Source organism: Glycine soja, chromosome 8 (genome assembly GCF_004193775.1).
Source record: "Glycine soja cultivar W05 chromosome 8, ASM419377v2, whole genome shotgun sequence".
Classification (NCBI taxonomy): domain Eukaryota; kingdom Viridiplantae; phylum Streptophyta; class Magnoliopsida; order Fabales; family Fabaceae; genus Glycine; species Glycine soja.
The window spans coordinates 3,087,226-3,145,957 of NC_041009.1; the positions used below are offsets into that span (position 1 = coordinate 3,087,226).

The following is a 58,732-nucleotide window of genomic DNA, read 5'->3' on the forward strand; positions in this document are numbered from 1 at the left end:
AATGGATTTTTTGAATTTTTATGAGAGGTGCATGAGTAAGAATGTAGGAAATAAATTTTCTTATAGAGGCATGGTCCAAGTCCAAGGCCCACCAGCGTATTGTGCGTCTTGGGCTTTTTAGTTAACAGACATTGAAGTATTCTTGTTAATATCAATCTCCTAATAAATCTTTAGTATTTTATATAAGAACCATTGAAAACAATTTTATATCTTAATCATGAGAAATATTATCATTTTAAAATGATTTGCTAATTTTATTATACTCTTAATTTATTGTAAAATTTATTAATAGTTGTTTACTTATTTTTTATAAAAGTAAATATATTTATTAGACTATTAATAATATAAGTTATACTTATTAGTAGAAAAAATATTTCATGAATTACAAATAATATCATTAAATATAACCATTACTTACGCCAATAAATATAACCTAACGAAATCGGCTTGGAGTCAGACGACCACGTAACATATCAGGAAAGCAACGCATTTTATTATACTCATCCCGATTCATTATAATTGATTAATTATAGTATGAGAAAAAATTATCTTAATATAATTATTATTTTAATTTTTTAATATGATATTAATTAATTTTTCATTTTAATGTAACATTAATTATTTGTTTCCGCTTATACATCAATTGTTGTATAAGAAGAAATGTAATATTAATTTTTTTAGGTTAATTTTATAAAATTATTATTTTTATTTCTTTTATTTAATTATTTTTTTCTTGATATGTATAAAAAAATTTAAAACGATAATTATTTTGGGATGGAAAGATTATGTTATGATTTAGCACACTCCAGAATTTTTGCAGCAGCGTTTAGTTTAATGTTCAATTATTGATATATATCTTGAGAAAATATAATCTAACAAGATTAGTTGGATAACAGCTCACATGTGTCGGTTATTTAAAACAAGTAAACAATTATATATACATCAAATGTGTTTGACATTCTAACATACAAAACAATACTTTTAAGATATGGATGATAATGATAATAATAATGATGATAATAATGATAATGGTGATGTTAGTAATCATGATGACGATGTGTAGTGATGATAATGACAGATAATATTTATGATGATGACGATAATAGTGAAAATGATTGTGATGATGATAACGGTGAGAATGATTGTGATAATAATAATAATAATAATAAAAAAAAGTGTTATGGTCAAATTTTGAAAAATGATTTTTTAAAAAAAATTAAAAATCAAATTCATGAAAAAAAATCTTGATTTTAAAAACAAGTATAAAATGAATAAAAAAATTAAAATTTATTTCAACTCCATTTTTATCAAATACATTTTATTTTAAAATTATATTTGAAATGAAAATTAAGAAGTCTTGCAACTGCCTCAAACGGATCCTAAGTAAATGATTTTTTGGTAGCAGGTGAATGAATCACAAACCCGGTTCGTTTGACTAGTTATCATTGTAGGATTATTATACTCATCCTCAAAATTCTCTCTCTTGGGGATACATAATTAATTTGCTGGAAAGAGAAAGATATTTATTTTATAAGACTTCAATAGATCGGGTTAACATGCTGCTGGTTATAATGTCTTTGTCATGTCGTGCAACTGCTTGAAGTTTCATCTTTTATTTTTTCACTCAGTTGAAAATATACTGTATTATAACGTTTTCCCTCTAAGAAGAAAATGAAGCACTGACTTAGTCATCCAAATCCCAATTTTAATTGCAAAGCCGCCTTGGAAAATCTCGTCATGACGTTTCTGAACAAAGACACAATTGTTTGCTTATACAATTTTTTACTTTAAGAAAAAGATTATTCGCTTTGTGATACTCCTTTCCTTGGCCTATAAAGCTAACATCACAAAATATCATATTCATACTTATATACCATACAGTAGGACGACGGTTCCGTTCCGTGAGAGCAACTCCACAAGCATATCTACTAATATATATTTAAATGAGAAAAAAATTATTTACTCCAAAAGTAACTTTTCTTTATCATTTATTTTCTCAAAATCTAATAATTGTAATATATAACAAATTTTAACCATTAGATTTCAAAAAAAATAAATGATAAAATAAAAAATAAATCTAAAAAAATTACTCTTGAAACAAGCGGATTCCTCCTCTTTAAATATATATTAGATAAATTATACAAGCCGGAGAGACACCTAACACACTCAAACCGAACACATCCTTCAGTCATGTATCCACATATACCGAACAATACGTTTCGTCCTTCAATGCATGAGCAACAAGCATCATTCAGCTGCAATTATCACCACTAAATTTGCTTAAGGATAATCACTCAATTAGGGACACCTAAGCATGATTAAAAGGAGTATTGCTCAACTAGTAATTATTGTGTGATAGACACATAGACCCAAGGCCCAACAAGGTTAGTATAAAAAGGGGTGAATCCTCGAGTAAGGTGAGTGATTCATTCTCACCTACTCATTATATATATCATTAATAACTCTAAGTCGAACCCTCACTTGAGCATTGCAGCATTTTGCAGGTATTCTTCCCTCTGCTCTGTCAGATGCTCATGCACCTGAATCTTCGACAAGGAACAACTAGCAGATGACCCTTCAACTCTAGAGATCCTTCAACATAGTAGAAGGCCCTTTGGCAAAAGGACGAGTACTCGATCCATTTGTGACAATAACAATTTGGCGCCCACCACGAAGCCAGGTAACATATATCCCGACCCTGAGAATTTATGACTATAACAAGAACTAAAACGAACATAACAACAATGGAGCAACCGACTAATCACCACAACGAAGATGTTCGATAGAAGACCAGACTGACCTGTTTTCCATAGTCAGGAGACTACAAGCTTAGGTCTCCGACATGCAAAAACACCATGCTGAGGAAATTGTTGCCCTTTCGAACAAGAACACCATCTTCAAGAAGCACATAGGTCCCGACAACCTGAGGCTAACCCGTCAAAAGAAGGGGAGGTTGAATCAACCGCCATAGGCTTACTTAGAGCCATTAATATGAATGTGTGTTCGAATGCTATTTCCTCGACTTGCAACACCCTTGGAAGATAACTGTCATAGTTCAAGAATTCGTTCGTCCCTTCGGCAATAAAAGCGCATAACTGTCACGAGAGGTAACCATTTCAACATGTCATAAAGACCTTCATTTCGACCGAGGCCAAAAAAGGGCTTAGGGGGCTAGTATACCGGATAAAGTACACGATCAGGCCGAAGGGATACCTAGCACACCCTTCAACCATGTATTCATATATGTCGAACAATACATCTTAGTCTTTAGCATACATGAGCAACAAGCATGATTCGACCCTGTTTATCACCATTAAATCTGCTTAAGGATAATCACTCAATTAGGGATACCTAAGCATGACTAGAAGGAATATTGTTCAACTGGTAATTATGATGTGACATGCCCTCAGACCCACCCCAGGCCCAACAAGGTTAGTATAAAAAGGGGTGAACCCCCAGCTAAGGGGATTGATTCATTCTCATCTACTCATATATATCATTAATAGTTATAAGTTGAACCCTCATTTGAGTGTCAAAGTGTTTTTTTAGGTACCCTCCCCTTCGCTCTTCTAGATACTCATACATTCAAATTCTTGACAAGGAACAATAGACAGATGATCTTTCGACTCTAAGACCCTTTAACACAATAAAAAATCCTTCTGTAGAAAAATGAGTACCCAATTCATTTTGTAAGAGGAACAAAATATATGTTGATATATAATTATATACAAAGTACTAAGTTAAAGATAAAGTTCACATCAAAAGTAAAGGTCAAAGTATAAACATATAGTGAAACCCTTTGTCAATTATCATCTAGGAGTGTTTTTTTTGCATAATCAATTTCAGCCTGTCATCATCATTGACTTAAACCAGAAAAAAATAGAATCGTTGAAAGATGTGTGTATAAAGGATAAATTAAAAATCTTAAGAAATAAATATTAAAACACAATAGTATGAGAAACTTTTTTCAGCCATTACTCAATGAATCACCTTCTTTTCCTAGTCTTGACCATAAGGGATTGCTTTTTACAAACAAAGGACCCCACGTGGTGAGTGGTAAGACTAAGATTAGTGTTGGGCAATGAGGTCTTTATGCATTTTTCCATTGTCGTTTTGTGAGCAAAGTCAATTTCATTTCATAAATCTCATCATTGGTTACGATCCTCGCCATTGTTTTAAGACTATCATCATCGCCGGCCACTTCAAAGGATCAATTATCATTTTTCAATTTCAAAAAAAATTATAACCTATAACCCTTGTAGTAGTGATAACGAAGACTAAGAGCATTGAGCGTAAGATCCAAAAATTTAAACCTTATATTCTATGCAGATTTCCACCATTCCATTCAAGTTGGCAGCATCGATGACATTGATGTTTCTTCCCATGAAACTATGTTCCTCTATTGGCCTGTTTTTCCTTCTTTTTTTTAAAGAAAAAAAAATCAAATTTGTTCCATTTAATGTTAAAAATTGGATTTTGCATATGACTCATTTGGTGATTCTCCTTCCAGTGACTATGCTTTTGTTGAATATGAAACTGAAAGGGAGTGCGACGAGTATTATGGGGATGCAACATGTTAAAGCTTTGTTGAAGTTTAACTTATAAAAGAAGAGCAACACCTTGTTAGCTTCAAGTATGCACGACAAGAAGAATAAGAAAGTTGTTGTTAAGAAAGAGAAAGGAACTCTTTTTAGTCCATGTTTCTTATCTTCTTTTCGATATCCGTGTTGATGGAGTATAACTAAAATTTTGTAAAGTGATTTCCTACTGTTGAGACTAGGATAAGAAGGTGATGCATTGAGTAACAGATAAATCCAAAAGTTGTGAAAAGTTTCCCACATTATAGGACCTATGCCCCTTTCCCATGCTAGAAGGCATCTTAGTTCAATATAGACATGGCAATGGGGCCGGGCGGGGATGAATATTGTCTCTCCAATTCTCGATCCCAACTCCCCCAACATGTCCCATACTTGTACCCGATACTCGACGGTTTAAAATTTATTATCTCATTCCCGTACCCGTTGGGTATCGAGTATCCCTGACCCCGTCTCTTACCCGATTCATATTAGAAAAATAATTTTTTTTTGTAAAGAAAATATTTGAAATTTGATTTTAGAAAAAATAAATTGATTGTTAAATAATTATTTTTAACTACTTATATATCAATAAATTTATTATAGCACATGTGTCTACAAAAATTGTTAAGAAAAGAATATTAAATCATGTAAAAAATTTAAAATAAAATTAGCTAGTAATAAAAATTCTAGGTCTTTTGATTAAATTATGCAAAAATTCTAAAAAATTTAAGTGGCGGGGCAGGTCCGGGTTCGAGGTCGGGGTGAATGTAGTAATCTCATACTTGTACTCGTACCCGACTTTTGGTTATCGAAAAAAATCTGAACCCAAACCCATACCCGATCAACTCGGGTATTACCCATCAAAGTCAGAACGGATTCAGAAAGATACCCACGAGTACGGATTTTCTTGTCATGTCTAGTTCAATATTAAATTAAAAACTTGCAAAAATACATAAATATGATCGATGCTTATAAAAATAATTTTAAATTATCATTTAATTTAATAATGAATTGTCACTAAACTTTTTTTTTATAAAAAAAACTATATGAAAACATACCTAACCTAAGAATTCCTAAATAATTAATAATATAAAATTTATATAAACTCTTTGTTTTAATAATTAAAAAGGCCACGTGATCAACACGTTTCCCAGGGCTACCATACTACTTCCTCCTACAAACTTGCTGAGTTGACCCTGCCAAAGGGGACATATCAAATAAAAAAAACTTGGTAATTACAAGAAACGAAACAACTTATTAATGACCACGATTAAATTAAGAGCAAGGGATCAAATTAGTGTAAGTAATTAAAGATTTCGCACAGTTTCAGCCTCATTCACCCTCCTAACCTGGTCCTAACTTGTTGGCGGTGTTGCCCCATAAATGATAAATATAATTAGGTTAGGTAGTGTACGATTATAGTTTTTAAAAACAGATTTTAGGATAATAAAAAACCCAAACCTTTACGATAACAAAACTGAAATAAAACATGCTTTAAGTATATTTATCATTATTTTAATAAAAAAAATCTTCTCATTTTATTTCCTCTTCTTTTTTTCTTTTTCATTTTTTTTTGTCATGTCTCTCTTTTTTCTACTTTTGTAGTTTGTACAGTAGATAATTCGCTTTAAGTTTACTCTTTGCCTTTCCAAAATAGGTCTGTCCCTGGTAGTTCTAACTTCTAATTCAGAGGAGCAGATTTCATAATTGTCATTCTCCCAAATTTAAACATTATATCCAAAAGATTCTCTGTATATTATACCTATGATGATTTAAGTAATAAATTTACTTATAAATTATAAAACTTACTTTATAAGTATTATAGACATTGGATTTTACATAATTGCCATCTAATGTCGATTAATACGTGAGCTCCTTGTTTGTTTTATCCTTTGATGATATTTTATCGCATATATAACAGTGGTGCTAGCTTAGTCTGTTTGTATTACAATTAGTCTCAGTCCCCAACGACTGGTTCTGTTTTCTCTCTGCTGCTTCGATTCATTCACACAACCATGACTAGCCTTACTAATGGCGATGCTGGCTCCCTCAACAAGGTCCCCACGATCAAGTTCACCAAGCTCTTCATTAATGGAGACTTCGTTGACTCTCTGTCAGGTTCATTTTTCATACCTCTGCACTTTCTGTTGGTCTATCTTTTCTGCTTCTTCTAGCTTTCTATGCTCCTTTAATTTCTATTCCTTCTTCTGTATTTTTTTCCCCATTGATGTACCTGGATCAAATGAAATACACATGTTATTGTGGGTGTGACATAATTGAGGTCTAACTTATTTTAAAAAAATGACATATAACTTTAATCTTAAGCATATGATTAGAAGTTTGATTTTAAGGTTGTTCTGTATGAAAAAATTTATCATAAAAGGTCAACTCTTTAAATTGATCTCAAGAATTAGTCTTTCACTTCTTGTACTTGATTAAGCATTCAATTCTTATGTTCGTGTACATGAAAAAATATTTATATGAGACATCAAGTTAGATGAACAAGTATCTCGATAGATTAATATTTGACTCTTAGTAGAAGGATAGCCTTGATTCAAATGAAAAGAAATGAAATACACTTACAAGAGACAATATATTACCTCTATTTCAGGTCACATGTAAAGTCCTGAATTATGATTTAACTCTAAATAACGCGTATGTTTGGATTTTTGTCTGAACAAAAGTTTGTTTCTTGTAAGTTTGTGTTCAAACTATAATTTAGAGGTTAATTATCTATACTTGTTATAAATGGTTGTGTCAACAGTACTACGTATGGTGTCTCAACTCTCAACTGAGTCTTATATATATATATATATATATATATATAACGAATTTGTGTGTGTGTGTATATATATATATATATATATATATATATATATATATATATATATATATATATATATATATACATACTAATATGACTTTGCTAAAACTCTTGTTGTTGTTGAAAAAACAGGAAAGACATTTGAGACAATAGATCCAAGAACAGGAGATGTTATAGCGAGGATAAGCGAGGGAGATAAAGAAGACATTGACATTGCTGTTAAAGCAGCACGTCATGCATTTGACAACGGTCCATGGCCTCGCCTTCCCGGCTCTGTACGTTATTTTTTCCCTTCTCTTATTTAATTTATATGTACCAGGTGATTCATATATGATAATCATAAATATAAACAATAGATCTGTATTCCCCCTAATAGAAAAATAAAAATAAACCATAGATCATGTGTATAAATATAATTAAGATTACGGCGGAGTGCAGTAACTTCCCTTGGCTGAATGATTTTCCAAAGATATGGGGAATGGATTGACTTTTTCGATCTTTTTATATTTAACTTTAATGAATTATTAACGTAAAAAAATTAACATTTGTATTTTAAATAGTATATTTTCACAATATTTCACAAAACTGATATGTTTTTTAATTGGTAATATGATTAAAATTATTAAATACCATGTTCGTGTTGATATATATAATTATATGTATTGTAAAAGAATTGACATTAAAGATACATAGAAAATTACGTAAATCTTTTAATAAATATTATTATTACTCAAGCATGCAAAACCCATGTGATCCAGATTGTTATATGAATAATTAATATCAACGTTCTTATGTGATTTCTGATTATTTAATGCTAAACCCATGTGATCCAGATTTGTAATGCCGATTCTATAAATTTCAATTTTATTTAAAACACGACTATGCATAAGTTACAAGTCACTCACAGTGAGTTGGATTTATGCATTTAAATATGACTTACATTTTTTACATTTAATTTTAATAGTGTAAAAAAATTAACACTTATTTTATCGTATATTGCCGTATTATTTCATAATCTTGATACAATTTATATTTGAAATATATATAAATTTGTCAAATAATATGTCGATGTCAGCTTATATGATACTGTGAGAAGAATCACATGAAAAATATATTGAAATTTAAATACATTTATTAGAATAAATATTATTACCCCTATGATGCAAGCGTGACTAGCTATGTCGGTTAGGTTTAAATGTTACCAAATGTAAACTTAAAAAACACACATAACGAGACATGAATTTTTCTTAACAAATTTTTTACGTTCAAACGGCCGTTTGATGATTTTAAATATTTGAAACACACAATTACAAACTGTTAATAATTGGTTGACCCAATGACCCCTCCCCTAAAAATGGAAGAAGAAGAAGTAGAAGATGTTATAACGAATTTATATAGAAATTGTTGTATAAATATCATTTAGCAATGGAGTCATATTATGGCTTGAGGTAACTAGTGATGGGTATATACTTAAGATAAATATAGTTGGGTATAATCAACAGCTGTGAAATATTGATAAATTAAGAATTTTGAGTTTTGTTTAATATGATCATGCTTATATTTTCGGGACTTTATCGATGTTTTGACTTAGTTATTCCAATAAATATTTTTTAATCAGCCACTGGTAATCTTGTATGATCAAGGTTTGTTTGTAATAATCAGGAGAGAGCAAGAATATTGCTGAAATGGGCAGAAATAATTGAGGAAAACGCAGAAGAACTTGCAGCACTAGATGCGATTGATGCGGGGAAGTTGTACCATATGTGTAGGAATGTGGAAGTTCCAGCAGCGGCAAACACTCTTCGTTACTATGCTGGTGCAGCCGATAAGATTCATGGAGAGGTGTTGAAAATGTCTCGAGAGTTCCATGCCTATACATTACTTGAACCACTTGGTGTTGTGGGACACATTACTCCCTGGAATTTCCCCAATACCATGTTCTACATCAAAGTCGCTCCTTCTTTAGCTGCTGGCTGCACCATGGTCCTCAAGCCTGCTGAGCAAACACCCCTCTCTGCTTTGTTTTCTGCTCATCTTGCTAAATTGGTATCTGTTTCCTCTACACAAGTTATTACTTGTGCACAAAAGCTTATTATTTATTGAGTTTTCCTTATTTTGAAGGCTGGAATCCCAGATGGAGTGATCAATGTAGTGCCTGGATTTGGCCCAACTGCTGGTGCTGCATTAAGCTCACACATGGATGTTGATAAGGTAATTAAATTTACATGTCAAACATTTACAAGTGACATGATCTTAAATAATACTGGTTAAACGTTATATTAATCTATATATTTGATTATATGTTTCTTAACTTTGGTGGAATGTTCAGGTCAGCTTTACCGGTTCAACACAAACAGGCCGTGTGATAATGCAGGCTGCAGCAAAGAGTAACTTGAAACAAGTTTCACTTGAATTAGGAGGCAAGTCACCCCTCATAATTTTTGATGATGCAGATATAGACAAAGCTACTGAGCTAGCTCTACTAGGCATCCTATATAACAAGGTGAATTTGCTTTCAGGAAATCCTTTACTTTCAAATAGCATATCCTGTTAATTATGTCTCTGCTAACATTTAATTTCTTCCTATGTGACTATAGGGAGAAGTTTGTGTTGCAAGTTCCCGTGTGTTTGTTCAAGAAGGGATCTATGATGAATTTGAGAAAAAACTGGTGGAGAAGGCAAAAGCTTGGGTCGTTGGGGATCCCTTTGATCCTAAAGTTCAACAAGGCCCTCAGGTAAGAAAAATAGGTACTGGCACAATTATTTCTACACTAGTTCTCAAATATATATATATATATATATATATATATATATATATGTCGGTTATTTTCTTGTAACTCCATAATTTAATATTTCAAAAATTGCTTAGAAGCTTTTTCAAACAGAAATGAAGAAATAATTAAGATCCTCGTCTATTGGCGAACAATTTTTCTGTATATGGTAGGTTGACAAGGAACAATTTGAAAAAGTTCTTTCATATATTGAGCATGGAAAGAAAGAAGGAGCTACCCTTTTGACCGGGGGTAAAACAGTGGGGAACAAGGGCTACTTTATTGAGCCGACAATTTTCTCCAATATAAGGGTAAATTCCAAGTGCATAAAGTTATTAATTAATTGGGTATCTTCAGCATAATTAGATAACTAATCATCATGTTTCCTTTGTAAAATTTATTAACTACCCGTTTGTAGGAGGATATGCTTATAGCACAGGATGAAATATTTGGCCCAGTGATGGCACTGAAGAAGTTTAAGTAAGTTTATTTTAATGTTATTGTGTCATGTTTCTTGTTAATTACCATGGTGAAATCCTCATATTTATTATGTTAACTATTATGATATATGAACAACAGGACCACTGAGGAAGCAATTAAGAGTGCTAACAATACCAAGTATGGCCTAGCAGCAGGCATAGTGACCAAGAATTTGGATACAGCAAACACAGTGTCAAGGTCTATTCGGGCAGGCACTATATGGATCAACTGCTATTTTGCCTTTGGCGATGATGTTCCCTTTGGAGGATATAAGATGAGTGGATTTGGAAAAGATCATGGATTGGAAGCCCTTCACAAGTACCTACAAGTTAAATCTGTTGTTACTCCCCTTTACAATTCTCCCTGGCTTTGAATGTCTACTGCATGGATCTTGGAAAATGGTCCATTCTGGCCATTTCCTATCAATTTGCATCTGCCATGAGGCATGGAAATTCAGTTCTTGAACAGTGGTGTCTATTATATTGTCAACAAGCTGGCCTTTTCCTACTTTTCAGTCATGCTTTAATAGAAAATGTATGGAAGAAAAATAGTAATTTTATTTTTGTTTGGTTTGTAATTAAAAGGAAATATCAACACAATTTAACTTATTGCTTCAACAGAATATATGAATTGTTATAAATCTATATTTATTTTTTATTCATATTAATAATAATAAAAAAAGAAATAAAATCATCCATGAGTTTTATCTCAACAATTTCTACTCAAGCGAGTAAAATCCAAAAATTGGGATTCATGTACTTTTTAAATGGAAAAGACTTTATAAATTTAACAAATGTTAGATTATAAGTTTTATAATTTTAAATTTTTCACAAGTATTTATATTTCAATAAGAGTTTGTAGTCGTGACTAATAACAAATTATTTATAAATATATAAAGGTATAGAAGTTTCATTGGGCTTTTTTAGCTACAACACCTATTTAAAAATAAGAGAGAGAATAATAGAAGATTATAAATGATTTTGTATTATAAATGTTAATAAAAATTAATCCATAAACATATAAATTATAGTTTTTCATGATATTGTTTTAACTTTGCACCATAATTTTTATTTTACTAATTTACTAAATAATTTAACATGTTTTAATTTTAGAAGGACAAAAAATAAATATAAAAATAAAAATTCATAGGGATGAAAACCAATTTTTTTGATTTTATAAAAACAAAAAAATATGTTTTAGTCTTTTAAACAAATTAACTTTATATTATTTTCTCATTCCTTTCTTTTTTAACTCAAATATAAATTTTACTAAGAAAGATTCATCGAACTGGTAAGGATCAGAGAGTGCATCCCACAAGAATCCGAGTTTAAGTCTCATTGATGTAAATATAGGGACCTTACTTATGGATAATTTATTAATATCTTTTAAGTGCTTAATGGATCTTAAAAATATTATCTCAAAATTCAATTCACCTAAATTTTTCTTTAAAAAATCAAATATAACTTTAAAGTGAGTTGGCATAATCACCATTCCTCCATTGCATAATACCAACGTATCCTAAGAAGACATCCATTGCATAATACCATCATTCCGGATTGTTGTAAAGTACTATACTGATAGCTCATTTTTGCCCTTACGAAGAACTTAGTTATATTGCAAGCAGCCTTAAATTATCATTCGCGACATCCCATGGTATGTTGCGCTTTTGTTTTTTTATTCGGTGGAAAAATTTCAAAAGAAGAAATTATCCTGCACTGCCTCTAAACAGAAGTAGTGTGTGTTCATGGAAGGAGGGGGAGGGTGAATCCCAAATACTATATTAATTCTTTGCACCTTTCCAGAAGCACTATATTAATTCTTTAAATAAATAAAAGGCAAAATCACTATTTTAATTGTTTTTAAAAAATAAAAATTAAATGGGGTTAGGTGGGGAATGATTTAAATATTCTTAATGGAACTCTTATTAAACAATAATGATAGTATTATATTCTATTACCAGCAGGTAGCAGGTGTATCATTGGCGTTCCTTGCCTTTGCAAGAGCGCTGATTTCTCCACCTAAAGTCCTAAAGTTGCGCCAATTCATGTTCTTATCTTTGCATTGCATATATATATATATATATATATAGTCGTAATTAATCATATTGCAACATTCAGCGTACCGCCAGCGTCTCTACGACAATCTCCTTTCTCTCTAACTCATAACTCAGATGAGTTCCCTCTCTAATAACTCTAGTAGTAGCCACGGCAATTCCTTCCTCCAGATGCCCCCCATCAAGTTTACCAAGCTCTTCATCAATGGAGATTTCGTTGATTCCTTATCTGGTACTTGAATATTAAGACAAATTTAAATGTAATATTACAAGTATTGTTAATGCTATTTTTAATTTAAATTAGCTTTTTTTAATTATTACTGTCAATTTTCAATTATAAAAAAATTGTCAATTTTGACAAATAAAAATAAAAAACAAGAATGACAGTAACTATGAAATGTTGATGCGGGTTCACAATAATTAAGGATCTGGAACTAACTTTTATCTTCTCTTTAGTGTGAATTTAAATCCTCTTATGACCACTTTTTTGTTTGATAGACAGTTCTCCTTGAAGAGATCTTCTCACTTCTAAGGGATAATTTGAGTAGTTATAATTGAGTAAAATTACTTGTGATTTAGGTTTATGTAGTAATAATCATTTAGGAGTTTAAAAATATAGTGTATTGTTAATTATTTAGATTTGAAATATTTTTAAAAATTATAATTTATTTTGATTTCATCTAAATACAAAATAGGCGGATATATTTCTAACAAAATTGTTTGTGATTATTTATATTGAAATAAAAAAGGAAGGACATTTGAGACTATAGACCCCAGAACAGAAGAGGTAATTGCAAGAGTTAGTGAGGGAGACAAAGAAGATATTGATATTGCTGTTAAAGCAGCACGTCAGGCATTTGACTCAGGTCCATGGCCTCGCTTGCCCGCCTCTGTACGTTATTCTTTTTCCTTTCTTTAATTAAATATTTTTTTATTCTTCCTTTCTCCAACTAAATCATCCCCAATTTCTTACATTATAAACTTCAACATGTATTTTTTAATTTAACTAAATAATGAAAATTGTGATAATATATGTTTACTCAAAACTTTCGAAAGGCCATACTTGTATACATACCATTATCAATGACCTATTCGGCAATTCGATCTAATCGAGGCCAAGCAGTCCAATGTTGAACAAGATACTTATGAACTCATGTTTGACTTAGACGGAGTGTATATTGAGGAACAACAAACGAAACATCATTTGGTAGTCTAAGACTATTAACTGTTTGCGGGCTAGACATATATTTAATTTTTTGTATTTTACCATAAAAGCTAATAACACTTAATTATATGCATATAATCATGCATAATAACTGAGTAGATACAATGTGATATAAGACTACCTAATAATTTCTCAAAATAAACATATGTTTTGAGTATGCTTTGGTGGGAAAAACTTCTAGTTAGCTCCTAATTAGAAGAAGCATGTTGAGTATCTTAATTGAAATTTATATTTTAATTGTGCGATCATAAGTCTGACTTTTTTTTACAGCAAACATACGACTGACATTAAGCGGGCAATTAAGTGGAAAAATTCAATTGTAAAGTAAATATTGGAATGACAAATGTGAATGGAAAAATTTAATATTATTTAAGAATGAAAAAGTTAAACAATTTATAAATAAAAAAAAAAGGCTAAAATAAACTCACGTGTGTGGTTTATATGAAGATTTCTATGATATTTTATTCTTTTATATTTAGTAATAGAATAAATTTATTGTACTTTTGTGATTATTTATAATTTAATTGTTTATTTTCTTGTTTGAATTTTTCCTTCTATCACTTCTAATCCTCTTTAAAAATCTTAATTAATATTGACATCGTATGCTATACCAGGAAAGGGCAAAAATTATGATGAAATGGGCAGACCTAATTGATGAAAACATAGAAGAACTAGCAGCATTAGATACCGTGGATGCTGGCAAGCTGAACTATATTAATAAGGTTGTGGAAATTCCTTCAGCTACAAATGCGTTACGATACTATGCAGGTGCGGCTGATAAAATTCATGGTGAAGTATTAAAAATGAATGGGGATTTTCATGCATATACACTTTTGGAACCAATTGGTGTTGTGGGACACATAATTCCATGGAATGCCCCCAGCCTCTCGTTTTTCATCAAGGTTAGCCCTTCCTTAGCTGCAGGCTGCACCATGGTCCTCAAACCTGCTGAACAAACACCCCTCTCTGCCTTGTTTTATGCTCATCTAGCTAAGTTGGTATGTATCAACACATAGTTTCATTTCCTTATCAAACATATTTAGGCTAATTGTGTTGGGTTTGTCCCTTTTAAAGGCTGGAATCCCAGATGGTGTGCTTAATATAGTACCTGGATTTGGCCCAACCGCTGGTGCAGCAATAAGCTCACACATGGACATAGATGTGGTAATAAGAAGTTACATGTCAAATATTTACAAGTACTTACTATTCTCTTAATTGACTTGACTAATAAAATTTCAATTTCCTTGATTGTGTTGTGTATCTTCAGGTCAGTTTTACTGGTTCAATTGAAGTAGGGCGTGAAGTGATGCAGGCTGCAGCTAGGAGCAATTTAAAACCAGTTTCACTTGAATTAGGAGGCAAGTCTCCTCTCATTATTTTCAATGACGCGGATATAGACAAAGCTGCCCAGCTTGCTCTCTTTGGCATCATGTCTAACAAGGTGAAATTCCTTCCTTTCAAGGAACATCTTGTAATATATATATATATTATAACAATATAACAAGCATGTCAAATCAACTGAATATTCTTCTTATTCTTATTGGAAAAATGTGAACTATGTAAATTATTAAATCTTATTAATCAAAATTAAAAGAGAAATATAAATAATTTAATGTGCACGGTAAAATAATTATATACTGTCATTTAATCATAAATTGTTATTTGAATTATTTTAAGATAATTATCTTAAAAGTTAACACACTTATATGATAAATTATAATTGAATAAATGTGTAAAAGAATTTATACTATCGATGTGTAATCTTTTTTCTTAAATAATATTAAATGAGTTTTCAAGTGGTTTCCGGATATTAACTAACTTTTTATTTTCATCATCAATATGTGGTTGAATGAGCCATGTTTATAGTTGTAGCCAATAAATTATGTACTTCCTGTTTGTGCTTTCAGGGAGAAATTTGTGTGGCAAGTTCTCGGGTGTTTGTCCAGGAAGAGATCTATGATGAATTTGAGAAGAAGTTGGTGGAGAAGGCAAAATCTTGGGTCGTTGGGGATCCTTTTGATCCCAAATCCCTGCAAGGGCCTCAGGTAGGGACAATATATATGATAGCATGATTTTGTTTACACTCCTTCTAAAATATATTTGGTCCGTCCTTTCCTTTTTTTACTAGTAACTCGCTAAATAGGAAAATGAATTTTAGTAATTAGTACAAATTTATTTGGTCAAATATTATGAAATGACATTGTGTTATTTTTTTTTATAGATTTCCCATATATATTTTTAGGGGTGTTTGTTTTATGTCATCTTCTTTTATTTCTAAGAATGTGAGAAGAGAATAGAAATGAATATTCTCATATTTATTAGAAGATTTATTAGAAGGTTATGATAATATATTTTATTTTTAGGAAAATTATGTTCTCACGTTGTAAGTAGATTGTATTCCCATGAGTAGGTGGTGGGTATCTATATTTTCATTCGAACTAACTTTTAACTTTTTCTTTCACTTTTAGGTTTTTAAAAATTTTAATTATCTAAAATTTAGCTGTTTTTTAAAATTACTCAATATTAACCAAACATATTCATGATCGAGTATAATATAACATTCCTAGATATATTCTTGAAAATATGATTCCAGAAAATATAAAATTATACGGCGAAGCAAACGTTCCTTGATCATCATCCAGTGTATTTTGTCTCGTTTGGTCATGGTTGCAAATTCTTGAACTCTATTTTTGTACCATATTCTTCGTGTGAGATAACACAATACTCCAAGTATATAGTTCAAACATTTGAATAAATATACGTTTACTTTCTCTTTTATCCCATCTTCACTATATTTTTTGGTGAAATTTATCATAACTTGTTTTCTATTATAGGCTGACAGGAACCAATTGGAGAAAATACTCTCCTATATTGAACACGGAAAGAGAGAAGGAGCTACCCTTTTGACCGGAGGTAATACAGTGGGCAACAAAGGTTACTACATAGAACCTACAATTTTCTGTAATGTAAAGGTAAATTTTAATTTCATCAAAGTCTCAACCTCGGTATCTTCAGCATAGTTTGATAACCTCTAAAAAAAAGCATAGTTTGATAACCTCTAAAAAAAAGCATAGTTTGGTAACTAACCATCGTGCTTTTATTTTGCTTATGAAAACAAAAAACCTGTTTAGGAGGACATGCTTATAGCACGAGATGAAATATTTGGCCCTGTACTAGCGCTGATGAAATTTAAGTAAGTTATAGTTTAATTTAATGATTTTTTTTTATTGATGTTTAGTACCCATAAAAAAAGTGTATGTGGGTTTGTTCATGAACGTTGAAATTAAGTATGATATATGGTATGAACAGGACCATGGAGGAAGCAATTAAAAGTGCTAACAACACCAAGTATGGCCTAGCAGCAGGAATTGTGACCAAGAATTTGGATACTGCAAACACTATGTCAAGGTCCATTCGTGCAGGCATTGTTTGGATCAACTGCTATTTAACCGTAGGGAGTGACGTTCCTTTTGGAGGGTATAAGATGAGTGGATTTGGAAGAGATTTGGGATTGCAGGCCCTTCATAAGTACTTACAAGTTAAATCTGTTGTAACACCTATTCACAATTCTCCTTGGCTTTGAATAATTGAATGTCTCCTACATGAGCACATATGCGTGTCTTCTCTCATTTGAAATAAATTACACTTTATTTCCTTATGATGTATGACTTAAAAATACTTAGTCTCTTGTATTATGAGTTCTTTGTTTTATTACAACGTTGTTAACTTAGTATAGTTTTTAGAGAGAAACAACAAATTATAACTATTACATTTTTTCTTCCCATTGACGTGAAAATGTTCCAAGATCCAAGGTTGTAACTTAGATGCAATCACACCATCAATCTTTCAAAGGAGATAGTGCCAATTTACTCTAATTTAAAACCGATCACAAAATTATCTTTGTATATGAATCATAAAAATAGCATTTACAAATCGTATTTTTACATATATGGGCTTACTAGGCTAGCGCGTTGTTTGTGGGCTGAAATCAGGACCGGGTGGACTACATACCAGTACACAAATTTTTTAAAAAAAAATCACCAGTACACAAGCGGCCCATGTTTATTATGGATAAAAAAATACACCATAAAGTTTTTCAAAAAAATAAAACTCTGGAGTGTTGCCTAAAATAAATGTAGCTTAACAAATGTTTTGAGGAATGTTTGGAAGTAAAATTAGGAAAAATATGAGAAAAATAATATTTTATTTCTTATAATTTCCAAAATAAAAGAAATAGATTATAGATTAACATAATTTTAGTGTCTTAATATTTTTTAGATAAACATTATATAATCCTATTAATTTAAAATATTAAAATGTCTTATTTTTGTTTTCTAAAATTTCACTCTTAAACACATACTTAGTTGTTGTTTTTTTAGATTAAGTAAATGTTTGGATTTCAGTTGAAAGAGCTCAGAAGTATTCTTAATATCAAAATAGCAATCTTCTTCATTTTGAGTATTGAAATTTGGAATTGTGCATTGAAATTCAGAAGAAGAAAATACTTTTCTAAATTTTATCCAAGTATAGCCTAGATTAGTTAGTACGTTTCTAAATTATTTGATTAATTATAAACAAGTCTTCATATTTTTTAAAAATTGTAATTGGGTCTTTAATTAATAAGAATTATTTGTAATTGGGTCCCTATAGGTTCCGTCGCTAAAACATGTAGTCCGAGCAGTTGTCATTATTAAAGGAAGTCTCAATTATATCCAATCATTTGGTTAACTTTTAATGAGCATTATTTCGGCAATCAAAAAGGTGGTCGTGGACTAGAGGAGCAGAAAATTAACCAAAAAAGTTCTCTGCCAAACACAGATTAATTTTTTAAAAAGAATTAACAAGCATCATTTGTATTTTCTAGATGTATCTTACCTAACCTTTTCTATCAAGTATGCGAACTGAGCTGGTGTTAAAAGGCTGGTATTTCCTCTGTTGTGGGTTTACGCGTTTTGCAGAGAATCCACTTTCTCATGGTTTATTTAGAAGTTAGAACAACACAAAAGTTTATGATTCTAACGTGCCAACAAGTTTATGTCTTGGGAAAAAAATAGTGAACCAATTCTTTTTCATTCTATAAATCTCTCTGTTGCTTTCTTTATAAGACTTTTTGCAATAAATTGATTAATTTTTTAGTGGAGGAGTACCGGCGGAGTAATGAAGTCCATGTAGTGGTTCTCATGTTCAACATAATGACCATAGAATAGTTGAGTTTGGTTGCCTACTTTATGATTCATTGCGCTAAATTTGATAGTGCCCTATAACTATTTGAAAGCTTTAAGTTGTAATGGGTTGTATATTCCTCAAATGTAGGTACATTTAAGCAAGTTCATCTCAAACAAACCAAAATCTCTAGAGTTAAGTAAAATTGATTTTCATTGAAATAATTTAAAATTGTTGAAGGTGAATAAATCTAAGTTTTTTTTTCTTTTCATAATGACAAGAGTGAAGACTGAACCTAAATTCACATACTTTTGTTCTAACTCTCATTACTAAGCTGATCTTATTGGGTATATTAAAACGGACGCAGCACATTATCTAATCATTCAAATTATTAAGAGGACACGTACAGATTCAAACATCTAGTTTCAAGTGCCGGTGAACAAAATCCCTAGAAAAGTAGGAATAACATAGGATCAAGATTTTTTTACAATCAAAAGCTGGTTGCCTAGTTGGCACTTTGTAACACAAAGAAAGGTTACTTAATTGTTTGAAAAAACATTTTAGTTAGTTTTTAGTTTTTTTATTAGTTAAAATTTTTATTTAATTATTTGATAAATAATTTTTTATAGTTATTTTTTAATAATTTCTAATATTTTTTAAAATTTATTTGAAATAGTATGTTTAAAATATTTTTTATTTTTATCTTTGACATATTTATTAAATTTTTTTATTATTTTTTTAAAAATAAATCATGATTTTATTATTTTTTATTTTACATTTTTTAATTATTTCATCAACTAATTTTATTGATACTTATAGTTTAATAAATTAGTTTATAGCTTTTAGCTCTCAAAATTTCAAACTTCCAACTAATTTTATAAAAAAATAACACCATTTAATAGGAAGAAATAAATAAAAAGAAAATAAAATTATCAACTATAACTAAACATATGAGTATTTGGAATTCGTGTGTAAAAAAAAAAATTAACACTCATAATTATAAGATGGTCAAGAGTGAGTTTCACTATTCTCGTTCCTGCCGCTATTAAGAATAGGATGGATTTAAAAGAGACAAGTATAAAACATTAAAATCTAACTCTATCTTCCTGCATTTTTGGATGCCTATCCAGGACTCGATGTGGAACCTTATTACATTAGTTTTTGCATTTTTTTTCTCAATTGACGTGAACTTAGAGTATAGACTATATAGATTTTGATGTAGTAGAACCAAACGCATGGTCCTTCACAGTTGGAAAATCTGCAGAGAACATGTCCATCTTTATTTTGTAATGGGACAGGGTTAGAAAAAATTAAATTAATTCTGTATATATTATAGTATACAGCTATACAAAATACAATTTAATAAAAAAACTCATCAAAATACAACTATAAATTTTAAATTATATTTCTATTAAATTTTAAACTAACAAACAAACAATTAACATTTATCCATCAATAAGAAAATATGTTCACATTAGAAAAGACATTTAAGTTTGACAAGCGATCTAATAATTTAGTTAAATTTTGAAATAAAATAGTCTAAAATATTTTAGTAAACTTGAGAAGTTAATCTAATTCAAATTATAGTATTTTAATCTAGTCTAAATTGCTTCGAAACCTGCTAGTTTCAATATTTGGACTCTGATTGCTTTCTCTATACAATGGTTACAGATTTACAGTCATTCAACAAAGCAGACCGCGTTAATTGTTAATGTCGTTATGCAATTCTTAATTGGAATTGGAACGAAGATAGGTCAGTGCTGGATGAAGTTTACAAATTTGATTTTGAACACTTTTATAAAATTGATTTTGATTAAAATAATGTGATTTATATGTAAATATTTTTATAATAAAAACAAGTTATGATTTATAAATAAAATTTAATATAATTTTTTAAAACCAACATAAATTATTCAAGATTATTTTAACTTAAAGTAATTTAAAATACAAAATCATTCATGACCTTTCTTCAAGATAAAACTAAACAAATAAAAAAAATTATTTAAAATCAATTTTGTAAAATAAGATGGAAGACACACCCATGATTTTTGGACTAAAAGTGTAGTGTATAGGTGGTGCGTGTTGATGTGCAAGCTATGCGGACGCGGTGCACCGTAAATCTCAAGGCTGATGAGATGATCCAGCTGGGAGTAGGAGCAACGTGAGTGACGCGTGGGTCCCAATGGCGACACTATCCACCGGTTGTCGTTTTGCCTTCCGCAGGGGACAGGTTTCATCCGCCATGTTTAGTGGGTCCCAATCCCAGAGGAGAACGTCCACAGTAATTTGATATGGACGCGCAACACATGAACATGAAATCAAACTCACGGGACGGAGGCCTCAATCAGCTCCTGTTAGCTGTGAGCCTTGGTTTTTTATTTTTATGATTTACGTACAAATTACAATTTGAGAAAATTATTCGAAAACAAATTAACAATTCCTAATCATCTTATTTTTATCATCTTTTTCTATTCTAAATACTCAGTTTGTTGTCTATCATAGTCTTGTTAAGTTAATTTTCTTTTCACTTTTAATTATGGTTTTCAAAACTAGATTGGATCATTCAATTCAAATGGTCGGATAAGATGTTTATCTGATAATTGGTTCATTAATAACTTAAAAAATCCGACACATCTTAAAACTGTTAAACAATCAAACAAATAAAAAGTTAATTTAAAAATATAATATCTTTCAAATTTTTTTTTTAACTTCTTTTATCATTTCAATTTAATTTAAAATAATTAGTATATATAAATTAATAATTATTTAAGTATTACACCCAAATATAAATTATCTTACCAATTATTATTTACTTTAGAGTCAACAGAGTAACAAATTAAATGTGTTTTTATCGTGAATACAAAAATTGAGTAGCATACTAAAATTCAATTTTAATCGAAAAGAGTATTATTAGTAACACAATTTCTAACATACTTTGCCAAACATAAGTGGATTCATTGTAGTTGCTTTTCCAATTGCACTAAATCTACGCCCTTAACTTTATATTTTATGACAAAAAAAATACATAAAATGAGATGAAAAAAAATCTTTTAAATTGCTCATTCATGACGGCACCCTGCAATTGTTTGTCAACTACAAGGAATCCTAAATCCTTTCTAACTTACTCCCTCCATTCTATAATAAGTTTTGTCCTAGTCTTTTTTTTTTAACACAAATAAAACAAGGCAATAAATATATGAAATAAAATAATTATTTTATAAAATTAATCTTATTATTAATATTAATTGAAAAGGTAAGATAACATTTATTAGGAATATTAATAAAAAAAAGTAATCAATGTTACATTGAAAACTAATGTGACATTTATATTGAAATTTATTTTTTTTCTTTCACCACACTTATTTTGAGATGGAAGAAATATTTTTTATTAATTAAAATTTATTAAAAAAAGAAAAATCACAGTAAAATTCATTAATTAAAAACTGAGACTCACCAAATTTTATAATTTTTAATTAATTTCTTCTAATAATAAAGAGGGTAATAATGAGAATGTATTATGCTTTCTCATACTAAATAGATACAAATTAAAATATAATGGTAAACAAATTCATTAACATATTGTAAACAGAGACGGATGTAGAGGGGATGGGGTAGGGCCCAATTCCTTCCTTTGAACTTGTATATATATATATATATATATATATATATATATATATATATATATATATATATATATATATATATTCGTATACGTTTATATTATAATAATTATTAAGATTAATTAGTATAAAGTTTTTTAAAGTAGTCAAGATTACCTACGATTTGAAAGTGCTTTTAATGCTCCTTCCGAAACTCAACAAACCCAATAAAAATACAGAGATATTAAATGTCCCAAGTTACAAATATCATATCGCAAATTATTACGAAATGATCATCTTAAAAAAAAGTGAGCAACTAATAAAACGTATTTTCTCATTAATTGAAAAATATGAATACCTTATTAAAGTTTAAATATCATAATTAAAGGGTGCAGATAAAGATTAAAAGAAAAGGTGCAGATAAAACAATCTAATGAGTTAAATCTGTGCAGATAAAAAGAAACGTATTTTTCTCATTATATATATATTTTTTACATCAAATAGCGACAGATTAAAATACTACTACCGTACCATGAATGAAAATTTTCAATGTAATCTTACAAAACCTAATGAGAACAAAAGTAAATAATGGAAATGGGTTTCAAGTTTTTGACGGGAACGTAGGCATCGCCAATGAAAAAGTCCATCCAAGGGTAATCAAGTTTTTGACGGGAACGTAGGCATTGCCAATGAAAAAGTCCATCCAAGGGTAATGACGTGGGACTCGATAGAGCGTCGATTGCTCTCTTCCTTCTTCAGTTCAGAGCGTGTGATACCAACCAACACATCCAAACAAAAATTACTGCACCTTCCACAGGCCAATTAAATCCACTCTAATGTCTGCCAATATCAACCACCAAACTTCAATTTTAAATAAATTGGATTGCTCGCCTAAATTTGCCACCACCGACTCCTTCCTTATTTGTAAGTTAATTATTACGTTTAAAGAATTACAGTTTCTGTCAAACAAGTGAGGCATTGCACCTTGTAAGTTATAACCAAACACCCCCAAATCCTTGTTAATACTTAAAATAGTCATGAATAAAGCAACAGACTGAGTGAACAGAACAGAGAGAAACAAAGCATTACTTATTAAAATATTTGTTAGTAGCAATTGAATATCGCTGGCTGGCAGAGTACGTGTCTACGAATTTAAAGGCAACCCAGCAGAGTACGAATCAACTCTACTCCTCTCATTTGGGTCCGTTTTGAGATACTACACTACACATGCACAAAACAGAAGGAGAAAAGAAAAGAAATGTATTTTCATGTTTAAAAAATAAAAATGGGAGAGAGAGAGAATCTGGTGGGCTTTGAGCTGTGGTATAGCTGTCCCTTTGATGAATTATTTCTGTCTTGCATCATACTCTCATAAAGAGTGGCCTCTCAGGCTCTAAAACTAGAACAACAAACCCTTCTCCTTCTTTCTCATTAGTGTGAGATGATGATGATGATGAAGAAGAAGGACGCAGCATACTCCTCCATTCTCACACTACTCCTCATTGCCACACTACTCTCCCTAACCGTGTCTGCCTCTTCACTCTCCGACGCCGAAGCAATGTACGTCAAACAACGCCAGCTTCTCTACTACCGAGACGAGTTCGGCGACCGAGGTGAGAATGTCATCGTTGACCCTTCTCTTGCTTTCGAAAATGACCGTCTCAGAAACGCTTATATAGCCTTGCAAGCTTGGAAGCAAGCCATTTTGTCTGATCCCCGTAACCAGACAGCCGATTGGGTTGGATCCGACGTGTGCAGTTACACCGGAGTTTACTGTGCTCCCGCTCTGGACATCCCCAAGATCCGTACCGTTGCCGGCATTGATCTCAACCATTGCGACATTGCCGGCTATTTACCCGAAGAGCTTGGCTTGCTTCTGGATCTTGCACTCTTCCACGTCAACTCCAATAGATTCTGCGGCACCGTGCCGCACAAGTTCGAGAGGTTGAAACTGCTCTACGAACTGGATCTCAGTAACAACAGGTTCGCAGGGAACTTCCCTGAGGTCGTTCTGCGTCTTCCATCACTCAAGTTCTTGGATCTCAGGTTCAACGAATTCGAAGGAACGGTGCCGAGAGAGTTGTTCGATAAGGATCTGGACGCCATTTTCATCAACGACAACCGTTTCGTATTTGATCTTCCGGACAACTTCGGCAACTCGCCGGTCTCCGTCATCGTCCTCGCCAACAACAGGTTCCACGGCTGCATTCCGGCGAGCTTGGGGAACATGTCCAACTTGAACGAGATCATTTTGATGAACAACGCATTCCGATCGTGCTTGCCTTCGGAGATTGGGCTTTTGAAGAACCTGACGGTGTTCGACGTCAGCTTTAATCAGCTTCTTGGTCCCATACCGAACGCCGTTGGAAACGCCGTTAGCTTGGAGCAGCTCAATGTGGCGCATAACTTGCTCTCTGGTCAAATTCCAGCTAGCATTTGTATGTTGCCTCACCTTCAGAACTTCACTTATTCCTTTAACTTCTTCACCGGTGAGCCTCCCGCATGTCTCGCATTGCCGGCGTTTGATGACAGGGTAAACTGCTTACCGGCGAGGCCTCTGCAGAGGCCTCCGGCGCAATGTAAGTCGTTCTTGTCTAAACCTGTGGACTGTAACTCCTTTAAGTGTAAACATTTTGTTCCTTCACCTCCATCACCTTCACCATTTCCTTCACCTACAGCACCGGTAACACCTTCTCCATCACCTTCTACGCCTTCACCATTTCCTTCACCTACAACACCGGTAACACCTTCACCCTCACATTCCCCTCCATCACCTGCTACACCTTCACCATTTCCTTCACCTACAACACCGGTAACACCTTCACCCTCACATTCCCCTCCGTCACCTGCTACACCTACAACACCGGTAACACCTTCACCTTCACATTCCCCTCCGTCACCTGCTACACCTTCACCATTTCCTTCACCTACAACACCGGTAACACCTTCACCTTCACATTCCCCTCCGTCACCTGCTACACCTTCACCATTTCCTTCACCTACAACTCCTGTAACACCTTCACCTCCATCGCCTTCTACTCCTTCACCCTTTCCTTCACCTACGACACCTGTGACACCTTCACCTGTTCATAGTCCTCCTTCTCCAGTGTATTTGCCACCGCCACATTCTTCCCCTACACCACCTGCTCATAATTACGGCTCTCCGCCACCCCATCACTCACCCGCTCAACCTGTTTATCCTTATTTATCACCGCCACCTCCTCCCTCTGTCCATTCTTCACCTCCACCACCACCACCACCACCTTGTATAGAACTTCCTCCACCCCCTCCCCAATCTACACCTTCTCCCACACCTTACCTGCCACCACCATCCCCATCTCCTCCCCCGCCACCGCCACCGGTATACCATTCTCCACCGCCGGCATCACCGCCTCCGTGCGAAACTCCACCTTCAGTTTCTCCGCCTCCACCACCTGCCCCAGTATACGAAGGGCCATTACCACCTATCGTTGGACTCCCATACGCGTCGCCTCCACCACCACCCTTTTATTGATTCTTTTGACCGACACGCTTTTATTATTAATTGCGTCCCTTTCTTCTCTAATACCCTCCTCCGATGGAAGGAATGTTACGCGACTCTCTCTTGCCGCTTATTATGAATTACTACAAGTACTCACAAGAGAACGTACGACAAGGTTTTGTTCTTTATTTTATCGTCAAGAGAAACAGAGGAGGTTGAAGCAAAGCCAGGGTAAGAGGAGAAAGATAGTCTCCCTCCATATTGATTTCAATTGTTATGAATAAATAAAAAGGGAGGGCAGAGAAATTAAGAGTAGGTTGAAGAGAAAATTTTATGTATAGGGATGAATCCGAGACCTTAAGTTATGGCTATGGCTGCAAAGGCAGTAGCAGTTCCACTTTCTGCTGCTGCTTATTTTTATTGTTATTGTCTCTCTTATATCATACTATTTTTTTATATAAATTTTATTTCTTTTTCCTTTAAATTTACTTATTAGTCTAAATATGAGCGTTTCACTTGAATTGATTATGCTAATTAAATTCGCTTTCTCTTATCACTGTCTCAAGTCTGTTGCGGTCATGACATTATTGATTTGAATGTTTTTCTTTAGTTAGGCTATCAATATCAATCTGCATAAATGATCCTATATGCTGCTGCTTATAAGCAAGCATCTTAATGATAGGTTGAATGATAGAAAACTTTCTTTCTCCGCATGATTATGATTATTTTCGCTTCTTTCTTTCCATCAAAGGGAGGAGGGATAATCAATTTAATCTAGGACATGCCACCATTGTTTAAGAGCTCTCACTTTCAACTTCATTAATGTTAAAATGTTGTTTTACTATAATCTTCCTATCCGTTGTCTTTGAAAGGATCTACCGTACTTCAAGTTTTTTGCATGCAAAATTGAATGGAACTTACTACGTTGAGAATATAAAGAAGGGAAAGATATTGTTCTTAGCTAGGGAGCGTTAGGCATACAAGTAGAGATTCTTGTTCCTTTACGTGCAAAATTTAATACTCCATGGAGACCATATTGTTCTTACGGACGGAATGGTCCCCAATGGGCAATAGCCCATGGAGACCATCAGAGTCTGCAGGTCCCGGTTCAGATTATGGTGGTTGGGCGTGAATAGATACTATCCCAAGAACCATTAAAAAGCACCGACTAGGGTCAATGTATTTAATGAAGTCCTTTCTTATCTTTGATTTTAAAATGTTTCTCAAGGAACACCCTCCATGTGCAAACTGGCTTGGTTTTGAGATTTGAATTCAAATTTGCACACCGTCTTCTGCATTGGATCGTGAACAAATTAAACTGCAAGCTAAGCTTTACTACTGCCACGAAAACTCTTCTTTTTCTAATCCAAGGTAATTAAGCCTTGTCGGTCATCAATCATCATTTTGTGTCTATTTCGCGCAGCTGTTGCTTTTCCTTTTAAAATTTTGTCCGTGCACCTTACAAATTAAAATATTAAGTTACAGAAAAATAAACGCAAATACATAAGCATTATGAAATTAAAATTATGAATCAGTAGTTACACTTGTCACTCTAAGAACAAAATATTGCATTAAAGGTTTGGTCTTCTACCTTGTTACTCATTTTAGCACCCTGTTTTTCCCAAACTAGCCAGACATACATCTGGCTACGTATAATGCTCGGGATGCGTATGGAATCGGCAACGGCAACCCAAACTGGGATCAATGCTTGCTTCTTACCAAGTCCCTTCAGGGAATATAATTAACACAAAGTCTCCCAGTTTTTATGGGAACCTCTTTCCACAAAAAAAAGAAAATAATAATAAATTTTTTCTACTTTCCATGGTACACTGTGGCTTATCTTTGTTCCTTTGTTTTTTACCTGGAGGAGATTAGAGGAAATGAAAAGGGGAATCTGATAACTTTGTTTGCACACAAGAGAAGAACATGCTTTGTTACTATTTGTGCTTTAACATATATATTTGGGATAATTTGTTTTGAGACTATAAATTAAATTAGAACAAAATTGTATCAGTTTTTCCTTGTTTGGAAACGTCGTCTTCAAACCACGTTCAACGGATAAATTTGGCTTTTAAAGGTAAAAGGCCAAAGCAAGCGTAGGAGTTGCATGCTTTAAAACGCTTTCACAAACAGACTCTAAGTGGTTAAGGAAATATTGATTTAGAATCACTACGATACTGCTAAATACTTTTTTATTCAATAAATTTATCATAAATGTTACGTTACGGTTGGATCAGATGCTGATGTCATGTAAATCATTGGCATTGGATTCACTGGAACCTTTTTGGACACTGCATTATTTTTACCACTACTTAATGCACGTACCAAATAATAGGTGAACCCGTGAAAAGCATTTAATCATTTCGAAATGGTCTACATACAGAAGTCAGTAGTGTAGTTCATTTCCTCAAATCAGATACCATAGCATGTAATATGAAAGTTCTGTATACCTTTCTAGCTTAAGCCTTTTGATTATTAAATGGTGTTAGAATGAAAGAAAAAAGAAATTGAAAGCAGAGACCGTCCTCTTATCTTTGCTACCATTGGATTGAAGGAAGTCTAAGGAAAGATACAAAGCAAGCAGGGCATATCCCACCATCAAAGGGACAATGACCTTTATGTCTATAACTATAAGAGGGGCCCTTTCACATGGCCTGTGATGTAAGGGCATTTGACATCTAACATGCAAACGCAATGAAGATAATCAAAATACTACTAATGTTTGAAGTTGGCTTACTTGTCCTATTAATCAATTACCTCTACTTGGACGAACATAACTACCATTCAATTAGGGCTCTTGGGATAGCCTGTGATTGTCAACCATATTTAATGACGTTTCATAAAGTGAGCTCATCATATTGATCCCCGTCCTCACATTAAAAGGAAAGAGACAACTCTCTGTTTCAAGAAAATTCTAATATCAAATTATCAATAGAACTAGGAGGGAAAATTTCTCAAATTAACTGAGATTCGCCAACGATTTCAAATCTTAATTCCCAAACCATACATTCTAAAGCTTTCTTCAGTTTCTTATTAATAATTACCGATGATTCTGCATGTGTCATCTTAATTATTTTTGCGTAGATTAGTATAACAGATTTTTTTCTCCATGCTGAAAAGTTAGAGAAATACAGTAGCTCTTTTCATTTTTAAGGACATCAAATTTATAACGTGGCTACATATTGTGCTGCTGAGATTCAAACCTTAATTTAGTTTCTAAGCCAAACTATCTTGCTTGCGGATAAGGGAAATTAAAGACGGATTAGGAATAGTACTTTTTTAGTATTTCCTACAGATAAAAGCAAACTTCGGGTTTAACTAGAGATGGAGTTTCATACCTAAGTTACAGCTAGTTCAATAATGGGAGAGGGGGGGGAAAGTGGACAATGCCAATGCCAACTAATTCATGTACTTAAACCAGGTTACAGAATGGAATGGCATTTTAGATTCTTCTATAGTTCGGATTGTTTACATATAAATGGGGATGGGGAATGTTTTTAAAACCAGATTGGAGTTTTGAATATAAGTAAAAACTTGCATGTGAGTGTTAGTTTTAAAGATATGCATATCTCATTCATCTAAAGATATTATTTCTAAAATATTTTTTATTTTTTAATTTCAAATACTTCTTATTTCTTATATTAACTTTCAATTAAAGATAATTTAGAAAAAAATATTTTTAATTAATATTGATAGAGTTCAATGTTATTAACCAACTTTCTTAATTAACATGAATGAGTTTTTTATACATATTTAAAATAAGAAAAAGTACTGGTATAAGGTTCAGCAATTTTATAGTCGTTAAATTTTGGTAAAAGAAATATTATTATTATTAGAAGAAGAATAAAAAATAAAAATCAATTTATAGATTATTAATATTTAAAATATATGCAAATTTTCAAATAAAAATATATGTTAAGACAGAAGTCTAAGTTACAATAATATATGATAACATTAACAGTTAACATTAACCGGTTGATTTCTAGAATAAAAAAGATAATCACAAAAATCTTAAGTTGATTTATTTTAAGAAAGTATAAAAGTAGAGTTTTGTTATTTTTTGGCTGGATCTAACTAAATTTTTATTGGTTTTTCAATTTTTTAAGGTCACTTTTGTGATTTATTTAGTTGTTATGCACACAGTTGGATACCTATTTGGTATTTCAAACATATTTTTGCCTCAATAATTTTGATTGTCTCTAAAACTAATTTTCCTACTTATCTTTGACTCAAAATTGAGTTTCAATAATTGGAAGCAACAAATAGATTGTTTTTCAAGAGAAACATAAAGTAAAATTAATTTTGATTAGTATTTTTCAAACAAATTTCATTTTATCAACATATTTTTAAACAAAATCATTTGAACATAAATCGCATTATAATAAATCCTTTTTTTTTTATCAAACTTGAGTTTTTAATTTACTTTTGTTTCAAAATTATATTTAGAAACTTTAATGCGAACATATATATTTTTCATGGGTTTGTCTAATTTATCCCAAGTAAAAATAGAGTTAAATAATCCATCTTGAATAACTAATCGAATTTAGACAATTATCTTATTTTAAAATTTTATAATTAATATTATGATTATCACATTTAATGCATCATTTTAATTTCTCTTTCATATGTGTAAAATTAAAATTTTATATTTGTTAATTAAAAGTTACTTCCTTTTTTCTTTTTAACTGTCGGATTTTTAAAATATTTTTGTTTTCATTTATCTGTCATTTTCATAGTTGAAGGTGATATAAACTTTTTTTCTCTCAACTATACCCTTCTCTCCATAAATTACTTTTATGTACTCCCAAAACAGCTCATTGAGATTTAGTGTACTTCTTTTTAAATAACACTTTACATCTACTTCCAATACAAAAAACTTAATTCCCAATAATAGAAAATTCAATAGTACTTTTTTTATGAATCTAAATGTTTATTTAAAAGGAAAAGCTTCACGTGAAATTATTTAAAAATTTTAAGATTAAAAATTAAAGAGGGAAAATTATTTTTGCTGAATGTGTTCAAGAATCAAATTATGAAGAATACGAGCTTAAGAAGTAAACCAAAGAGATACTTGAAATTTGAGATAATGGAGTATTAAACCAAAGGAGTAGTACGATGCAATGAAAATTCAATAAAAAGGAGTATTCGAGAGGTTGTATGGAAGTCCGAAATTTTAGTTTCGAGAGAGAGAATTTGGAAACGTTAAATGCGGAAATAGATAATTGATAACAGATACTCCTTGAATTTAGTAGAAAATAAAGAATTAAAAAGTATAAAATAGGAAATATATTTACAAATTTCCTTCAAATAAAAAATATTTATGACTTTCCTGGTTATCTAATTTTAACTTCAAACGACTCTTATTTAAAAACAGAGGGAGTAATAATTAAAATGATTCTAAAATTATAAAATATATATTAAAATCTTAATCATTATTTTTTTTAATCCACTTTAGGTGAATATTTATTATAAAAAAACAAACTTTAGGTAAATAGTTTTCATTTATTTTAAAATTTCTAAGTATAATAATTTAAATATTTTTCCAATAATTTTATTATAATTTTTAATTAAAAATTACAGATAAAGAGTATTATAGATAAAAAATTAAAATTACAGCCACATATATTTTTTCTAAGATTAATAAATAATATAATAATTAAAATATAATTATTCGTATTTTAATATTTTATAATTTTATCTACCTATCTTTCCTAATAAAACAATGTACTAGTGTCACAGTTTTAACAAATTTTTTCCCTCCAAAAACTCTATCTTCCTTTTTCTCTTTTTATTCAGCTTTTTCTTTATTTATTATTCTGATACCACTATCTATTTTATATAGGATAAAAAAATCTATTTTATTATCTATTATACTATTTAATTTCTTTATTTCTTCTTTTTTAGAACTTTTCTTTTAACATTTATTTTTTCTTATATTTTTTTACGTTATTTCATGAGTTTAATATTAGTTTTGTTTATTCATTTTATTCGACACATAGATATTATTATTATACAAACAATGGAACTTGATCTTTTATACAACACACGTCACAATTTTGAAAGAAAAAAAAAATTACTACTCAATTTTTTCTTATTCCTCTCAAACTTTTTTTCATTTACTTTTCTTTTATTTTTTAGATTTTATCTCTCTTCTATTTTCTAATAAAAACACGTCTCTTGCCCAACTCCTTTCCACTTCTTCCCTCTCTATCATTTTATTTTATACTCTCAGTTTTTTATTATTTTATTATTTTACCTCTTTATCATTTACTTTTCTTTTGTTTTTATAAGATTTTTTTTCTCTTCTATTTTCTAAAAAAACACATCTCCTATCCAACTCCTTTTCACTTTTTCTCTCTCTATCATTTTTTAAGTTATTTTATTTTATTATTTTATACTTACACATTTTTTATAATAACTATTCATTTATTTACAATATATTACTACTCTATGTCCTTTATTCATAAAAATATATATTCAATAGTACGTTTATATTAACATATATAATTATAAAAATAAAATAAAAAATAATTATGCAACAATAATTAAATATATTTTTTCTATTTGAGTACTCCTACTTTTTATGCATTTTTTATAACTTTAATATATCCACATATCTCCTAATACTTTTTAAATTATATACTTTATTCTACTTTTATGAGAATATATTTTATCAATATTAGCACTCGTCTTTTTTCGTATTCTTGTAAAAAAGAGAGAAAAAAAAGTTATACATTAACAGTATAAAATTAAAATTATTTTACACAAGGAATAGATATTAAATTCTAAAAAAAAAACGAGTTCTAATTCTCATAATGATAAAAAAAAAAAGAGTCATCTATTATTTTGTTCCACAATTTTAAAAAAATAAAATAAAAAGGAGTCATTCTAAAGCACGTCAGGTACCGTAGTGGATCTTTATTTGGAATGATATGAAGCCCATTAGTTTTAACCCGAAAAGGAATAAATCCCTGCTGGGTCTGAATCAAGATGAGCGTAGAGTGTTAGTTCCGATTCCTATTTGGGTTATTGTATCATGCACCCTTACTATTACATCTTACACCTTTTATTCATTTCGAAATGGATTTTCTAGAATTTAATGAGAGTACAAGAAATAAATGTCTCCAATCTGAATGCACTGCTGCCTAAATAAGTTAGGTTCAGGAATAATTTTGGGGTGTCTGTTGCTCTGGTTGCATCAATTTAGGGTTCATGATTCGATGGACTGTTTGTTGTTTTGGGTCAATATTTATTTTCAACCCTCAAACACGTTCGACTTAAGGTTCCTATATTTTGGGATAATGTGGGATGTATTCAGTGAGAAGTATTTTTCACGTGAGAATGAAAAGAGTATATTACCTATTAGATCTTGTTATGAACGATAAATGATTAAAAAATATAAAATTGTGAGTTTTATGAACAGTTACATTATTTTTTAAATAAACATATAACATTAAATCTTTAAATATGATGATATGTAGATTTACTAATTTACGCAACAACATATTATGTTCGTATGACTCTTTTTTTAACTGAATAAAGATGTATGACTTCTCCATTGACTACATTGCGCATACCGTAAAGGTATACTTATAAGTTATAACTACATTATGTTATATCATGTACAATGCAGATTTCATTAAAACAAAATTCCTTTCTCTCAATTTTTTTTTATCAATTTTTATATAAAAAAACATTTTATTAAGGTAGTAACTTTTTTTCTCTAAAGATTGACATAAATTTATTTATTTTTTTCATTACTCGTGGAGATGTATAAGAGCAAAGGATAATTTTGGTAGAGTTTAAAAAATATGTTTTTTTATAATTTTCTGTTATTACCTATTTCAAAAGTAATAAATTATTGTTTTAAATAATAAAAAAATTATATAGAAAATAATAAATAAAACATATTCAAAATCTATTTTCTTTCATTTATAAAAAAGAGTAAAATAAATATTTTCAAATTATCTTAAATTTTTATATTTAAGTAAAGGTAATCATTTTATAACATATAATAAGATGTTAATATCTTTCTGTGTAATTAACTCTCAAATCCAAAGTAGATTTCAAAAAAAGAAATTAAAGATTTTTTTTCTAATATTTTTCTAAATAGAGAAATTTTGATGGCGTCTCCCTAATTCTTCTAAAATCTTGTTTACGTTTTAGCTTTTACTTACAACCAATTTATTTTTATATAGAAAGCTAATTTATTGAATGATAACTACTCGATAAAATTAACTATTAAAATAACTGAAAAATATAAATGATAAAAAAAATAATAAAATCATGATTTATTTTAAAAAGATAATAAGAAAAATAAATAAATATATTAAAGATAAAAACAAAATAAAATATAAAAGTTAAAATTAACATTTTTAAAAAAGACTACTTCAATTAATATTTTTATAAAAATACTAAAAATTATTTAAAAAACTTATTTACCAGATAATTAAATAAATTTTTCAACTAATAAAAAAAATTAAAATCTAATAAAGTATCGTGCACAACACTACATGCCCATAGATTCCACCCACATATCCTCCCAAAGTTTAATTGTTTTTCTCAGATCCAACCCAAAACCGACCACTTGCTCCACCAATTATGCTTGAATATAATATACTCTTCAATTAAATGAAACTTTTTATGTTTATTCCCTTAATTTATTAGAATGGACAAACTTTAAAATCACTGTCTAAATTTTGGAATTTTACCTACACCTATGCATATTATTTCTTCCGCGACTTCTATTGATTATGCCATTTTACTATCCTCTCTTTTTTTTTTTTTTTTTGCTTTGGATGCAGACAACTGCCTACTACGGCGACAAAAATAAAATATAAATAGTAATAAATTAATTGAGACTTAGAGAAGTAAAAGTCTTAACTTTTAAGTTTTGCTAATATGCATAGAATATATTTATTTGTTTGTTTATTTCTAACTTCATAATCGATATACTTTTAAAATTTCCGCACCAAAAAAAAAATCTACATTTTTTTAAGATGTTTTTTTTTTCGAAAATACTCGGTGCATATTCATTATAAATTTTATCCTAATCCAAATCAAACGTCTTTGTCGAAAATTTGACCTTTTGACGACAGTCACCGTCATAGTTACAAAACAAATTTTCTTATGAAAGTGACAGTGTGTAGATAATTTCATTAAATCTCGCGGAAAAAAATCTATTAATTAAAAGCAATATTTATTTTAGTGAGAAAAATCACTTTTATTATTATATTTAATTATTTAAAAAGTAAGTTTTATATTTTAGATACAATATTTTTAATAGTATTTAATGACATTTATTAATATTTTTTTTCTTCTTATTTATTGAAATAAATAGAAAAATATAATTGAATTACCTATTCTCAACTTTAAAATATTATAATCGATATATTCAAAAAGATATTCTTTGGTTAAGTAGTTTTTGTTTGTAGTTGGTCCAAGTGAAATTAAGATTCACTCCTTAAAGTAAAGTTTAGAGTTTGAATTTTATATATAAATTTTTATTAATAATAATTATTCATATTTTTCACTAAAAATTAGTTATCAACTTTCCTGCGATGTCCCTGTGAAAAAAAGGTGTATTAAAGTTTTTAAAAACTTATCACGATGGAAAATTTTCGTTTGCATATGATTAGGTTTTTCGTAAAAAATTACTTTTATGTTTTAAATTTTGACCTTTCAACTTTTTAATACGTTTGTTTATTTTTTTCTCTTTAAAAAAAATATAAAAAAATCTAATTACTTTAAGGGACATATACAAAATTGAAAATTGTTTTTACACCATTATAAAATGACCTTTTTCTTTCAAAAGTCTAAACAGATAGGCCCTAATCATTTCCTCAACATGTGCTAATTATTAGTTTGCTGATTTTAAAGTCAAATGTATTTGATGCATTCATTTTTCATTATTTTATTTTTTAATCGTGAAATTGAGCTAGTTAAATAATTAAATATTTTTATCCCATTTTTGTTTTTCACTTTTATATTTTTTATTAACCAAATATAGTCATTAGGCAAGAAGCATATTTTTTTATCTGTTATTTTTGCTTAATCGCGGTGAAGTTGATGATAAAATTTTGTTGGAAAACAAATCTCATGTCCATCGTTTGTAAATAGATAAAATTAATATTAACCTTCTTGTCGTCATTGTAAAAAAATGTTTATGTCAAAAAACATACAAAATTTATTTTCTTTTTTATGCATAATCCCATTCCCAGCACAGATATTTCATCAAGCTGCATGTGTGTGTGAGAGAGCCTGAATTATGATCCTCAAATCACCAACAAGATTTCACCCGTATATGTTTGCTCCGTGGTCCGTGCTTTATAATAATAACACAGGCATAACAATGATTATATTTGAATACATAATCTAATGCTTGTTTAATTTATTAAGTTTATTGTTGTAAAGAAATTAATATTTATGTGATAGGGTATATTGTTTATAAAATATAAATTATATATCTTTTTACTACTAAATACATAATAATAAGATTACATTTTTTGGGTAGGAACAAATGTAATGTAAAATTATATTTTAAAAAATATGATATAATATAATATAAAAATATTCATAGATTAAATTTAAATTTAATATATTACTCGTCATAACAAATGACACACATGATAAACTATTTTAATATAATAATAATATAATATTATATGATAAATTAAACTAATAAAGACATGCAAATGAATTAAAGTATTTTTTAATTTAGAAAATAAAATTTAAACCAAAAAAAATATATTTAAATACTAAAAGATAATTAAATCTTATTTAATTCTATAATTATTTAAAATAAGAAAAATGGACAAGTACTTATCACAAATAGACATGACAACACTACAATGCATGGATAGGTATATGGTTCCTCGACTTAATCCCCATCTCAACTTAATAAAATTAAAAATCAAAAAATAAAATGATTCAAATATTAAATGGAATTTTAGTCTTATATGAATTTATAATTATTTAACAACAAAAAATATAAGATAAATAATTATCTTTATCCATGAAAGTGTATATGTTTACAAATTTGTTCCTAAAAAATAATATTTAATCTTTGAAAGTGTAAAAAGTGAGACAAATCTATCTCACTATTAATTTTCGTCCATTACACTAGGAAATTCACTTATGTGACAAATAGGGACAATAATTTCATGGAATTGATGTTTATGTGGACATATGAGTTAAAATTAGTGATAAATAATTCCCTAAATTTAACAACTTATTAAACATTTTTGTCTTTTAATTATATAATTTATTGATAAATATGTTCACGAAATATATAAATGTAATGTGGCATGCAAAGAAAAAAATGTCACCAAATTAATGCTCACGGGGAAATGTCAATAAGTTGTTAAATAAGAATGTATTTGTCAATAATTTTAGTTTATATGTCCATGCGAACATCAATTTTGTGACATTTACATCCTCGCATGTCATGCATACGAGTTTCCTAACATCAATACGGAAAAGTTAATGATAAACTTGTTCACTTTTTATATTTTTGAGAATTAGATTTTGATTTTTCATATTTTAAGGATATATTTATTAACATCACAAATCTTCATGAACAAAAAATGACTATTTATCTCAAAATATATAAGTGATGCTTAAGAATAAATAAGACAACATGACAAAATAAATATGAATGTCATTTCCCGTCTCCATTTCCACTCTTGTTCTTGTCCTTAATCTTTGTCATGGATAAAAATTTATATTTATTCTCATTCTGGCTCAGGTCAAATATATTTGCTTTGTTCTCATCCTTGTCCACTAAAAATAATCACTACTTCAAAACAATATATTTTTATATATTTATTATCTATTTTTAAAATTAAAATTAATTATAGATGTCGTTAAATTGAATAAGTCATAAAAATAGAATGATTTATAACACAAACTCAACCCATTACAATAAAAAAAATACTAAGTTCCATTCAAAGATTAAAAATATTTTGAAAAAACATAATAATAATTTAAAGTTTTTGAAAATACAGAAAGAGTAGGATTATTCAAATAGAGAAAATATAATTTATTATAGTCACACAATTATTTAAAATATTTTATAAAATAATATGAGAAATTGATGTTTTTTTACTGTATGAGAAATTATTTTTTATTTTTTAAAATATTTAACTTCGTTAAATTTAAATATTTTTTGTAAATTTTAAATGTGAAAAAAATAAGAGCATTCAATTATTTTATGATTATACTCTAAAAAAATGTTCACATGTGTCAAAGAAGGACATTGCTTTATTATAGTATATAAATATAGATGGATAATATATAGATATTAATTTCAGAAATATAATATTTTTATTATATATAAATAAAAAAGGAAAAATGAAAGATAAAACATTAAAATAAAAAATAATACAAAAAATAAATAAAAAAGGAAAGAATACACGTTAAAAGAAAAAAGAAATAAAGAAAATTTGAGTTTAGCTGAATTAGCTTAAATAGTGGTTCCCATATTAGGATCTATAATTCCTTTTCAATTTTTGTTGTAAGGTAAAGACCAAACACCTTAAATAAAAGAAAACAATATGTAAAAGCTAGGGAGTCTTTAGTTTTATACATTTAATTAAAAGTAATAGCTTTAGGATAACATTATAGAGTTAACGCCTTGCTCATACATAGTTCACTCTCAAACTGTATAAAATAATATATTTTTTCTTCTCAAAATCAATTTGAATAACAATTTTATACTTGTCTTCAACAAATTTGATTCTTCTATTGTCATCCCATCATGAATTCACGATCTCGGGAGGCTTGAGGGACGAGACTGGTTCGTAGCTAGTTAGTCGTATCAATAAGTATGCCAATTTTGTCAACTATCTCTTATTTGCAAAGTGATACAATGCAAATACCACAATGGTCAATCGTTTAGGAAATACTGCATAAAGATCAACCTTCTCGTGACACTAAAATGTGACTACAAGATCTATATATGTTAAATCACATATTCACTATTTTTTTTAATTTTATATTTTAATATGTGCATTAAATAGAATGAAAAATTTTAATAAAAGAAAATACAGTATAATATAATCAATGAAATTGATTTACTTTTAATTAAATGTTTTACAACTTTATTATTTTTAGACAAAAATAGTAAATGATAATTTTTTTAAAATTAGAAATGTGTTAAATATTTAATGAAAAAATATTTATTATTTATATTTATTCATTTCAATTGTTTTAAAATATTAAGTACTTTTATATTCATTAAATTTTATATATCTATACAGTTCGTCTTTTAAAATCATTAATCCATCCATTAGTCAAAAGTCACAACCCATAAAATAATAAAATATTATTGAATATATTTTTTGTTCATATGAAATATTATTATATTTAGATTTGATCCACCCTATTCAAGGAGACGAAATTTCTCCAACTAAAATTTAATGGTACCTACGTTCTGAAGATTGGGTTTCGAGATACGTGTTTGGTGATATATTATTATTCAAGTATAATCTATAGAGGAGTTCTGAAGGGTGAATTGAAAGAAAAAAAAAAAGATGAATACCTTGAAAGGAAGACAAAACTGTTGGGGAAGGAAAGAGAAGCTTAACGGCGGGAAATAGAAAAGAAGGAAAAGCAAAGAAAAACCACCAAACCAAAAGCAAACTCTCTCATCATCTTTTAATTTCTATTAAGACCCTAAAGCACGCACTAGAACAAAAAAAGCAAAGCAAGCGCGCATCATTAATCCCTCTCCCTCTCTGTTTTTCTTTTTAAAAGGAGAATGAAACGGAATCTCTACAAGAAACAGTGTTGTGTTGGTTGGTAACTAGATCTTCCTGTCTTATCCATCATTGCTCTGATCTTCATATTCTCCTCTCTCGGGTACTTGCATTTCTCCATTCATTTCTTATATTCCTCGCTTTTGCGTCTAGCGATTCTCATTTTTCAGCTCCATTTGCTACTTGCTAGCCTTCCATTACTTTTTCCAGCTTTTAATGTATTATATTATATGCATTCTGTCAATGTTCTCTTTCAAGGATAGAAAACTCTGTTTCTACGTCTTTTTTTTTCCTCACATTTTTGACTGGATCAAGTTTCATGTTCATTTTCTGTGATCTTCTATGTTTACTTAATCTCCGCGCAGAATCTGCTTAATGCATATGCGTGATTGGCGGTTTTGATGTTTGTTAGCCGAGAAAATTAGGCAAAGCTTAGACGCTTACTTCGAGGTAAAGGAAAACGAATCACTCCAGTGCACTCAACTGCTTCAAATAATTTAGCAAAAAGAAAACTCTACCACTGGTAATTGAGGTTCGCTTTTATTTATTTATTTTCCCCATCCTGACTTTTTTTTAATACTCATTGGCTATTAAAGTTATATATATATATACATATGAAAATTTGGTGAATGTTCAAGTGATAAATGATATGAAAATTGTTGATAAGTTATAATATTAATTAACTACCAAAATATTGATTGATGATGTTTCCGAAATTAAAGTGTTATCTCCTTTTTTTTGCGTTTTTTTTTGTATATGTTTCATTTTTTTAGAGGGCATTGTCATAATTAATGTATTTTTGTTGAGATAATGAAGCCGGCTATGAGTTCTAACTTCACACGGTTGACGCGTTTTTACGTAAACGCATTCCCATCACAGTTATGATATATGCAAGTGCTTGTAAGTGTTTATGGGACAATGAGTACTGTTTGTGTTAGTATTACTTTCAGGGGGGAGGGAGAGAGAGTTATCTGTACGGTGTCCAATATATTATTGAGAGCTAAAGAGATGAGGAATTGTGGTAAGACATTTAACGTACGATTTAAACTGTCGGAATTAGAATTTATTCTACTATGATTGATAGGGAATGGTTGGTCGAAAAAAGGAATGACAGGCAAGACATGTGAGAAATGAAATGACTATCACTATTCACTAATCAACACCAAATGAAACAACTATTATTCTCCAGTTACGTCAAGACAAAACCATAAGTTAAATTTGACCAAGAAAGCTAGCTGCTCTAATCAAACCTCCCCAAGATTTAAGTTGTTGTTCTCTTATTTCATTTTTTTAAGGATTAGTTATTAAATAGTAATGGAGCTATAATGACATGGATGAGTCTTTTTCTGAGTAACACAGTACAGGGAATGGAATAGAAGATCTTAAGGAAAAGACGCCCATTCATGCTCTGCGTAGCACTGTTGTGTGGAAGAGATGGAAGCAGGGGAAAGCAACAGTGGTAACGAGAGGCGTATTATATCTAAGGATTCTTCATGGTGCAGCCAATTCCGAAATGCATCTAATCCTTGGATGGCAAGATATGCCTATGCCTTGATTTTTCTTGTGGCAAATCTTTTAGCATGGGCTGCACGGGATTATGGTCGTGGTGCTTTAACAGAAATGAAGAGTAAGATTTCTTTAATCCTTAAAGTGATGATTTTTTATTTTTATTTTTTCACATCTCACCGCCATAACATTTAGTTTTCTAATGCTTCTTTCAGATCCAGTTCTTCTGCTTAAATATTCCGTTTGTATTTTATATACATTGTTTTTTTTTCAATACTGCCTATTGGTTCCGTGAAGATTCACCATCTTAGCCTGCAAACCTGACGTCTCATCTGAATGCATGCATTATTTTATAAACATGAATTAGATATAGTGAAAAATATTCAGAAATTCACAATGTACTTCTTGGTAGTTTTCAATATGAAACTGTTTGTTGACTAAAGTGGAATAAGCAAGCATTTAATTTACAAATTCTGAAGCGTAAAAAGACCTGTCTATCCCTCTATTTTAGTAAGTCGGACTTGTTAAATGTCAGCAAATCATTCAAGAGAAATTATTGGGTACATCTCATGCACACTCATGGGATGACTGAGATCATGTTCCCTTTCATCTAAAGCTGTTTTCATTTGAGCATAATATTTTCATATGATGCCATTAGCTTAAAATCTAATATATTTAGCCTACAGGATTTAAAGGATGCAATGGTGGAAAAGATTGTTTGGATGCTGAAGGTGTTTTGCGTGTGAGCTTGGGTTGCTTTGTATCCTTTTCATTTATATACATGAAAATAGTTGGTAAACACTATGTATAAGGTTTGTAGAAAAGAAACAATTAGTAATTTGATTAATCAGTAGTTTATGTTTGTTTATGATGGGTGGAAAAAATAAATTAAAAATAAATTTTATATCATAACTATGCCACTTAATCCTAGGTTTGGCTTAGTCCTATAATATTTAAAGTGAACCTTAATCTGAGTTCAGATATTTTATATCATAATGTTTTTGTCAACTGCTCGCACTTCTAAACTGAACAATTTGAGAGATACATGGCACTCTGGATGGTGGTCAGTCAAGATTGCTCTCTGGGTGGTCACGACTGCCATTCCATTTCTACTCCCTACTGAATTTATTCAGATTTACGGTCGGTAGATTGTATTTTCAACAAGCCTCCTAGAATTAATGCATCCTCTGAAATATCAAAACGTCGTTATTATAAGCTTGTCATTCCTCTGATTTAATTCTTTTGGCAGGGGAGGTGGCTCATTTTGGCGCAGGGTACAGTTTTAACCCATTAAAATAATTTAGTCATGCCATTCTTTCTAAACTGACCAGTGAATATTTAAAATGTCGATATATTTCTTTTCAGGGTTTTCCTCCTTATTCAATTGATAAGCATAATCAGCTTCATTACATGGCTAAATGAATGTAGTGAGTCAGAAAAATTTGCATCAAGATGGTAAGATTTCATCAGTTAAAGAACTAACAGAAACACATGCTTCCTGAGCACGAAAATATGCTTGAGAAAATGGTAGCTGTATAAATTTTGAAGGTTTTTTTTTATTTAATGTTTTAGCAAAGCGTGTTCACTGATTTTTGGATAGTGAATAATTGATAAAGACAAAAGGAGAAACAAAATATTGATTTTATAAATCCTTATTAGCTCTCTATTAGCATTAAAAGTACTCAAGTCTAGAGTGGGATAACCAGATATTGTTAGATCGATTGTATTCTAGCACATCTTAGCAATTTAGCATCAAGCTCCCTTATGTAGCTAGAAGTCGGGCAACAAACCTTAAGTTATGCTAGTGCATTTTATCCCTATTCCACTTGTAAAACTCTGATGGGCCGACAAACAAGTTGATCAATTTATTTAGGATGACATCAGAGATAAGATTCCATATTTTGTAAATGTTTGTGTGCATTAATCACTAATTCTCATGCAGCCGAATTCATGTGATGTTTTTCGCAACGACTGCATATGTTGTCTGTCTGATGGGGATCATTTTGATGTACATTTGGTATTCACCAAAGCCATCTTGCCTCCTCAACATTTTCTTCATTACTTGGACGCTAGTACTTCTTCAACTTATGACAAGTGTGTCTCTGCACCCAAAAGTAAGTTCTATTTGTATTGCTCAATTCACTTCATTGTACAAGACCGAGATGTAGAATTTCTAACTTTATCTGCAATAGGTTGATGCTGGCATTCTAACTCCAGGGCTGATGGGGCTTTATGTTGTCTTCCTTTGTTGGTGCGCTATTAGAAGGCAGGGCTACCAATCTTTGCTTGATAGTTTTGGATTAGTATCGATGTTGCTGTCCAATGCATTTAGTTTCTAATGTTTATAGTAATATTGTCACCCAAAGAAGGCATGGAAGTAAAACGATCAAACAAGAAAGGAATCTGTATCTATTATTTCTATTCATTTATTTCTTATGCTACCTCTCTTCCCGTTTTCATTTCTATTGAATTTGAACTTAAGAATATTTTTGCATGCAGTGAACCTGCTGGAGGAAACTGCATCAGGAAGTCAGACTCTGCAACCAAAACAGACTGGCTAAGCATCATTGTAATATATTTCTATTTCTATTCTTCTTTTTCAAGAGTAATATATAGCTATTATTGCTACGCTGAAAATTGAAATCTGCTGTATATTTGACCTTGAGTCTCTAGCTCAGTTATATGCGCATTTCATGTACATATATTCATTTAAAAAGAGCCAGGAAAAACTGATACTCTTCTCAGAAAATATAATTCAATGTCTCTTGTTTATTATGAAAATATTTAAATTCGTTTTAAGAAAAAATATCTTCGCCTTTTGATTGTAAATATCATTATATCTTCTTTATGATGGCTTGGTAATTAATTTTTAAATCTTTGAAATCTATAAACCCAATTACTTTTTCATGTTCGGTTGACCTGTGTCAATGGCTTTCGTTGGCAGAGCTTTGTTGTTGCAATACTAGCAATTGTTATTGCGACATTTTCAACAGGCATAGACTCCAAATGCTTTCAGGTTGGTTACAAACTATGAATTTACCTTCAATTACAACATTATGTTCTCAATACATATCTGACAGATCCCTGCAGTTCAGGAAGGATGATACAGCACCAGCAGAGGATGATGTACCTTATGGTTATGGCTTCTTCCATTTTGTTTTTGCCACAGGAGCAATGTACTTTGCTATGCTATTGATTGGATGGAATAGTCATCATTCTATGAGAAAGTATGGTCTCCTCCCCTCCTGTATTTGGCCCATATCATGTTATCTGCTTCTTACCGAGTTTTCTTGTTTTTCTTCGTCCCAAGAGAGAAAAAAAAAGAGTGGCAAACAAAAGAAATGCATTTCCAATTGGTAATAGGCAAATAATCAATTAATCATATACAAATCAAGATGCCATAGAACCCAATAAATGTGATTCCCATTAAGTTTTAGAGGTGTTTTATTTGCACGGCACTATCTTTCTTTTTAATCAATAATTGTAACTGTATTTTATTCTCAAAATCTTCTAAAGTAAATCTCCTTCACTTAAGAGGAATTAACAAGGTGGTACAATCGTCAGTCAGCACTCAGCAGTGTCACCTCGAATATGTTGTTTTGTTACTGAAATGATATTCTTTTTTCAGAATCTCACTTATAGTGCCAGTAGCAAGTTCATCTGAAGTTGATTCTGTCTTTCTTTCAGTGCCCTCATACATGTAATAGCAAGTTCACAAGATGTAATTACCTTTATTCTTTCTGCAGATGGACAATTGATGTGGGCTGGACCAGCACCTGGGTCAAAATAGTAAATGAATGGTTGGCAGTTTGTGTATATTGTAAGTATTTTTAGTAAAACCAAGTCTGGCATAAAGATCTGAATTTAATCTAAGCATAATTTAAACTCAAACATTGTTTTATTAGTAACTCTTTCCATATAATTCTTGAACAATTGAGGCTCAACGAAACAATACTTGTGTTTTTTGACAGTGTGGATGCTGATAGCCCCAATCATATGGAAAAACAGACAAACTGGTTCTACTTAAGAACGCGTCGAAACACAAACCATTCTAGTTTTGATATTTTTTTCAAGGAAAGATCTTCAGATAGTTCCATATCTCAGATGCAGTTAGGAAAAAGAATAGCAATTGAAAAATCAAGGGAATTCTCTGGAAGAAACGGTTCTTCTTCAGTGGACACTAGACAGAAGCAATGGGTCTGCCACAAATGCATATATACTTGTTGGATTTCTATCACCCCCGTAGATATCCGATCCTTTCCCTCCAACCAACCGATCATTTTAAAGAAAAATACACTTTTTACCTGTACATGTGTCAATCAGGGAGCATAATGTATCTAGAATAATTTAATAGATGCTAATTAGATTTTTCATTCATTAATTTTTTAAGTCTCGATGATTGTTTTTTGGTGCTGACACTAATACATACAAGTGGACATGCATTTTTTTTTTTGGGGGGGGGGGGGGGGGGGGTGCTGGAAAGGATATTTTTTGCAAACCCTTGGAACTCTAATTATATTAACAAGCTGGATTTTCTTAAATTGCATTCGTACTTTTAAATTGAAGTAAACTAACCTAAAACAGCCCATGCAAACAGTAAATATCATCTACAAAAATAGTTTATAAATTTATCTAAAAAATATATTCAATTTGACAAGTGTAGAATGTAAGGTTTTTAACTCCTGTTAATAGAGAAAGTGATAAGTATTCTTTCCTTGAGTGGTTGTAGTGACCAAATTTTTTCTGATGTGATCCTATATATATTAGGAGAATTATTCATTTTATTCATGGTTTCTCACTTCAACTTCTGTTGCAAGTCAAATTATGATAATCTTTTTCCTAAAAGCATGTATTATTAGTGTAAAAATATTTTTACACTATCAACCAATTAAAAATCACTCTATATATAACTTTTAAAATAATTATTACAATAATCTACAATCTTAACATACATGATTGGGCAATAGTATACAAAATTTTTACATTTTCAGTGTATTCAAATTAAATTCTTAATAAAAACACAATATCCATTCTTTCAAGTTTCCTAATAAAAACATCAACAAACAGACAAGAGGCATAGAACTCAAACTGAAATTTATTTGACAATACCTCAACGAATAGAAAGACCTTACAAAAATTATGAGATTACAAAATAATACAATACAGAAAAATCTGAAAAAATAACACTAGGGGCAACTTTATCTCCACAATAGTGTCTCCGTAATTTCCCCTTCTCCCCCAAGGCAGATTTTGCCTTTCATCTTTCCTATAACAATAAACAATTTACAAAGCCAGGTGCAAATATTTGAATTTGAACCCCGGGTGTGTGGTGACTAAACATAAATCTCTCAATATGCTTGATGAGTGTTTCGCTTTGACTAACAAACGCCAGAAAGTTCAACCATGTTTGTACAGGGTGTGCAACAAATCGATGCATGACTTAAATAGAGTCCAAGCAGACAAAAACTTTCGGTCATCCGAAAGGGTTCCCTCCTGCATGGTAGGGGTTTGGGGTAGCAGCAGTTGACAACCTACCAGTCAGCTGTTGATCTGGATTTGAGAACCCAAAAGCAGTTGCCTCAGTAGCAAAACTCCCAATTCCTTGATGCCTACATATTCAGTTATAAATCTTAAGTGGAAAGGAAAGTAATGACCAACCACAACCAATACTTATCGACCCTATCCAGACTACAAGTTGTCCCTTGCACAGAGATTACCTCAAATAACAAATAAAACTCAGTTCTCAGCAATCACACCTAATATCAGCCCACTCAAGGAACAATAGCTGGTGAGCTGATGAAATGTGATGCTAAAGTATGTGTTTATTAATGAATACAGGGTTCCATTTATTATTCCAACATGGGACATTTTACAAACGATTGGACCCAAAAGAGGGATTTCAAAGAGAAAAGAAATAATCTCACCTATAACAGCCCATGCAAACAGTAAAGATTATCAAGACTAAAGAACAATTAGTTACCTTGGCATTGGCATGTTAGTTGCCATTTGTTGTCCCATGTATGCCCCTGAGATTTTAGCACGGTTTAGGATACAGATAAAGAGCAGAATTGCCTTGGCATAAAGTAGTTGATTGAGGAAATAGTAATAGGTATACCTGGTCCCATTGCTGGTGCAAGAGTTTGTACTTGAGGAGGCGATACATAAGATGATGATGAGGGTGGATTCCAAGCATGAGATATATTACCCATGTTTGACGGGTGCATTGTAGCTGAAGGTGTTACACTAGGCAGAGCACCTTGCAAAGATGACATGGAAGGAAACTGCAACCAAGGAGCACCAACCATAAAGCATCAACCAAAATGTGCAATTAATTGGTGAATTAACATATTAGAAAGTCAGCATATCATACTTCAATGTTCCAGCTTTTTCAAAGCCAGATGATCAAAGAAAGAAAACACAAAATATATTCCTACGAGGCAAACTTCAGAAAGTAATGTACACTGTAGTAATTAATGATGAAAAAATACATTTAGTTAATAACTCAATAGTGGACAAATACAAACCATGACAATGCACTTTATAGAAGAGCCTAAATCCCAAATCAACAATATTAAATATAAAAGGTTTACACAAAATAGGACAAATAGTGTATAGTGTATCACTGGGAACATTACACACTAGTATATCGCTGATAAAAAAAAACACTTTATATCAATTTTTATATCAATGAAAGTCACATACTGTTGAGGCTTGAACTGGAGTTGGTTCGTTACTGACATCAAATGGATTTGTTGATTTTGAAGGTTGTGCATAATTTGGCATGGGCTGTAACAGTTGTAAGAAATTTATGAGGTATGCATCATACTATTGTACTAGCCAGAAGCAACAGATTAAGATAAAGTTGCAAACTAATAAGTTGGATTGTAACAGTACCACCACATTATTGTATTGAATTGAGATACCCATGCTAGGTGGTGGACCCATTTGCCAACCTGGGACTGGAGCAGGGAACGGTGAATATTTTACAGTGAATAGATCCTGCAGAAATCCCAACTACTCCCCTTAGATAAACAATAGATACACACAATATCTGCACGATATAGATGTTTCATGAAGTAAAATATGGAGTGAATAATACCTCTGGAAGCTCACTTCTTCCACTTGGTTTTATGTCTGCTGTAGAAGGTTGTAAAACAACACGGGATTTAGCCTCATTGGCAGGCTTTGGGACGAGGTGTGATGTATGAGGCATTGGTGTGCTTGGGTTCCCTTGTACCAGTGGTACAGTCCAGGGCTGCAAGAAATTTCCAGGAAAGGGTGAACAAATACCACATCTGAATTAATTAATTAATAGACAGAACATTCGAGACAATTACTCAATAAGACAAACCTGATTATTCAAAGCTCCACCAACTGGTGATGTGGATTGTTGAATAGTAGGCTGACTAGCAGCAGCAGTGAACAAAGGTTGTTGTTGCTGATACTGCAAAGTAGCCCACTGTCCTGCATTATTGTGAGTTGATGCTGGTGTTAATCCAAAAGATGTTACTGAAGCACCACTGGCTGGGAATGTTGAGAAGCTGCTAATAATTGGTGTTCCTGCAGCAGTAGCGGTAAGAGCTGATCCCATCACAAGTCCTGCAGGAGAAACAGACGGGTCATTGAATATTAACAATATTGTCACACAGCTCCCAGAATTAGCTGTTGCAACACGGGAATCACCTTGGGCTCCTGAAACATGAGAAGGTAAAGATACTGGTACTGACAATTGTGTCAGCATGGATTCAAGTGGATTTACATTCGAAGGACCCTGAGGTGCTTTTGCCTCGGGAGCAACATCAAAAGAGGCCCAATTATTATCATTGGAATTTGCAGGCATCCCATGTTGAGCCACAGTAGTTTGCTGGGCTTGAGGAGCTGCTGAAGCAACAGGTGGTTCAGGATCATCATCAAAATCAATAAGGCTCTTAATAGTCTCAAGCTTAACTTCTGCAGGGGTTCCATTGCTGGATGCTAAGCTACTGGAAGATGCAGTTCTCTGCAATTACAATAGTCCATTTAGATTATTTTTTTTTTGTAGAAAATTAATTTTGGGAAACTTACAGATTAAAAGGGGGATAGGGAAGGGGGGAGGCCATCCCATGAAATTTGTAGTAAAGAAAGTAAATACCAAGCCACATCACTTACATGGATTAATAAGAGAACTATAAATGAACATGTTGATGTTCATGCTTATTGTCACTTACCATGTTCGTTCAATGCTTACAAAGCATTGCACATTTTGCAAAAAAAAGATATTAATCAAAATTTCATTCCCTTCCACCCTCCTCCTATTTATTTACCTACAAAACCCCTCTAACAATAACCCCTTCTACTAACTAACCATTAGAACAGTCCAATTAACTGTCCTAACTCCCAACACAGATGGTTGGAGCATATGGAACATCATCGGTAATAACTTAACCTGTGTGAGTGCTGAGCCATTAGCAGCCTGTCCACTGTTTGTTTTGGGTGGTTCACTTATTCGAAGAGGTACTACATTTTCTCCCAAGATCTCTCTAACAGGTCGGACCACAGGTGGGCTGGAAGAATCCAGATCCTTGGCTCGCTCAGGAGAAGCTCTTTCCACATTATGATTTCCATCAGATATTCTATGATCTTCAAATTTCCGTCCATCCCCAAATCTATCTTCTCGACGCCAATCATTGATTATTGGAGGACGAACAGGGCTTTTTTTGTAATCACCATATTGCCTGTTTTCTTGATCATATCCGGGACTTCTTCCACTAGGACTAGACCTGTCACTGTAACGACGTTCATGTGTGTCCTCATATGAAGGGCTTCCCTGATACGTTTTTGTTCTCATGTTTTCGTGGAAATCATCCTTGTCACCCTGTATAACAGATTAACAGTGTATTTAGTTAAATCAATTAAGCATGGACACATATCCAACGTGGCAGACTAACAAAATGTGTCCATGTGTCTGAATTAATTTTTTGGCTGCAATATGGCTACAACTCAGCAGCACTGGACTGTTTTTATTATTATTATTATTATTAAAATTAAAAAGAGGTGGAACCTGTTTCAAACTTATAAGGAAATTGTGTGCACATATATGTTGTGTCCTACAACTCTTAAAATTTTGTGTTGAATTCGTGTCATGCATCAGTGCTTCATAGGTTAAAATTGAATTTGTGATAGACTACTTTGTATGTGTTTAAAATGGTAAATCCAAAGAAGAAAACAAACACTTTAATACCTTTACTCTTGGAGGTTTGTCATAGGTCCTCTCACCGCTGAATCTTCTATCCACATAAACATTCTTAATAAAGTCCCGGAGCTTGTCAACATTGCTGGCATCAGAATGCTATTCAGAATAATGCACCCTGCAATTATACATAAAAGCTAACAAGCAAATGCTTACCTGCTATCAGGCAAAGAATGACGTTGTGGATCCCATTCTTTAAGATAGATTTCCTGTGCACGCTGCAAATATTGGATATAATGAAAATCAACTTTGTTGAACGTGCCTTACATGCTGTCAAGGCAGTTTTGATTCTGTTTTTGAATTAACAGTTCCTAAAATAATGGAGCATGATCTTTTTTATTCAGTTACTTAAATGTATTTAAATATGACACTTATTCAATATAAAAAGATGAAGGAATCCGAGACAATTAAAGGGTACTCGGACAAATTCTTGGCATCACTAACAAGGTTAGATTGCTAGGCACTACATTTGCAGATTCCATAATTGTTGAAAAAATTCTGGTTACAGTGCCTGAGAGATATGAAGCATCAATAACCACTTGGGAGATTACAAAGGATCTGTTCAAGATCTCTTTGAAAGAGGTGATACATGTCTTGCAAGCCCAGGATCAGAGAAGATTGATGAGGGAAGAATCAATAGTTGAAGGAACTTTACCAGCCAAACACCACAATGCGACCAAATACAAGAAAAACAAGATCTTTGATGGAACGGGGTCAAGTTCAACATCAACCAATGCAAAAGGAAATTGGAAGAAGTCTTATCCACCTTGCCAACACTGTGGAAAGAGAGGACATCCTCCATTCTGATGTTGGAAACGACCTGATCCTAAGTGCAGTGAGTGTAATCAAATGGGACATGAAGCTGTTATTTGTAAAAACAGGAATCAATCACACAGGGAAGCTGCAAAGGGTGTTAATCCAGAGGAGGAGTACTTGTTTACTGCTACATGTTTCTCTAATATTGAATCAAATCAAAATTGGCTTCTTGATAGTGGTTGTACTAACCACATGACAAACAACAAGGATTTATTCAAGGAATTGAGCAATATAAGCACATTGAAGGTTTGAGTTGAAGATGACAAGTTTATCATTGTGAATGGAAAGGGAACTGTAGCAATCTCAATCAACAGGTACAAAACTCATTTCTGATGTGTTGTATGTTCCTAAAATTGATCAAAATTTGTTGAGTGTTGGAAAACTAGTTGAGAAAGGTTATTAAGTGTTGTTCGAAAACAAAATTTGTTTGATTAAAGATGCAAAAGACAAGGACATTCTCAAAGTAAAAATGAGAGAAAAAAAACCTTGCTTTAAATCCATTGGAGGAGGAACAAATTGTTTTGTCAATAGAAGAGAATGCCACTGAATTGTCTCACAAAAGGCAGAAAGATGAAGAAAAACAAGCAAATTCTAAAATAGCAGTCCCTAAGTCCCAAAGTAGTTCAACTGAAGAAAAATGTGCAGCTATTGCACAAGAGCATACAAACAAGAAGATACACTTGAGGGAAAAAGATGGAAGAATTGAACTGAATAAGAGGTGTTTAAAGTCCCTGACTAAGAACCTGAAAGCTCAAAATGACAAGGCTCAATCACATGTGAAGGAAGCAATTGCTTTTCAACAATGTAAATCAACGGGTTGAATTTTTGAAAAAGATAGGAGTTTACAGCCTCCAAGGCAAGGAAGAGTGTTGTTGAACGTGCCTTATTAGCTTTTCTGATTCTGTTTTTGAATTACCAGCAAGCAGTAACAGTTCCTAAAATAATGAAACATGATCTTTTTTTATTCAGTTATTTAAATGTATTTAAATATGAGGCTTATTCAATAAAAAAGTGTGCCAACTATTTCATCTTAAACTCATGTTCTTCTCTACTATTTTTCCTTCTCTCCTACGTTTTTTTTCTTCTCAAATTAAAACCAACAAACTTAAGAAATGTGTTAATTGCAGGGTGTTATCAACTTAACATGAGCAAGACTTAATATTAGAGCAAGTTTTAGCACATAAAAGCATTCACACCTGATTTCCTCCTTCTTGAAGTGCACTAACTTCCTGTGCACTAAATTTAGCCATTGAAACTGATTTTACCCGATGTGTAAATTCTCGGCTGGAAATTAAACAAAAGGCAGTTGAGAAGAAAGGAAACTGAAACAACATTGTCCTATCTCTAGTACAACAGAATATTTAAAATAATTACAATTTGGACAAAACTGCCAAAGAAAAATCAAACTTTTTTAGGTGTACAATTTATGAACTCCAATCCATCAAAAACATTACAACAATACACAGAAAGTACAAGAAAAATGCATGCAGCAGTATACATACAGACATTTCAAGCTTCATTGTTAGTGGAGTAGAAGATCATTAAGAAAACATATAGAAAGCCTGCTAAGTGTTATCCAAAGACACACGACAAAAACTTAAACTCCAGTCCATTGAAAAGAGCCATACTAACGGTGGGTTTCCAAAGCACCTTAAAGAATATCTATTTATCAATCCTCAAAGCCAAGACATTTTAACAATAATACCATAAGCAAAAAGATTGTAAGTACTTACTGTATTCCGCTACAGTTAATGCAAACAAACGTCCAGAAATTTGAGCAAACATATTGTGGTCCCTAACAAGAGAGAAAGAAAAAAGGATTTAATGCAGCAAACTAGTCTCAAATATCAACATCAAATTCAACAATTTCCTAGCTAGATTCAGAAGAATGCAATCAGAACAACACTCTAAAACACATTGAGATTACTAGCTCTAAAATCAAAGTCTAAAAATTTACAATAAACATGGCCAATAATAAAAGCATCCTGTCTTAAATTCAAATTCTCTTCATTTAAGGCTCCTTTTTTGCATGGAATCTAGAGATTATTGACAGGTACTGCATACTGCTATCATCGGAACAATTTTAACGGGCTACAACCATGATATTACAGAAAATCTGAGCACATCTTTTTTTTTTCCCCAAAACTTCTTCCTAATTATTAGACACATATTTTGTAAAAGCTTGTCTATAGTCTATATTAATGAAGGCATAAGGCAGAACAAGCTCATAAATTATTTGACACAGAAGTTCCTTGTTTAATAATTAAAACTCCAAAAATCAAAATATTATTAACCAAGTAAAGCTTCACTGGAAAAGATTGAAATATCTAACTCTACTATAATTTTCAATAATTGACAGTTTGACACTTAAATGAAAGACTCCTTTGTATTGGTTGGCATGCCATACGCAGGTGAAATCATACTATTTGTGCCCATCCACTGTAGCATATTCAAATACAACAAGAAGCAGCATGTTATTATCTAGCGAGTTTATCCGCTTGCTGCACCTCAAATGGATATTCAGCCAAAAGCAAAAAACAAAAAGTTGCTCTCACGTTTTCTCTGTCATAACGTGTGCAATTATTTGTGGATGGTTAAAAAACATACAATTCCTTCTGTCAGACCAGTTTGTTTCAAGAAAGCAATCTATTTGAAGTGACTTTACCATGATAACAGAGTTCAGGTGAATGTAACATTAATGACCTTGGGTCACACCATAATTCCACACACTTAGGTGCTTGAAGAGTAAGAGAAATCATTAAATTACCATTGATTGTATATCATATCAATGTCCCTCACCTGAACTACATTTTGAATGTTATAAACTAATGTAGTAATGTAGTATACATTCAACGGTACACAGTAAGGCAAATCACTAGCTCAAGGAGCACCTAACAATATCTCAATCGCTGAATTCAGAACAAGATCGAGAGAGACAAAAAAATCCTACCAAGCTGTTACAGTTAATGCATCTTCGATTTGGTGTGAGTTTGAGAAGACCTCGAATTATTCGTTCATTTTTCTCATCTTCCTTCAGTCGACTTGCCATCTCTACTTCTGTTGCACGCATCACAATATATATAGCATAATAACACGTCAATGACTCACGAAAATAAACAAAAATTCAATTAAGCGAAAAATCAGATTGCTCCAAAAGCTACAGAGTAATAAACTAAAACTTTTCAAAACCACGATCATCCGCGTTCGGCACCAAATAATGCGCCTAGAATGTTCCGAAACAAAAAAATAATAATAATAAAATAATAACAACAATCTAGAACATTCCATTCCTTAAGCAGCAACTTGGAAGAGTGTAAAGAGCACGCAAATCAAACAAGAATGCAAAAACACCAGATCTGAGAATCAAACACTAGGCTAAGAAGCAGAAGAAAATGTGCAGTGCAGTGCAGGTGATATTCTGAAACCCTAAAAGTTATAGACAGAGAAAAAGGAAATGAATAAAACGAGAAGTAGTAACCTGAATTTGCAGCAGACGAAGAAGAATCAGTTGAGTCTTCAACTTATGCAGCTTATATTATTATAACGCTCTAAAAGGAGAGAGAGAGAATAGCAGATCTTTCTGAATTGAGAAATTAGTGACTGCTTTGTACAGTTCAGACTTCAGAGAGAGATTTAGCCCAACAGAGGAGAAAAAGAGAAGAAACAGAGGGGAAAAAGAAGGAAGGATTGATTTGAAAAAAGTTGATTATATTTTAATTTGTTAGGACAGCCTCCAGCTGTGTGTGTGAGAAAGTTGGTTTTGTTTTTAATTTGTTAAGGACAGTCTACAGCTATGGTCATACATGGCGACTCTAAATTCTATACCATGCTTGACCATCACATTCCTCATTTGAAAATAAAACATCAACTTCTAGAAAATAAAAACAAAAATTTAGGAGATTTGTCTTCTGACGTCATCTAATACGGACGTTGTTTCAAGTGGTCAAATGGACAATTAGTTTCTTTATGATGGAGCTATTAGTTATTTTCAAGATTGTAGTTTAGTCCTTGAATTTGAAAGAGAAATTTACTCGTTTTGCAGATAAAATGTGTTTATTTTTTACCCTGTCAAAGAATGAGAGAGGGAAAGACATCGAGAGGCCTCATCTCCAAAGTATCAAGAATTCATGTATTCCGTTTTCGTTTCTCATCGTTTTTAATTCTAAAATCTACATGCTACGGTGCATCGTTTTTAAGCTTCCATAGTTCAAGCTTTAATTAAGGAGAATTTTCGGGTGGATGGACCATGTGAAATAACCATTTTATCAAATTTATGTCTATGTTGCAGCGGTGCTCAGTTTTAAAATATCTGATTTGCTGCTGATTTTTTTTTTTTTACTTTTTTGGTTCAGATATATTCAGTTTCTTTCTTTTCAACACTCACTATATAGTATATACAAAGCTGTCGAAGTGATATGATCCATATTTAAATAATTTTTTAATAAGTTTTTATAAGAGAAGAAAATAAAAAATAAATAAATTAAGTTTTTTTAAAAAAATACGTATAAACTAAAATCAGCTTTTTGAACAAGTTAAACAAGAGAATTCTTATAAGAATTTACATTATTTTATTTTATTTTAATTTTTTCTTAAATATTTATTGGAATTTTTATTCCAACAAAATTATGTGCATCTTAAAAATTATGTGCATCTCACAGTCACAGGTACCCAAAATTTCAATAATAAGATGAAGGAAACTTATGTTACGAAACCTTTTCCATGACCAACGAATTATGGGAGGGACAAAACTGGAGACATCTAACTATTATTAACTAATCTGCAAATATTGATTTTTGTCAAGTGGTCCTTACGAACAACCTGTGACATAATCCAATCTCGTCCAAGAATATTGAAACTTCCCTCGAATTTTCGTCTCATATGTTCCAATCCAATAAGGATTCCCATGTTTTCTTAAACGGACAGGTTGATTTTTTTTATTTCCTTTTTAAAATTCGTTTAATCTTGTTTAGAAATTCATGGAAATAATTGTTATTTAAGGTAATTAAGTTTAGTATCCTTTGAACCAATAATTTTTTTTATCATGAACTAATAACTTGTTTATATCTCATTAGTTCATTCTTCTTATATATATATAATCTTTTATTTTTGTTTTGTAGCCACAAATATATTTTTAGGTTATCATAATTTTAGAATTTTTATTAATTTTTAAATTAATATTCATTTTTAAAAGATAAAGTATTATATTAAAATTCAAAAGAAATAGTATAATAATAATAATAAAAAATAATATTAAAATTATAAAAATAGAATAAAAATTATTATTATTATCGTTGTATTAGTATAAAGTAATCTTTATCAAGAATTGTGACTATTATTTGTTAAAAACTTTAAACGTATATAAGATGATACATATCTTTTATATATATATATATATTTTCTTAACATCATTTATTTCATATTTAATTAAAAAAATTATAAAAAAAGAAGAATAAAAATAGAAGAAAAAAAAGTTACAAACTTATATATAAGTCAAAGTCATGACCAACTAATTGAATTGAAAGAAACATGCACGGGAAAGTATTTAAATTTATTCTCCCTCGTTAGACATGGAAGATTAATCAACAGCTGCTTTTTCTTCACATCAGTCAATATTGAATAATCAAACAAAAATAATAGCTGGACTCTTTCGTTGTGTTTCCGGGACCATGTGTAATGTTCAGTGCGTTGTATGCTTTCAGCTTTCTTTACTCAAACGAAAACAAGAAAAAACTATATGAATTGAATTTTAATCAATCATTTCCCTCGTTTGGTGCATATAAAAAATTAAGAACAAGGATAAGACATCTTTTCTGTCGTTTAGTTACAGTATCACTATCGCTGTCCGTATATAACGAACGCAGCCATAACTTGCAAATATAAGTTAAATATTTTTCTTTTGATATAAAAATTAGAATTATTATATCTAATTGCAATGGTATAAAGAACTTGACATCTAATAATAATACAACACCTATTTTCATATAATTTTATACTAATTAACCTTAACTATTATTATAATAAAAATAATAATATATACAATTAATTTTACGGGAGGAAGGGAGGGCCTCTAAATTTGTCTCTGGTTTAATAGTTATTTTGGTATTGGCATAGTCTTCTTCTGTGATTCTCATTGAAATCCTATCTCTCGGGCCTGTATCCTATCTGATTCACCCTGAGATTATAGAGTGAATATCAATAGGATTTCCATTTTTATTTTTTTTTTGCCTGTTTCTGGACAGCATCTTAGCATAACAAGATGATATTTTGATATGAGATTTCACATCTCTTAAAGATATATCCTAAAGAGAGGAAAATAATTTCTTGTCACTGTAGTTGCTGATTAATCCTATGTTGGCAGGTATTACATGGTAAGTTACTCATGATGTTGAAATATTTTTGGGACAGAGTTATACTACCTGTTTAATCAAATAATTTTCTTGCTTCTAATTCACCGTGTACCACTGCTAAAAGCGAAAAGATATATTACTCTCATAGCTCCCTTTTACCAACTTTCTTGATAGAAGCAATTGGTATGAAAATTGTGTTCCATTATGAAATTCTTTTACATTGACCTCTCATGATTTTATTCTTTCAAATTTCAGCTCCAAAATAAGTTGAAAATGAATTTCAGCAGAGGCAATTAGTTGTTAGCTTTCTCAATCTATGATTGTGAGTGTGCCTAAATGTGTCACTAACTGCTTTTTTTGCATATTATTCTTCTAATTCTAGAATCTAGATATTCGAAGACGGGATGAGCCTTCAAAAGAAGTAAGCAGTTTTTGTAGTTTTTCGTGTACAGTGACAACAGCAAGATTTAATCAATTGATTTTAAGACCTTATGTAAATTAATTATCCAAACTTCTTACTACTACTAGACTAGACTGATCCTAATGAGTTAGTTTTTTGAGTTTTGCAAATGAGTACAGTTATTGGTTTATCTTTAGTGGGATTATTAAGCATGCACACAGAAGAAACACCCATCTTAGCCATAATTGACTAGGAAAATATAATAATATATGCTTTTAAACCGGTGATCGATTGCTTGGCTTTTTAGTGTCTTTTATGAAGTACACTTACACTTTCCGTCTCCTATTTCATGATGTCCTTTTCTAAATGATGAATTGTATAAAGTCTGAAAGATAAAAATGCGGTATTGAAACAAACAAGCTGTGTTTAACGTATGTTGCATTGTTGCTCGTACTTCATAAACTTGTCCGCGTTTTTCGGAAAACGATATTTGTCATTACTCAT

The 58,732-nt window shown here is 31.1% G+C and overlaps 5 protein-coding genes across 10 annotated transcripts; 4 read left to right on the plus strand and 1 right to left on the minus strand.

Annotated features, from left to right (window-relative positions):
* Positions 1 to 6,308: 6,308 nt before the first annotated feature.
* LOC114422153 (aldehyde dehydrogenase family 2 member C4-like) lies at positions 6,309 to 11,276 on the plus strand. The gene is made up of 9 exons (XM_028388365.1): positions 6,309 to 6,695; positions 7,534 to 7,676; positions 9,064 to 9,447; positions 9,523 to 9,612; positions 9,731 to 9,904; positions 9,999 to 10,136; positions 10,346 to 10,483; positions 10,591 to 10,652; positions 10,752 to 11,276. Exons 1-9 carry the CDS (start codon positions 6,593 to 6,595, stop codon positions 11,023 to 11,025), a joined length of 1,506 nt encoding a protein of 501 aa, XP_028244166.1. The 5' UTR covers positions 6,309 to 6,592; the 3' UTR covers positions 11,026 to 11,276.
* A 1,417-nt stretch (positions 11,277 to 12,693) lies between these two features.
* LOC114422478 (aldehyde dehydrogenase family 2 member C4-like) lies at positions 12,694 to 17,644 on the plus strand. Its single transcript, XM_028388857.1, has 9 exons — positions 12,694 to 12,937; positions 13,455 to 13,597; positions 14,545 to 14,928; positions 15,005 to 15,094; positions 15,198 to 15,371; positions 15,838 to 15,975; positions 16,765 to 16,902; positions 17,062 to 17,123; positions 17,240 to 17,644. Exons 1-9 carry the CDS (start codon positions 12,823 to 12,825, stop codon positions 17,511 to 17,513), a joined length of 1,518 nt encoding a protein of 505 aa, XP_028244658.1. The 5' UTR covers positions 12,694 to 12,822; the 3' UTR covers positions 17,514 to 17,644.
* Positions 17,645 to 23,867: 6,223 nt separating this feature from the next.
* On the plus strand, positions 23,868 to 26,694 carry LOC114421174 (leucine-rich repeat extensin-like protein 4). Its single transcript, XM_028386998.1, has one exon. The coding sequence runs from the start codon at positions 24,134 to 24,136 to the stop codon at positions 26,204 to 26,206; it is 2,073 nt and encodes a 690-aa protein (XP_028242799.1). The 5' UTR covers positions 23,868 to 24,133; the 3' UTR covers positions 26,207 to 26,694.
* Positions 26,695 to 39,699: 13,005 nt separating this feature from the next.
* LOC114423183 (probable serine incorporator) lies at positions 39,700 to 45,830 on the plus strand. 6 transcript variants are annotated; one of them, XM_028389829.1, is made up of 14 exons: positions 39,706 to 40,033; positions 40,296 to 40,462; positions 41,290 to 41,557; positions 42,123 to 42,196; positions 42,417 to 42,576; positions 42,686 to 42,710; positions 42,802 to 42,891; positions 43,379 to 43,550; positions 43,629 to 43,702; positions 43,936 to 44,005; positions 44,381 to 44,452; positions 44,527 to 44,663; positions 45,183 to 45,256; positions 45,408 to 45,830. In XM_028389829.1, exons 3-14 carry the CDS (start codon positions 41,365 to 41,367, stop codon positions 45,461 to 45,463), a joined length of 1,197 nt encoding a protein of 398 aa, XP_028245630.1. In that variant the 5' UTR covers positions 39,706 to 40,033; positions 40,296 to 40,462; positions 41,290 to 41,364; the 3' UTR covers positions 45,464 to 45,830. The 6 variants fall into 6 exon arrangements, with proteins under 6 accessions (XP_028245634.1, XP_028245635.1, XP_028245630.1 ...); XM_028389830.1 differs by having other exon boundaries at positions 40,296 to 40,453; XM_028389831.1 differs by having other exon boundaries at positions 40,343 to 40,462.
* A 577-nt stretch (positions 45,831 to 46,407) lies between these two features.
* LOC114421176 (probable ADP-ribosylation factor GTPase-activating protein AGD14) lies at positions 46,408 to 55,206 on the minus strand. The gene is made up of 15 exons (XM_028387000.1): positions 54,960 to 55,206; positions 54,432 to 54,538; positions 53,215 to 53,276; positions 52,678 to 52,765; positions 50,822 to 50,883; positions 50,657 to 50,750; positions 49,862 to 50,290; positions 49,120 to 49,435; positions 48,788 to 49,035; positions 48,536 to 48,691; positions 48,331 to 48,435; positions 48,139 to 48,222; positions 47,552 to 47,717; positions 47,417 to 47,462; positions 46,408 to 47,045 (listed from the first exon to the last, which is right to left on the minus strand). The coding sequence occupies exons 2-15, from the start codon at positions 54,528 to 54,530 to the stop codon at positions 46,910 to 46,912; spliced, it is 2,091 nt and encodes a 696-aa protein (XP_028242801.1). The 5' UTR covers positions 54,531 to 54,538; positions 54,960 to 55,206; the 3' UTR covers positions 46,408 to 46,909.
* Between the last annotated feature and the right edge of the window lie 3,526 nt (positions 55,207 to 58,732).

Excerpts from the sequence above, each read along its gene's own strand:
- LOC114422153 (XM_028388365.1), top strand. The coding sequence starts at position 6,593 with ATGACTAGCCTTACTAATGGCGATGCTGGCTCCCTCAACAAGGTCCCC. Across the intron at positions 6,696-7,533 it reads CTTCGTTGACTCTCTGTCAG|GAAAGACATTTGAGACAATA; the intron begins GTTCATTTTTCA and ends TTGAAAAAACAG. Across the intron at positions 9,905-9,998 it reads TAGGCATCCTATATAACAAG|GGAGAAGTTTGTGTTGCAAG; the intron begins GTGAATTTGCTT and ends ATGTGACTATAG.
- LOC114422478 (XM_028388857.1), top strand. The coding sequence starts at position 12,823 with ATGAGTTCCCTCTCTAATAACTCTAGTAGTAGCCACGGCAATTCCTTC. Across the intron at positions 14,929-15,004 it reads ATGCTCATCTAGCTAAGTTG|GCTGGAATCCCAGATGGTGT; the intron begins GTATGTATCAAC and ends TCCCTTTTAAAG. Across the intron at positions 15,095-15,197 it reads CACACATGGACATAGATGTG|GTCAGTTTTACTGGTTCAAT; the intron begins GTAATAAGAAGT and ends GTGTATCTTCAG.
- LOC114421174 (XM_028386998.1), top strand. The coding sequence starts at position 24,134 with ATGATGATGATGATGAAGAAGAAGGACGCAGCATACTCCTCCATTCTC.
- LOC114423183 (XM_028389829.1), top strand. The coding sequence starts at position 41,365 with ATGGAAGCAGGGGAAAGCAACAGTGGTAACGAGAGGCGTATTATATCT. Across the intron at positions 42,197-42,416 it reads GTGTGAGCTTGGGTTGCTTT|ATATTTTATATCATAATGTT; the intron begins GTATCCTTTTCA and ends ATCTGAGTTCAG. Across the intron at positions 43,551-43,628 it reads GTGTGTCTCTGCACCCAAAA|GTTGATGCTGGCATTCTAAC; the intron begins GTAAGTTCTATT and ends TATCTGCAATAG.
- LOC114421176 (XM_028387000.1), bottom strand. The coding sequence starts at position 54,530 with ATGGCAAGTCGACTGAAGGAAGATGAGAAAAATGAACGAATAATTCGA. Across the intron at positions 53,277-54,431 it reads GCATTAACTGTAACAGCTTG|GGACCACAATATGTTTGCTC; the intron begins GTAGGATTTTTT and ends CTCTCTTGTTAG. Across the intron at positions 50,884-52,677 it reads TTCAAGAAGGAGGAAATCAG|CGTGCACAGGAAATCTATCT; the intron begins GTGTGAATGCTT and ends CAATATTTGCAG.